The sequence below is a fragment of the Cervus canadensis genome, chromosome 18, assembly GCF_019320065.1.
Source record: "Cervus canadensis isolate Bull #8, Minnesota chromosome 18, ASM1932006v1, whole genome shotgun sequence".
Lineage (NCBI taxonomy): Eukaryota > Metazoa > Chordata > Mammalia > Artiodactyla > Cervidae > Cervus > Cervus canadensis.
The window spans coordinates 46837985-46910073 of NC_057403.1; the positions used below are offsets into that span (position 1 = coordinate 46837985).

Genomic DNA, 72089 nt, shown 5'->3' on the forward strand with positions numbered 1-72089 from the left:
ATAAACAAGACAGACATCCTGCCATTGGTGACAGCAAGGATATACTTTGAGGATATTATGCTAAGTGAAATAAATCACAGAAAAACAAATACTGTTTGATCTCGCTTATGCGTGGAACCTAACAACCAAACAACAAAACTCATAGAGAAGAGAGAATAGATTGTCAGTTGCCTTGAGGCAGGGGGCGGGGGTTGGGTGCTGGAGGGCAAGCAAAATGGGTGAAGGTAGTCAAAAGTACCAACTCCCAGTTATAAATTATTGGGCATGTAACATACTGCATACTGACTACAGTTAATATCGTATTGTACAGTTGAAAGCTGCTGAGAAAGCAGATCCTAAAGAGTCTTACCACAAGGTGAAAAAAACGTTTAACTACGTGAGGTGATGGATGTTAATTAACTAAAGTCCAATGCTGGGTATTGGGCCTTTTAACAGATCAACTGAGAGCTACAGTAGGGAAATTTTCAAATCTCCAGCTCCTCCGGTCAGGCAAGTGGACAGACAGCGGACCTGGGAGAGGGGCCGTGGCTGAAACTCCCTCCCTTTGATCCACCCGCCACCTGCTTCTTCAAGGACACTGGTAACGACGCTGGAGATTCGCGGAATTAAGATGTCTTTTTTTAAAAATTAATTTTTACCGGAGTAGTTGCTTTGCTGCTGTTAGTTTCCGCTGTGCAGCAAAGTGAACCAGCTGTATGTTTACATTTATCCCTTTTTTGGGATTTCCTTCCTGTTTAGGTCACCACAGAGCACCGAGTAAAGTTTCTTGTGCCATGCAGTAGGCGCTCATGAGTTACTTTATGCATACTATCCATAGTGGATATATGTCAATCCTAATCTCCCAATTCATCCCACCTCCCTTTATAAATCCTGTTTTTAATAGCACACATATATTCAAAGCAAGATCCATTAGCAAGCAGACACCCAGGAATAGGGTTATCTGGTGTTTTAAAAAAGATTTTGCAAGACACAGAGCTTTCAATTTAAAAATTATTTATTAAAAAACATATTCTCCCAATTTTGATTGCATTTCAAATTAAATAAGGAGTGATGTTACGGATCAGATCCTTTTGTACAGAGGGTGATGATGGCCTCACTAGCGAGGAGTATAGTCTACTAAATAATGGAATATGAATCCAACTCATTCCCCTCGTCATGAAAGGTAGGCATAATTGATCTCATACCAAAAAGTTATAAAGCATGTTTTCACATTTCAGTTAAATATTTAGTTATTATAAAATGATATTGGCTTAAAAGAGCATCCAAGTTATGCTCTGGATTTTCTTCTGCAAAATTCAAGGGAACATGATTGTTTGGCAGTGTCTACACTGCTCAAGAAGAAGCACCTGAGATTCACTGTGTTTCCAACCTTTGGGTTTCCAGTGATTAAAACATGCTGGAAACGTGAGAGCACTAGAAATGCCACACAGATCCCAGAGCTTAAAAAGAGTTTCTGACATGTCCTGGAGTTTTTATCAACTTCAAATTAATACACAGAACACCAAGTCATTAAAAAAAAAAATGACTTTCAGAAAAAACACCCTGAAGGGAAACCCTCTAGTATTCTTCACTGTTGAAAACTTTGGGGTGAGGACTGGTCTCTTTCAATGGTTCAAGTAGTCAGTCTTTTCTCAACAATTTCTTGATAAGCGACAAATCTTCTCAAATTCATCTTCACGTTGTCAAGAACACACAGCTGATCTGGACTGTATTTAGTTCTCCCTTCTTTTCGTATCTGCCAAAAAAATATCATATAAGATTTGGTATCTACCACTAACTCCTTTAAATAAGAAAGCATTTAATTTGGGGTGTATTTATTTTTAGAACAAACAGTTGCCAGCAATTGGTGGAACATTTTCACTTCCAAGGTGATGGAACACAGTATATGAGCTGTAATAAAGATAAATTAGATCATGCAACTTTTATTTATTTTTTATTTATTTCTGGCTGTGCTGAGTCCTCATTGATGTGCGCAGGCTTTCTCTAGCTGCAGCGAGCAGGGGCTACTCTCTAGTTGTGGGGCATGGTCTTCCGTTGTGGAGGCTTCTCCTTTTGCAGAGCACGGGCTCTAGGGTCCACAGGCTTCAGTAACTCCGATGAGGGGATTCAGTAGCTGTGGTGCACGGGCTTGGTTGCCTCTCGGGATGTGGGATCTTCCCCGACCAGGGATTGAACCCATGTTCCCCGCCCTGGCAGGAGGATTCTTAACCACTGGCCCACCAGGGAAATCCTGTGCACCTTTTTAATGATACTTACAAGAAAAACTGAATTGTAGACTTTGAAAAGAATGAGTATTATGGTATATGAACTAACCCCCACCTCTAATCTTGAGCTGCTGCTGCTGCTGCTAAGTCGCTTCAGTCGTGTCCAACTCTGTGTGACCCCACAGACGGCAGCCCACCAGGCTCCCCCGTCCCTGGGATTCTCCAGGCAAAAACACTGGAGTGGGTTGCCATTTCCTTCTCCAATGCATGAAAGTGAAAAGTGAAAGTGAAGTCACTCAGTCGTGTCTGACTCTTAGTGACCCCATGGACCACAGCCTACCAGGCTCCTCCATCCATGGGATTTTCCAGGCAAGAGTACTGGAGTGGGGTGCCATTGCCTTGTCCACTAATCTTAAGCAGTAGTTCTCAAATTTTAGCATTTGGAAAAGTCAAAGTGAAAGCTGCTCAGTCGTGTCCAACTCTTTGTGCTCCCATGGACTATACAGGCCAGAATACTGGAGTGGGTACCCATTCCCTTCTCCAGGGGATCTTCACATCCCAGAGATCGAACCCAGGTCTCCCGCATTGCAGGTGGATTCTTTACCAGCTGAGCTACCAGGGAAGCCCAAAAATACTGGAGTGGGTAGCCTAACCCTTCTCTAGGGGATAGTCCCAACCCAGGAATCAAACTGGGATCTCCTGCATTGCAGTCAGATTCTTTACTAGCTGAGCTACCAGACAAGCCCATTTGGAAGCCTTATTTAAAAAACAGATTGCCAAAGCTCCAATACTTTGGCCACCTGATGCAAAGAGCCAACTCATTGTAAAAGACCCTGATGCTGGGAAAGAGAGGGCAGGCGGAGAAGGGGACAACAGCGGATGAGATGGTTGGATGGCATCACCAATTTAATGGACATTAATTTAGGCAAACTCAAGGAGATAGTGAAGGACAGTGAAGCCTGGCATGCTGCAGTCCACGGGGTCACAAAGAGTTGGACATGACTAAGCGACCAAGCAACAACAAGGCCAGTCCACATAGTTTCTGATTTTTGATAGGTCTGGAGTTGGGCCTGAGAATTTGCATTTACAACAAGTTACCAAGTGATGCTGGCACTGCTGATACAGGGCACTTTTGAGGATGTCTGCTCTAGAGAAGTTTTTTAGTAAAATGCATTGTGCTGTGTTTAAATGCAATTTGGGGCTAAATATAAACCAAACAGCCTTTAATGCAACTGTGGTTTCATTTTCAAAAGACAGTCATATAAAAAACTGCATGCTGCCATTCTGGCTAACAAAGACACTTCATCAGGGCTTTATAGCTTTGAGAAAAGAAAAACACTCGGTTAAATAGCACTATCACTGCAATGCATACTATGTATGCAAATCAATCAGAACAATGGACTTTCCAGAGATGAAGGGTTATTCTACTAGTTCACAGTTTACATAACTGCTCTCTAAGCATTTGCTTCTGCAGAGTCTGATGACTCTTAACCACATCTGCTTTCCCAGGGGCTTCAGGGAAAGGAGATATTTTCTCTTTTCCCTTCAGCCTCCTTTTTCAGAAGTTTAGAGGGCCTGTGACCTTTAAGAACAATGTGGACACCACACCCTCCATGTACTGGCTTAGAAATGTCTCTAGGAGACAGTGTGAAGTAAAAGCGCATAAAGTACAAGGCTGTGAATCTATTATGTTATCTGTTGGATAATAAAGGGGAAAAATACTAACGTACATTTGTCTTTGTGCAGAGAAACACCATTCAGTTTGGTTACCCACAAGGCAGGCTGGGAACAGGTGGGAATAAAACTTCTCACTGCTTAAAAAATAAATACCAAGGGAATGTCCTTGGAGGTCCAGTGGCTAAGACTCCATGCTCCCAATGCAGGGGGCCCAGGTTTGATCCCTGGTCAGGGAACTAGATCCCACCTGCTGCCAACTAAAGATCCTGCATGCCACAGCGAAGACAGAAGATCCAGTGTGCCCCAACTAAGACACTGAGCAGCCAAAACAAACAGACAAAGAAAAAAAACCACCCCAAAACAAAAAATAAACCCCCCAGGGTGTGGGGAAGGTGAAATGGGTGCAGGCGGTCAAAAGGTACACACTTTCAGTTCCAGATGACCCCTGAACACTGCAGGGGTTAGGGGGTGCCAACGCCCTATCCCCTTGTTGAAAATCCAAGTACAAATTCACTGTTGGCCAAGGTCCAACCAACTGAAGATCCTATAGGACTGTAGTATTTACCACAGAAGAAAATTCATGTATTTAGGTTATTTAGGTAGATCTGCACAGTGTCATTCAAGGATCAACTGTGTAAGTGAAATAAGTCCTGAGGGTGTAATGCAAGGTGATTACTGTTAACAACATTGTATTATATATTTGAAAGTTACTAAGAAAGTAGATCTTAAAAGTTTTCTTTACAAGAAAATAAATTTATCACTATGTGTGGTGATGCATGTTAACTAAATTTATTGTGGTAGTCATTTTGCAATATATATACATATCCAATCATTATGTTGCACACCTAAAACTATGTTGTAATGTCAATTATATCTCAAAACAAAACAAAACACAAACAAATAAAACTGGAGGCTTAAACAAAGCAAAATTAAGAGCAAACTAATTTTTCCCCCTCAAGGCTAAAGTCACCTACTAGTGAAGCTTAACTCAATGTCAACCACTATATTACTATATTTTTAAATGTAAGATGTCAAAACATGAAAATGTTATAAAACAAACCAGTTGTTAATGTTCCTAAATGAACACTGATATACCTGTGAGAATGTGCATGGCATGTGTGGCTATTTTTTTTTTCTTCTGGAAAAGAAAACTATTTTTAACACCTTAAAAAAAATTCAAAATTTTACATTTCTAGACATACAATCATTTTACCTAAAAACCTGTCACAGAGTTCTGCCTATGGGAATTGAATTCTGCCTTTGACGCTTGTTAGAGAAAAGAAATAGACACTGGAAAGCAACAAAAGTAGGCTAATTTTCCATTAAAACCTCTACTTTCCTAACAGAGATTTAAAGGCAAAAGTTTAATTCAAAATGTAAAGTCATAAAACACAAATATTTTTATTTCTCAAAATGAAATATATAGATTTAGATAAGAGGAAAGTTGGCCAACTTAAATTTGTAAATATGTGATCAAAGGCTGTTTTTAAAATTTTTCATTGCTTTCCCCCAACCACCAAAACAGTTTTTTTAAATTATCTTTTTGACTCAAAGTTAACTTTGATGCCTCTGATGAACCAATCAATTGATCGATAAAAAGGTAAATGAAGGTAGCTACATTCTCCATTATAGACTGGCTTAGAGTTTGTTTGCCTTTTTTTTTTCAGAGGACCAAAGGGAAATAAATGAAGTCGGCCTACAACACATTACATGATATAAAATAAATTTAACACTGTCTCTGAAAGTGCTTTGCAGGCCGGACTGCAGGGCTTACACATAAGTACTGTTAACATCGCTAAACCTCTGCAGAGAGAGGAACTTGTTCACACCATTTTGGCTCAAGTCACAGTGATTCAACAGAAAGGGCTCAGTCGCCCTGACTCAGCCGACAAGCATTTACACAGAACCGGGGATGAAGTGCTATGTGAATCACCAAGATTGCAAGCAGGGAACCACACATACCCTTGTCCCACAGAATGCTGAGACTTCACCATTTCTAAATAAGCCACTTGTTGTTTAGTTACTAAGTCGTGTCTGACTCTTTTGCAACCCCACGGACTGAAGCCTGCCAGGCTCCTCTGTCCATGGGATTTCCCAGGCAAGAATACTGGAGTGGGCTGCCATTTCCTTCTCCAGGGGATCTTCCCACGTCTCCTGCGTTGGCAGGTGGACTCTTTACCACTGAGCCACCAGGGAAGCCAAATAAAATGTTACATACCTTCATTTTGAAGACTGGCTGGAATTCTTTCAGAGTAGATAACAATTTAATTTGAACTGAGGCCATTTCAGCTTCTTTACCATCTGCAAAAACGTCAAAGAGGGCGTCCAAGGCCTCCCCCGCTACCACAAGACAGGGGTCTTTGGTGGCAACCTCAAGCAGAAAGTACCCGATAGTCTGGAGAAAACAAAATACAGCAAAGGATCATCCAATATTCTAAGTCAGTTTTCAAAATAAACACTAACTCTAAATGTGACAACAATTCACGCATAGTTTTACATACAAATGCTAGGGAAAAGTTAACACTTTTAAAAGACTACAGACTTAACATATTTACAAAAATACTAAGTATAATGTAAGCAAGATAAATTCAAAACCTTAGTTTATATTAGTAAATAAAGTGAATTAAGATCCATAAATGACATATGACAGACTGATACTGGAAATTATTAAATTTTCTCTTCTATCTATCTCCATCAAGAAGGCTTTTCCCATGGTGTCAAATGCATATAAATATTATCAGTAACAAAAAACCTCCTGCTTTTTAAATTATATGAGAAACACTCAATTAAAAAAATAAAGAACATATAATCTCATTTTGCTTCACTGTGATGATTTTTAACATCCACTCATTTTTTTATCATTAGCTAGCTAAGGAACAAACTATTCCCAATCTGTGAAGAACCAGTCAAGAGTTAAGTTAGTTTATTTTGGTTGTTTTGCTTCACCACTTACATCTTTAAGGGCAATGTGCACACCTGTTATCATGGTGAGAGAGTGCAAATGCTGTCTGAAATGCAGCTCCACTGTAAGCAGCAGGGTGACTCTGGGCCCTTGCTACTCACTCTGGACCTCCATTTTCTCATCTAAATTTAAGTGGTCAAGAAAACCTCTAGGAGAGTATCTAAATTTAATATCCCACTGGGACTTCTCTGGTGGTACAGTGGTTGAGAATCCGCCTGCCAAAGCAGAGGACACAGGTTCAGTTCCTGGTTTGGGAAGGTCCAACACGCAGGGGAGCAGTTAGGGCCCTGCGCCAGAACCACGGAGTCTGCACTCTAGATCCGAGAGTCACAGATACTGAAGCCCGTGTGCCCAAGCCCGCGCTGTGCACCAAGAGAAGCCCCTGCCATGAGAAGCCTGCGCACCGAAATGAAGATCTGCGCCCACTCACTGCAACTAGAGAAAGCCCACATGCACCAACGAAGACCAAGCACAGCCAAAAATATAAATAAATCAATTTAATATCCTATTATAAACATGAAATGTACAGCATCACCTATGAAGTAGTCTTACTGAAAAAGTTCACCTGGATCTAACCCAGCCTTTAGATCTAAGTTCCACTCTGCAGGAAATTCAGAAGATAAAGGAACAAACTTAATGCCACAAGGAGGTAACAGGACAAATCCACAGGGCCGAACACTAGGAGCCAACTGACCCAGAAGCTGAGGGAGAAAGAGGTGGTGTGGGAGATACTAGACGGGGCAAAGCTCTCCATGAAGAGAGACTTAGAAGACCCCAAACCAAGCACAACACGGAGACCTGACTTAGATCCTGCTTTAAACAGACAGTCTGTAAACAGTCATCTTGGGAACAACTGGAAGAATCTGAATATGGACCAAGTAGTAGACATATTAAGAAATAATTGTGTATGGCATAATAATGGTGGCTATACAAAAAAACTGTCTTTATTTTTAAGATGCGCATACTGAACAATAAGGACACAATGCCAGGATGCCATTAATTTAACACATTCAGCAGAGGAACTACTTTAAGTACATATGATAGAAAACTCATAACTGTTAAATACGCTTGATGGCTATACAAAATTCACTGCACTGTCTACTTTTCTTCATGCTTGAAAATGTGACTAAATAAAAACATTTTGGAAATCTTACGTTATGCCTGAGAAAAACTTGCTGTTCCTCTAAAGTGGGCCTTGGAATTTACAGTCTCAAGGGGTGGGAAGTGACTACACCTCCACATGCTCACTGGCACATGTGTACCTGTGCAGAGCGATACAGCCGTGCTCTCTCACTCAGGGTCTATGTATTAGAATCTCTGGAGTGACACAGAAGGAATGGGGAACAGGGGCTGCCTCTCTGGAGTGGAAAGAGGGGACTGGCACTGTAGAAGTGATGTGCCTTAGCTTCCCTGGTAGCTCAACTGGTACAGAATCCGCCTGCAATGCGGGAGACCTGGGTTCGAACCCTGGGTTAGGAAGATCCGCTAGAGAAGGAAAAGGCTACCCACTCCAGTATCCTGGCCTGGAAAATGCCCTGGACTATACAGTCCATGGGCGTCATGAAGAATTGGACACAACTGAGCAACTCTCACTTTCAAATGGTTTGGATGTGCACATATCATCTTTTTGAAACAGGCTTCTAAAAAATAGCAGTCACACTGTTAAGCTCTTAGCAAGTTAAGAAGTACTTTAGGGGCTTCCCTGGGGGCTCAGCGGTAAAGAATCTGCCTGCCAGCACAGGAGACGAGGGTTCGATCCCCGATCTGGGAAGATCCCACATGCCCTGGGGCAACTAAGCCCATGCACAACTATTGAGCCTGTACACTGCAACTACTGAAGCCCAGGAGCCTGAAAGCCTGTGGTCCACAAGAGAAGTCTGTGCACCGCAACTAGAGAAAAAGCCTGCACAGCAAAGAAGACCCACTACAGCCAAAAATAAATAAATAAATTATATAGAAAAAGGAAATAATCTGTAATAACCAGTTTATTACCCACTACCAGTAATCCACACTTCGGCAATTACTGTTAGAACAAAGAAGGGTAACTTGACTATTACTGTCCCTTTAGTTACTAGGCTGTACCTCTGGCAGTGCAGTTGCTGAGCAAATTGCTTAGACCAAGTGCTGGAAGCAAACGTGCTGAGTGAGTTCCTTGTGTGTGGGCACTACCAGAGTCGCTGCTTAAAATTTATGGAGTGGTCTTGGGATGAACTGGGTGGCCAGGTGCAGACTGCACTTCAGCCTGGTGTGCTGGGAAAACTGTTTGGACTGCTCTTCATCCGGAGGAGAATATAATGTGCACACATTTTACGCAACAGTCAAAGCAGGGTCAACTTGAACAACTTTGAACCTTGGCCTTCCACTAAAGGCAAATTTACTTTTGAAAAACATCTCCGGAATAAAGATAAACGGCAAAATGCAACTCGACTCTTCAGTCTGACTCATGGAGTAAGACCAGGCCAAAGGGTATACTTTATATCTTAATAAACAACTTCTTAAAAAAAAATAAATAAATAAATAAACAACTTCTTTATATGACTTCGTCTCATGAAATCCACAGGAGATTTTAAAATCCACAGGAGTGATTTTAAAGTCACTCTTCTCCCATTTTTAGTGATTTAATAGTTCAGGCTGGAAGCACAGTGTTTTACCTTGAGGGTGTCAAGCGTGCCATCTTCTTTGGCTAGGACGCTGCCTGTGATTCCCAAAATACTAACCACGTTCACTCTCACCCCCACATTACTACTGTGGACACCGGCGGTGCACAGAGTCATCAGCTGGTCGGGAGTCATGCACTGTTGAAAGAGAAGGAGAGAGCATTTAGCATGTTAAACTCGGCCAATTCCAACAGCACAGGCCTTGGGATTGGCGAGAGTCTCTTGTACTGGCGGCACAGTTCTACAAGTGACACAAACTCTGGGTGCGCAGGTTATTACATATTCTAAACACTCCTAAAAACAACTAATTCTGAACTAGGATGAGGTCTGTGCACGTCACTGTCACCACTTACTCCATCAGAGCTGGCAGCCTGTAAAAGAGCCTTCAGCTCCTGTTTGTCTCATGTGAAGATTTTCATTCAGATGTACACAGACCAAAGAGATTCTAACTTCTTTTCAACACTGGTCACAAAAAAAAAGTTTTGAAAAATGTAAACAGGATCATGCAGCTTTAATAAAAATGGGCTGAATCTACACGAGGTAAGAGCTGACTCGAGATTTGTGTGCTATGGCAAGTTATTAAAGACTGTAAAATGCATTCAATTATACAGTGCTTCCACCACATAGTAATAATTTTTATTTTAAGCTGATTTGACTTTATTGTTGGCCACACCACGCAGCATGTGGCATGTGGGATCTTTGTTCCTCGACCAGGAATCGAACCCATGCCCCCTGCATCCCTGCATTAGAAGCATGGAGTTTTAACCACTGGACTGCCAGGGAAGTGCCTTAAGCTGATTTGCACACACACATAGATGCAGGTTTCACAAGAGTGCAAATGTCACTTTCCATTTCATAGAAACTGAAGGTCAAAAGTTTCGTTCCTGGAATAAAATTAAAAGAATAAAACTTAAAAGATATATATTAGAGGCCAACATCATATACTATATTTAATAGTAAAACATGAGCGACTTCCCGTTAGACTCTGAAAGAAGGCCAAGTCTGGATAGCACCGGATAGCCAGAGGCGTGGCCATGCAATGACTAAGGAAGGAAGGATGGCAGACAGCCCATAGGAGGAAAGGAGGCCCAAGAACTATAAAGCCAGGTTCCTGGGAAGAGTATCCACGTGGATTCTGAAATCACCCAGAATCATGGCGGGACCAGCAGCAAACAACAGGGTCCGACAACAGGAATCTTCAAGGAATGAGTGGCCCCTGGGGATGGTGGGTGACTGTAACTGAGAGGTAGGTGGTGTGGTCTAGTGACATGTTGCTCAAAACTGGAGGATTTCAGAAAGGAGGGAGTGAGCATGGTTTAGATCTGTGATTCTCAAACATCTGTGTGTACGACCATCACCTGGAGAACTTGTTAAAACACAGACACTGTTGGGCCCCTCTCCAGAGCTTCTGCCTCAGTAAACTGGGGGAGAAACCCTGGGATCTACCCTTTAATACAAAGGAAAAAGACCACCAGCTCAGGAGCAAAGCTGGCAAAAGACAAGGAAAGTCACAGAAAAAGAATGCAAAAGCCCTTAAAAGACATGAAACGATCTCCAACCTCCTCATAATGAAAGAAATGCAGATTAAAATTGAGATACAATTTATCACCCAACAAACCAGCAAAAATCCAACATTTTGACAACATATTCTTCTGGTGAGGGTGTGACAATACAGGCACTCTCAAACAAAGCTGGTGGAGATCTGAAATGGCTCAGACTTCCAAGGGGGACGAGAGCAATGCCTAGAGCAGAGCTACTGATATATCTGTTCTCTGAGCCACAGGCCCACCTCTAGAAATCGGCCACAAAGACATAATGGCAAAAACACAGCAGAACTTCAGTAAAAATGCTACTCACTGCAGTTCTATTTGTAATAGCAAAAGACTGGAAAGGACTAAAAAAATCCATCAATGCAAACATGGTGAATAAATACAGAATATGTACCCAAGGCAGGGCTATCTAGCTGTAAAAAAGAAATGAGAAACATGTTAGCATACTATGATGATTAATGAGAGAAAAGCAAGGTGCAGAAGCACTCCTTTTAAAAAAAAGGGTGAAATACAAATACATACATATTTTGCTTATGTTTTCTGAAAAAGAAGAATAGAATGATAAATAAAAAAATCAATAAGGATGATTACTAATGGCACAAAGGAAAGAACAGGGGCAAATGGACAGAAACTAGACATCCCTCTACATATATTTGTGTGTGTGTGCATATAAAGTATAAAACTTACCATTTCAACCGTTTTAAAATGTATAGTTCAGTGGCAGTAAGTACATTCACATTGCTGTGTAAGCAGCTATCACTAACATCCATCCCCAGGACTTTTTCATCATCCCATACTGCAACCCTGAACCTATTAAACTATATCTCTCTGAGCCCATGGTAACTACTCTTCTACTTTCTGTCCTTATGAATTTAATTATTCTAGGTCCCTTATAGAGGATTCATACAATATTTGTCCTTTTGTGTCTGGTTATTTCACTTAGCATAATGTCTTCATGGCTCATTCATGCAGTAATATGTACCAGAATTTCAGTCCTCTTTAGAGCTGAATAATATTCCATTGTGTGTAAACACCATATTTTCCCCTGAATATATTTTGCTTTAGTTTTAACTCTGAAATTGTGTAAATATTTTATATAATTAAAAAATAAAAATTAGAGCAATCGAACAAAAAATGCTTTTAAAAAAAGCTGAAAATGAAGCTAACTTTATAACAAACCACACAAGAGAATACGTTCAAAGTGACTTTAAAGCATAGTAATTTGTACAGTCCTAAAGGGATTTTTCTTCCTAAGGACAAAAAGAATCACAAAGAAATCTTAAACTGCATCCAGTACTGTTTAACAGCGTTACTTTGAAACTAATAACTATATGCCATAGGATGAAGTAAATAATAATGAGTTCATAATGATACTTAAAAAAAAAAAAATTCACTGATCATTTTTAGAGATTGCTAGGACACCAGCTCATTTTCTGGGAAAAAGGGTTGGGTGGGGAGAGAGAGCCATACCCTACCTTTTTTGGTATGAAGTGTATTCCAAAGTTACCAAAAATTGATGAAATAAGTTCTTATTTATGGAAGAATCACAGCTAATAAATGTAAAAGGAATGACAAAATTAGGGTATTTTCATCTTGCAAACCCTAATGAAATAATGGATCTATACAATAATCACTGGTTGCTACAAGTGAATCTATGGATATTAAGATTTTAACACCGCTATTTTACAACAGTGTATCACTTGTGATATAAAAGTAAAACATACATACAGCACTACAAATTATTTTTGTCTAAAAATTCTGATCCTGAATCTAATTAAGTCTCTAGACATAACTCTCAATTTGTACGAAATATGGAAGACAGATGGGCCCATTAAATAATAACATTGTTTAGCCAGCCACATCTGAGAATGGGGGAAATTCTTTAGGACAAATGATAACTTACTCAATGGAAAGACAGTATGAGGAAAGGTGGGCAGGTAGGGGAGATGTTACAGATTCAGAGATTTAAGAATCTGTCAACATGCGAAAAATTGTTGTCTAGTTGCTCAGTCATGTCTGACTCTTTGCGACCCCATGGACTATAGCCCACCAGGCTCTTCTGTCCATGGGCTTTCTCAGGCAAGAATAGTGGAGTGGGTTAACATTACCTTGTCCAGTACTAAAAATTACTGAATTATATACTTTAAATGGGAGAACTATATGGTATGTGAATTATAAAAATATATATATTTAAGAGACCAAAATATCAACTAAGAACAATATGTGGATCCTGCTTAGATGCTGATTTGAACAAACCACTAAAAAAAAAAGAGAGAGATTTGTAAAGCAATCAGGGAAAACTGAACTCGGGCTGCATATTAAATGATAATTTTAAAACATCTGTTAATTTGGGGGTTTGAGATAATGGTAATGTGGTTAAGTTTTTTAAAAGTTCATTTTCTGTCACAGACAACATAATGAAGCACACAATTAAACATTCATGGGTGAAATAACATGATTTCCCTTAACTATTCCAAGAAGCAAAAACGAAAATGGAGGGAAAATGAAAGAAATGAAAAAGACAGATGGGACTTCCCTGGTGGTCCAATGGTTAGGAATCTGCCTGCCAAGGCCGGGGACACGGGTTTGCCCACTAGTCTGGGAAGATTTATGCACCACGGGGCAACTAAGCCCATGCGCCCCAACTACTGAGCTCATGTGCTGCAACCAGTGAAGCCCATGAGCCCTAGCACTCGTGCTCTGCAACAAGAAAAGTCAACGCAATGAGCAGAAGCCCATGAACCCCAACTACAGAATGGCCCTCACTTGCCACAACTCGAGAAAGCCCGCGCGCAGCCACAAAGACCAGTGCGGCCAAAAATAAAGAAAGAAAACAAAGAATGACTTGTTGACACTAGGTGATAATGCTTGCAGGTAACTACTATTATCTCTGCTTTTCGTAACGTTTGAAAATTTCCTTCATGTAAAGTAAAAAAATAAAAGCGATAAGGCACCTATCAGAGAGGCATAGACAGGTCACTGTGGAGTATTTGGAGGACGTGATTGAAAATTTCTGTAATGCAGCATTAAAAAAAAGACAAATGGTTTCCAGAGAAAATATAAAATACATGTCAAACACATTATATCATATAAAAATAAAATTGTATAGGGAACGTCCCCGGTGGTCCAGTGTTAAGAATCTACCTTATAATGCAGGGAACGAGGTTCAAACCTTGGTCGGAGAACTAAGATCCCTCATGCCAAGGGGCAACTACTGTGCCCGAGCACCACAACTAGAGAGAAGCCCCTGGGCTGCAAGGAAAATGATCCCACATGCCGCTACTGAGACCTGGTGCAGCCAAACACAAAACAAAGGAATAAAACCATGCTCTGGTGGCAGAGTGGCGACAAGGGAAAGATTTCACTTTTTACGCTTTAGGTACTTTTGCTTTCACTTTACAAGGAACATGCATTACTCTTCTAATAGAACTAACTACTTCAAAAAATTTAAAAATCTTGCCTCCATTATACAGAATCTTGGCTAGTTTCATATAAAAATTTTTAAAACCTTACCTGAGGAATGTTCTTGGAGGCCATTGTTTGCAAAAGGGCCCTCAAGGCACTACTTATGGCTTCTAAAAAGTCAACGTGCTTAGCAAAATCTAAAACACAAAAGTGAAATATAAGTTTGTCTTTTTCTAAGAAGAGTGAGTTTTTAGAAAAAGTCAAAGCACAACATTGTTAAATGTTAATATATGCTACTATAATAAAAACACGTTGATATTTAAGCCCAAACTTCCAGTGAACAGCCCCCTGTGAACTGAATATCTGAGTTTGAAAGATGACCACAGCTGAAATAATCCTGACAGTCTTCAACTTGTAGATATTGAATTTTCACTTAACTCACACTTTAGCACACAATAGACCTGAGTGGGCCATTGTAGATGGAAGTCAGCTTTTCACTGATCGCTATCACTGTGCTGAGCAGATGTAGGGTGAAGTCATCACCCAAATCAGAGTGCCACCCCGCAACCCAAACCCACTGCCCAGCTGCAAAGTATTGCTAGCACAGGGCTGGGCCACCATGCTTCTCTGCTTTTCAGTGGCTTTCATGGTTTTTACTGACCCAACTTCCCCTTCCCACTTTGGTTCATTTTTACTCTTTTCTTATTGTCCCTTCTTCTCATACAGGACAGAACACAACAGCAATAAACAATTATGCTAACAAAGCCATACGGAAGCGTAAGGGCCGCCAGGTGAGCTGGCTCCCTCCCCGCTTTGGTGGGAAGGGAGAGTGACTGATGCATGTGATATGTTATGTTTTTCAAAAACAGCCACCACAGTACTTCCAGTTCTGCATGATTCTGCAGAACACTGCCAATTCCCACAAAGAGGTGGAGTCTATTTCCCCTCCCCTTGAACCTAGGTGGGACTTCGTGGCTTCTTCAACCAAGAGAATATGTGAAAGTGGCAGGCTGGGTGATAGAAGGCATGACTTCCACCTGATTCACATGCATTTGCTCTCTGCTCTCTCTCTCAGCTCTCGCTTTTGGAACCCAGCCATCATGTTAAGGTCACATGAAGAGGTCACCTGTGGGTGTTCTGGCTGATAGCTCCATGCTACCAGACATGAGAGCAGACAGACCTCAAGACGATTCTGCCTCCCAGTCTTTCAACAGAGTCCCCCTGCTAGGGTTTCTCAACCTCAGCACTGTGGACATTTTGGGCCAGATCATTCTTTGTGGTACATGTGGGGTCCCCTGAGCACTCGGACACTTAACAGCATCTCTGGCCTCTACCCTTTAGACACCAGTGGCAGCAGCAGCTAAGCCGCTTCAGTCGTGTCCAACTCTGTGCAACCCCACAGACAGCAGCCCACCAGGCTCCTCTGTCCCTGGGACTCTCCAGGCAAGAACACTGGAGTGGGTTGCCATTTCCTTCTCCAATGCATGAAAGTGAAAAGTGAAAGTGAAGTCGCTCAGTCGAGTCTGACTCTACACGACCCCATGGACAGTAGCCTACCAGGCTCCTCCATCCATGGGATTTTGCAGGCAAGAGTACTGGAGTGGGGTGCCATTTCCTTCTCCATTAGATACCAGTAGTACCTCCCAAATTATAACAGCGAAAAATGCCAACAGACATTGAAGAAGTCCTAGGAGGCAAAAACTGCTACTAGTTGAGAACCACCATCCTGGACATCGTGGAGTAGAGAAAACCATCTTCACTGGACCCTTTCTAAATCCCTCCCCCATAGAAACCATGAGAAAAACATTATACGTGATTACCACAGTTTCAAGCCACAAGGTTTTGGGGTGATCTGCTATGTGGCAGGAGACACCGTGGCTTTCTCCCCTGCAGTGCCTGTGGCCATATAAAGATACTGATGCCCTCTCTTCGGCTGCATGAGAGCGAGGCAGCTTCTGCACAGACTGGAATCAAGGAATGCTACCTCTTCGGGTTCTCTCATTTTTAGATCTATGCCCTGCACAGAGGCAGGGAATTCCTGTAAGTATCACAGAACAGGTACCAGGATACTTTAGGGTCAGACAGAACAGGGACAGAATGCAGCCTTTGACATGGTGTGACCTCTCATTCTGGTCTTAGCCAGAGATTATTAGAAGCCAGAGAATTAACTCCTCAGAGGGATCCTTCCATACTAACTAATGTGACACCTCATCCCATTCTGCTTTGAGTTTTTCCTGTCTGGCCAGAATGACATTAAACCTTTATTTATATGAGAATGCAAGTTCTATGAGCAGAGCAACCTTGCCTATTTTGTTCATGCCTGGATCCCTTTGGACCTAGCACAGTGCGTGGCATTAAGTAAGTCAATACATAGTTGTTAAAAGAAGGAAGGCCCCAAGGACTTCCCTTGTGGTCGAGGGGCTAAGACTCCAAGCTCCCAATGCAGGGAGCCTGGGTTTGACCCCTGGTCGGGGAACTAGATCCCACATGCTGCAACTGAGTTCACATGCCGCAACTAAAATTCCTGCATGCCACTACCAACTTCGAAGATCCCGAGTGCCGCAACTAGTAGCTGGTGCAGCCAATAAATACACAAAAATATATATTTTTTTAAATTTAGGAAAAACAAAAAACGAACACTCCTGAAAAAGTTCCTAGACCTCTAAATCTCAGTGTCTTTATCAGGAAAGTGGGGTGATAATGCCTAGCTCATCAAACCTAGTACTTAACAGGTCCTCAAAAGCTGGCATAAAATTGTTACTTCCAAAAGTCACCATACTGGCTCTGAAAAGTAACTTATGCTTGATTAAAGCTGCAAGTGTAACCCTGGATATTTGTGAGCTGCACATAACACAATTAAGATTCAAAATCCTAATCTAAACTACACTACTATTTTATATTACGTGAAATTCATATTTTCCCTAAATTTGGAAGATTTTTACTTAATTCATATTTCTGGTTATCTAACCCAAATTAGAGGAGGAAGTTCAAATGACTTTGCCTTTCTGACAAATTCTCAGTAAAAGGTCAGCAACACATTGTGTTGTCAAAAGAAATTAAGTAAATGTCAAAAGAAGTTAAGTGATTCAAAATGTTCTTCGCCTCTCAACAACTTTGTATAGGATCTAAGAATTTGCAGCACACCTAAATATAGGTAAATAGTCAACCCACAAGTAATCAAGCCGCAAATGATATTTAATTTTACAGACCTATTTTCAATGTTGACATGGAATAAAAAGCATATCCCAGTATGGGAGCTATGACCATTTTAATTGTTATGAGAAGAAGCTTTCTGCTTCCCAAAACCTAGGGAAACAGGGAATCCTAAATGATTTTAGAACCCATGTAATGGAACAAATGACAAACTGACCCAATTTGAAAATACAACATTGCTAAAAATCCCTTGATGTTCTGAAGATCAATATTTTAAATGAAGGAGACAAAGATATAGGTGTTTTGAATGCAAGGGCCAGATTCTACTAAAAACTTTTTCCTTTTATCTCTGATGCCAGCCACATAAAGCCTATACAGGTATGTATCACAAATTTTATAACTATTCAGACTGTATTTAAGCATTAAGATGAAAGGAAGTTAAATACAACACAGCTGTGCTATCCTCATACATTACCTTCAAACACGGTAGCACAAAAATGTAAAGAACTTTAGCCCCCTTTGCCCCACCAAATTCCTCAGTAACAGTTCACATTATCCACCCAGAACTCACAGGGTTACATGACTTAATAAATCAAATCCCAAATGTCTGGAAGGACTATACAAGAATACCATCTCTAAATATAAAATTTCATTCTGATAAAACAGTTATGTCAACAAAGCTATGAAATTGAAATTTACTAAAAAATCAAAGTGTTTAATTATACTTCCCCACAATTCAGAAACTTTTCATTATTTTCCTAAGACTCAACTTGTTATGGTTTTCCTGTGATCTTTCCAGGAGATAAATGGGGATGTACCAGTGATCACAAGCAACCAGCTGAAGTAGGAGAAACGCACCTGAGTGTTTTCTCTATAGCAGAGGGGCAGAATACATGCACTTATTTCCTGTGAAATAAACTCTTCATGCTGGCAAGGGATGGAGCCAGTGGGACCCTGACTGGACTCTCATTGAGAAATGGCCCAGAGGAAAGAGATGGCAATATAAGGGGTCACTCAAGTTAAGCGAGTCTTGGGCGCACTAAGAGACCTGTGTAAGTCCTGCTCACCGGGGGCTTGGCTGTGGACTCTCCTGCGTGGCCCTGCTCCCTGCAGGGAGCCCATGGGAACGGGTGGAGGGGAGAGGGCATCCGCAGTAGCAGCCCTCTGCCAGCCACCCCTCCACAGGACACTCTGCTGGGCGGACAGGAGCCATCCCCCTCACTCCCCATGCCACCCAGGTCTCTTCAGGTTTACTTCCTAAAAAAAATTTTGGCCATTCTTCACGTGGTGTGGAATCTTAGTTCTCCGACCAGGGACTGAACTGCACCCCGCGCACTGGAAGGTGAAGTCTTGGCCACAGGTGACCAGGGAGCCCCAGATCTCTCAGGTCTATAAGGCTGGGAAAGAAATACACAGCTTTAGTCGTCACCTGGCCAGCTTCCGCTGACCGGCCCCCTGCACTCCAGAGCTGGCTCAGTGCAGGCTCGCAATGGGAATGGCACTGCTCATATCCTGTCTACACCCTGTCTTAGATATGGACGGGCATGGCTTTCACCTGATCGCACCAGGCAAAGAACACATGGCCTGAGATCACTTGAAAACTCCATCTATAAACTGACAAATGCTGACAACTATATAATGAGTTTCTGAACACTTATTTACTTAATCTTTAAAAATTAACCTAGAACTTCTAAAACAGGTACCATTAAATACACAGCACCTCTTCATAGAGAGCAAAATAGATGTCTTATCAAGTATCAGGGATCGGGCTTCCCTAGTGGCCCAGTGGTCAGAATCTGCCTGCCAATGCAGGAGACATGGGTTTGATCCCTGATCCGGGAAGACCCCACATGACTCGGAGCAACTAAGCTCATGCACCACAACTACTGAATCTGTGCTCCAAAGCCTGGGAGCCGCAGCTACTGAAGCCCCAGAAAGGCCATGCTCTGCAACAAGAGCAGCCACGGCAGTGAGAGGCCTGTGCACCTCTCAGCTACAGAAAAGCCCACTCAGCAGCGAGACCCAGCAAAGCCAAAAAAAAAAGCAGGGAACAACTCTTGAAGGACTGTTTATACAGAAACTTGTATTTAGTCAAAAGTGACCATATTTTGATCTTCTAAGAATTTCAGCTCTTAGATTTAGTGTTCTAAGAAGGGGAAATGTTAAAACAGTTTTGCAAAGCATTAGAGCAGATTCACATCTCCCATATTAACCCTCACTCCAGACATACATGTAGGGTAAAGGAACGTGGAGAATTTTCCTTTACTATGTAAAATACTCTATTTCTTCAGATGTACCAAGAGTCACAGAGGTAGAAGACAAACGTATGGTCACCAGGCGGATGAGAGGGGAGGGATAAACTGGGACTGACATATACACACCACTATTCATAAAACAGGTAACTGATAAGGACCTACTGGATAGCACGGGGAACTCTACTCAATGCTCTGTAATGGCCTACATGAGAAAACCATCTAAAAAAGAGTGGATACATGTACACGCACAGCTGATTCGCTCTGCTGTATGGCAGAGACGAACACACTACTCCAGTAAAATTTAAAAAAGAGTACTATACACAGCACATTTACCTGGCTGAGAAAACAGCAGCTGTGACAGGTGCTGTGCAAGAGTCTGAAGGGCGGCAGGTCCTCCCAGATGGTCCACATCCAGCAGGGAGACGAGGCTCTGCAGACACACGAGGGCTCTGCACTGGATAGTGTTCATTCTGGAAAGGAAGAGAGAGGATGCTGTCTGGCCTCACAGTCACCCGACAGAATTCAGCACTGACGCTGAACCTGAGCGTCCAGTTCTGATGGGGGCCGTCTGCAAGCAGAAGGAGGTCTCGGGCAGTTGGCAAGAACACTTAAGGTGAACTGTGAATCTGACCAGATCAAACTGCTTGAGCACTCAAGGCCTCTGAGGCACAGGGATCTGATGAGTCGTATGGAATCTGCTTGAGAAAAATTTCTGTGCATGGCAGCGTTTTTAAAGCCTATTTTTAAATGTGAAATATGACCCACATAATGCATTCAGGAATATACAGAGTATAGTTTACAAAGCAAAACACTGGTGCACCTAGCTAAGAATGTTTGCACTATTTACAATACTCAAGACACGGAAGCAACCTAAATGACCATCAACAGATGAATGGATAAAGAAGATGTGGTGTATTTATACAATGCAATCTTACTCAGCCCCAAAAAAGAATGAAATAATGCCATTTTGCAGCAACATAGATGGACCAGGAGATTATCATACTAAATGAAATAAGCCAGAAAAAGACAAATATATTGCTTACAGGTGAAATCTTAAAAAAAAAAAAAAGATACAAATGAACTTATTTACAAAACAGAAATAGACTCACACACATAGAAAACAAACTATGGTAACCAACAGGGAAAGGCAAGGAAGGATAAATTAGCAGTCTGGGATTAACATATACACATTACTATATATAAAACAGATATCCAATAAGGACAGACTGTATAGCCCAGGGATCTCTACTCAATATTTTCTAATAACCTAGAAGGGACAAAAAAAAATCTGAAAAAGAATACATATATATAACTGAATCACTTTGATGTATACCTGAAGCTAACACAATACTGGAAACCAACCCTACTTCACTATGAGAAAAAAAAAAATGCAGCTAGCACCCTCACAGCCCACCTACCCCTTCCCTATCATACCCACCTCCCTGACCCCTAACGTGAGTCTCTCAGTCGTGTCTCTTTGTGACCCCCATGGACAACACAGTCCATGGACTTCTCCAGGCCAGAATACTGGAGTGGGAAGCCTTCCCCTTCTCCAGGGATCTCCCCAACTCAGGTCTCCCGCATTGCAGGCGGATTCTTTACCAGCTGAGCCAGCAGGGAAGCCCAGGAACCATCTATGTGTGCACCTCTCAATGAACTACTCACTAGTGTGAGTGGTTCCAGTTCAGATTCTTTTCACTGCTGCATGTATTCTATTGTACGATCACGTCGGCATTGATTTATCCATCCTGCCGCTGATGGACACTGAGGTTGGGGCAACTGTGAACCACAAGCTCTGAGCCTTCTCCCGTCTTAGTGCACACATACGCTCACTTCTCCAGGGAACATACACAAGACACAGGGATAGAACTCTTGAATCTAGGGGGAGCTGGCATCTTCTGTTTAATGGTCCATCATTTCCGATAATAACATAATGACAAATGGTTTTGAAAAGAGAAATGTTCTTACTTTCTAATCAAAGGTTTCCAAGTGGGGTTCCTAGAGCACACGTCAACTGCAATGCTGTTTGGAAACGCAGTTTTGTCAAAAATCTAAATTTAAGAAAGACAGGAAGGCAAACATTATAAGGAGAGGTTTTTTGTTTTTTTTTCCTAAACACATGATTCCTTTATAAAAGCCCAACTTCTAAGTGAGATGGTTAGGCTTGATAAACTTCAGCCCACCTCCAGTGCTGTTCGAGGTTTCATTTCCCAGATCTCACCCATCACCCACACCTGGCGGGGTTAGCACACTTCTTTGTGCACAGAAAGAATGGCTTTCTGAAACCTTCTCGATGCTCTCGAGTGAGCCCAGACTGAAAACAGATTACCTTCTTCGGGAGGAGGTGGTGGGTGAGAGCCGTGTGAACCTCATGGGACAGGCAGAGAGGAGACAGCAGCTGCCCGCCGCAGTCACTGAGGGAACTCTCCATGAACGCGTCGCTTTCATCACTGCTAGAGAGCTCTTCCCATTCGTCGTCCGTGGGATCTGGGAAGAGTGCAGATCACAGAGAACTGGACTGTTTAAGATAACCTCATGCAAGCGCCCTCCCGGCGCTGGGGAGGATGTCTAAATGTGAGCTGGTCGCACACCTTCGCTGCAGCACATGTTCACAATGGTTTCCAGAGCAGTCTGCTGAGCTGCCAGCAACGCTACGGCCTCTCTCAGCTCCTTGTCGGTGGGCTGAAAAAAAAAGGCAAACGACCAACTGTCACTCCAAGGTTTGGAAGACTATTTTCAGGTGACTTTCTTTAGTTAAAGCCCACTAAATGGTATTTGCACTTGGAATGGAGGACCTGGCAGTGGGGGTGGGTAAGCAGAAGAAAAGCCACAAAAGGCTGGAAGGACAAGCAGGCACTATGATCCTGCTTGGCGCTGTGCGGCACACCACTGTTCCCTGGGTTCCCATCTCTCCGCACGGCTTCTCTAAGTGTTGCTTAGTTAGCTGGAGAGAACAGATAAATATTCAGGAATTCTGAACTGAATTCACCCTGAAACTTGATATACTGTGTTAAGAAGTAGCTCAGCATACAAAGATCAAAACAAGGGTTCGTTACAGATGCCAGGCACTTATACACAACAAGCCTGCTTTTAGATGCTTAGATGTCTTCTCGGAAAAGTCTGCACTAACCAGAATTACTAACAGGCCCTTATGTGACCAACAGAGCTTGGCTAAGGAGTAGACGGGTTTGCTGCATTCTGGCTTTCTTTGAAGATTGCAATAAAGCATTCCTTTAAGACTGAAGAAAAAGGGGGACTTTTTCTTGAGGAAATAAATAATGTGAACCTAACATCAATTAACAGTCTCAAAATGGGTTGCATAGATTTATATGACCTTAATTCTCAAGTCACCTATGAAAAGTGAAATAGCTATACTGATATTCCAAAATAGTGCACATGCTAAAAAATGATTTATATTTTGTTGTCTGGATGATTCCCAATCTCAAAAGTTTCTATTAATAACTCTTTTCAATGGTTGTGCAATATTCCATTAAAGGAATGTTTTATAATTTATTAAGCATTCCTCTAGTGTGGAATAATTCACATTACTTGGTTATCTTATTTCCTCAGATTTACTGAATCAAAGGTTAAAAACATGTCTACAGATCCAATGACATATTTCTATTCTCCTTTTCCAGAATGTTCATACTCAGTTATAATCCTCTAGCAACTTCCTGTGCAATGAATTAACTGTAATTTTGAAACACACTCTTAAAAACAAAAAAGCAGACTGCTAATTTAATAGATAGACTTTAGGAATCCCTATATTTATGTTCCTTTTATTGCAGGCAAGAATGTATCCAAAATTTATTCTTCTGCTGTGCTATGCTGAGTGGCTCAGTCCTGTCGACTCTTCGCGACCCCATGGACTGTAGCCCACCTTCCTCTGTCCATGGGGATTCTCCAGGCAAGAATTCTGGAGTGGGTTGCCATGCCCTCCTCCAGGGGATCTTCCCAACCCAGGGATCGAACCCAGAAAATGTATTCCTATTCACTTCATATGTGTATGATGAGAATCTAAATAAGACACACCCTTGCTGGCCTCTCATCCACTTAACATGTATGAAGAGCTGGCAAGAAACAACTCTGAAAGAAGTTCCATTTCTTTACCTGACTTTCCTGCTCAGAACAATCCCCTGCTTCTTACTGTTATCAAATTGACACAAAGAACCAAGCTAGAGGAAATGTTATGACAGCTGAGATCTGCTTCAAAGTATTCAGTAGTGAGAGGGGAGAGTGGGTAGGGAAGGAGATGAAAGAAAATAGACCGTGATTTGATAATTGCGAACTGCGGAAGCTGAGTGTTCTACCTCTGCATGTTATGGCAACAACTTGGGTTGGTTCTCTCCTTCCCGGTTTGTGATTACACTTTCTTAAGTTAAATGATGCAATAAAACATTTTGATTCTAAAGGATTCCTGCACAAGCCACTGGGCAGCGTGAGAAGACCTGCGCTGCCTGCCTGTGAATCTGTATTCCTGGCACACGGCAGGCAGCACGATGCTTAGCACCCTACTGGCACCAGAACACTGGCTGCCTGACCAGCATGTTAATCATCCAGTCTGCTCAGCTATGGTGATAGACTTTAAAAAGCAAACTTGTTAGAAGAAAACACTGCATTTTCTAAGCACCAAAATTCTGTCTGTAAGTAATACTTGAGAATGTGTATCTCTAAATAACAGTTAAACACTGATACTTTCAAGCAGTGGCACGTCATCTTGGTGGACTGGGATCCCAATCCCCACTCACCCATTCCCTGGAGGGTCCCCCGGAAGCAAAGCTGGAGACGGGGCAAACCTGCACAGGTGGTTCTTCTCCCATCCCCAGCCAGGGACGTCTGATCTCTCAAGAGTCCCTGGACAGCCCAAGTGGAATTCCCACTGCTCCCCTGATGGGATTTTGGGCTGGGGAAACACAGTACAGATGTGTCCATCAGGATAAAGTGACCTGGTCAGTGAAATGCCAACCCCTACAGAAGAGCCTCCGAGCCCCAATCTGTTATGACGTTCCACATGTGGATCCCAGATCTGTAACTTACCTCCATGTGGCACCTGAGAAGATGTTGCTGGGGTTCTATCAACACCCTTTGGGATGAAAAGGCTCACAGCTATGCCTTTGTCGATCTTGTTTACCGACTTTAAATTCTACCCACTCTGACTCAGATGCACAAGCGAGATATGATTTTGAGTTGCCAAGTAACTCAAGGGCAGGATGGCCTCTTCATTTTTGTATTCAACCCAGCACTTAACACAAAGCTTTGCACCTAACAGCCATTCGTGGGGACTGAGAAAACAGCTCTTAACTACATTTGAGTGCTTTAGAACGTCACCAATTCAGCTTTACAAGACTTCGTGAATGTAAGAAGGCAGTACACTGATGAGTTTATGCCCATTAAGAATTCTTTAGGGACTTCCTTGGCGTTCCAGTGGTTAGGACTCTGGGCTTCTAATGCTTCTAATTAATGCTTCTAGTAGGACTCTGTGCTTCTAATGGGTTCAATCTGTGGTTGGGAATTAAGATCCCACAGCCCATGCTGTTGCTGCTGTTGTTCAGTCACTACGTCATGTCTGACTCTTGCAACCCACGGACTTGTAGCCCGCCAGGCTACTCTGTCCATTGGATTCTCCAGGCAAGAGTACTGCAGTGGTTGCCATTTCCTTCTCCAGGGGATCTCTCTCACCCATGAATCGAACCCAGGTCTCCTGCATTGCAGGCGGCCTCTTCACCAACTAAGCTATGATGGAATTCCACATGCCATGTGGTGTGGCCAAAAAATAAATAACTTTTTTTTTTAAAGAATTCTTTAAAAATAAATCTATCCAAACTCGAAGACACCGACTTAAGACACTTCTCAGATTCAGTTTCTCATACACGAATCAGGACAGGCCACACTGAGATGGCAGAGAGGGTGAGAGGACATCACTAGGGTCCTTCCAGTGCAAGCATCACCATCTTTCCCTAGAATGACTTCGGCAGCCTCCTGACTGGTTCTCCCGCCTCCAGGCCCCTCGAACAACACTAACCTGCTTTCACCATGCTGTTTCTTGCCCCATCCTTTCGGACGGCTCAGGTGTTCCGTCCACCAGGCCTCTTCTGAGAGACTCCTCCTTTCTGCTCCCGTCAGGGCTGAGTCAGGTGTGGCTGCTCACTCAGAAGCCTGGGCACAGCCCTACCACTGCTCTGAGCACAGACACTGTAATAAGTTAAAATTACGTGTCTATCCTTACAAGATGGAAAAGGTCCCTGAAGACAGGAAATATGACTTAATCATCTTTCTACCAGCAGCCTCTGGCACAGTGCCTGGCACACAGCGTAAGCATGGAAAATGTGCAGCTGGATTAATAAAGCCCAGCTCGCTGTCCTCCCTCTCTTTCTGATGACTTGCTCTCCTCCTTGGGAAAAATGTTTTCCCAAAGAACAGCTCCATCTCTGCTGACGGGCTCAGCTGAAAAGCTTCCTGCACTGGAGACCGGTTACCTGCACTCCAACATCATACCAAGCACAAGTAAGCCACGATTATCCAGGCTGCAAACCTAAAAACCATCATTAATTCTCACGGTCACCCCACCTCCTCTGCTCAACAGCAGTGGGTAAATATAAGTTTGGCTTGCTACTCTGGCTTAGGAAGGCTAAATGCTAAAGTAGAAGAGACGAGCATGCAAGGGACTATCTGAGCAAAGTAAAAATCCTTTAGCTTGAAGACAGTCTGGGAGAGAGTAGGAAACTTAAGTGGGAGATACAAATGTTACGAAGAGGACCACAAATTTTTTTTCTTGACCACACCATGCCGCATGAAGTATCCTAGTTCACTGACCAGGGATCGAACCCATGTCCTCTGCCTTGGGAGCTCAGACTCTTCATCACATGACTGTATGTTTCTGAAATATTGCAAAAGTACTGGTCTACCCACCTTTCAACTTCTCTACTATATAAATGTTTCATTTCAGATTTTTTTTCTCCTTCGGGAGATTTCTGATGTTTTAATGAGAATTGATGGGAAAACATGGCTGTTTTTACTGAAATTCACTTCATAATTAATTGCTACAACATTTTCCTATGAAGCTTAGGATATCTATTGAAAGAAAATAGCTGTATTAATCTATGTTTGAAAGCACCAATCTCACTTACTGGAAGTAAATCTGAAATGAAAGTTTTCCTTCTGACTTTCCTTCTATGAGGAATTTCTTCCATTTCATCATCTTCCACCAGATCATCACCATTAGCATTCTGTAATGTGTCCTCAGTCTCTGCAGCGGTTTTTATCCTTTGAGTTTCCGCCTCCTTCATTTGAATAACCGTTTCGCCAGCATCCATTTCCAGAACTTCAGATAAGATCTTTAGTATGGCATTTATGACTTCTGCCTGACTCTTGGATGGAATAATGTCCTTTAGATTCCAAATTGTGCCTGTGGGAAAAAATGAGCATGAGGACAAAGAAATCGACTGTGAAATCTTTTATTAAATACAGTGTCTACCATATTGGTTCTATAAGCTCAGGCGTAATTTCAAGAAATCTCAGTCCTGCTGCCTTTGTTGAGTTCTTATTAAATGTCAAAAACCTCTGCCCAGAGGCAGCTCCCTTTACTGCAGCGGTCCTTCATCATCGTCTCCCGTTCCTGGCATACAATGCCTTGCCCTGACAGATCAGAGAGCCAAGAGACCGAGAGGACACCGATCGAGTTTCTTTTACAGTGACAAATTAAGTTGCCTCAGCTTTCTTTCATCTTAACCTGAGATGCTCTCATGAGCAGTTTCTTACAGTCCAAGAGCAGAAAGGAATGCATTAAAATTCCAAGATCTCACGGACAAACCAGGGAGCAGGTTCTTGGTGTTTCACTTGTGAAACCAGAGCAATAGCTACTGCTAAGTACACTAATTTTTAAAAATGTGACAAAATAAAAATAGTTCTGGGGTATATTCTGCTACATTAAAAAAGAACTGAAAGGAGTCAGACAGATCATTTGCAGACCCATATTAGCAGCATTATTCAGTAACCAAAGAGTGGAAGCAACCCAAGTGTCTACCCACAGATGGACGAACACACACGGGGAGCTGTTTAATGTGTACAGTGTTTCAGTTTTGCAAGATGGTTACACAACAATGTGGATATACTTAACACAACTGTACACTTAAAGATGCTTAAGAAATAGCATAAAGCGATTATCCCCCAATTAAAAAAAAAATGGTTAAGAAGCAGGGGAGCTCTCTGCCGGTCTAGCAGCTAGGATTCGGCGCTTTCACTGAGGAGGCCAGGTTCAATCCCTGGTTGGGAAAGTAAAGATCCCACAAGCATAGGAGTGCAGCCAAAAAAAGAAAAACTTTAAAAATGGTTAAGATGGTAAATTTTATTTTGTGGGTATTTTATCAGTTTAGGAAAAAAACAAAACATCTTTCAAGATGAATTATCCTTGAAGACCAAATAAAGGGCAAGGGGAAGATACACACACAGTAAGTTACCTAATACTTGTATGTCATCAGACTATTTCTGTATTTGGAAATTGTGGGGAGAAGCATTGGGGGTAAAGATCTTATAGGAAAATGAGTGGTCATGTCTTAGATGCCTGCAGTCAACTTCTGAACTCACTGCTTCATAAATAAGAGGGGGTCCTGACAGCACCATTTCTTTATCAGACAACAGGAGTTTGTTAAATTGAAAACACATCTAATCTTATAAGGCTTTGAAACTATGCAGAATCGCTTGAATGAAAGGTTTCCATTTAAATATTAAAAATTTCAGAACAGACATAAGCACAGAAGGTCCCGATGTGGTGAAATGGGGGACTGATTGAATTTTGGCCTCTCCATTTCTGCCTGCTACAAGTTACTAAAATGCATACTATCGCATGTGGTTAACTTTTACCTGCCACCAATGTCTTCAATAGAAAATACTCCATGGAATTGACAGGAGAAAGCATTGCTGATTCCAGCACATGCAATGCTGGGGTACTGAAAGATTTCAGTAGCTCTGGGTTATCTTCGGTCACTGTCTGCAAACAATATGCTATAAAGACAAAAATCAAATATTCAGAAACACGTGAACTCCGCTAGGATAATTTAAACCAAAATGACTCATCAAAAAAATTTGCATCTTTACAACTTCTCTGGACACATTTTGTAGGAGATCCACCCTTTTCCTCAAACATAGTTCATGCAAAAGAGGCTTCCCAAATTATCTGAGCTATAAAAGACTTTTCTTTTTTCTTAATTTATAATCCTTTACAGAACTATACTTTCATAAATTAAAAGGCTCTCAATTGCCATGACAATGTGGAATTACTATAAACATTTATAAAGATTTAGCCTCAATTTCTGTACTTGTCGCAGACCAGTAGCAAACAGCCTGTAGGCTGAACACCAGTGCATGGACAACTGTTGTCTATGACAAGTCCTAGGTTTGGGGACATTTTAAAAAATTTAGCATCATCTTAAAAGTTAATTTATGATATAGCACATTTAAGAAAAAAGGTATTTTATATAAAAATATGAGTAAATTAAGAGATGGGTAACGTATTAATAGACATGTGATTCATTTAGCACTTAACTCCTCTCGCAAGTAAAACAAGATCATGGATTATAACTTATAATAAATTAGAAATAATTAACTGAAAGTATAAAACAACGGGGATTGCATGAAAAGCTTGACAGAAGAGACTTCTGAAGCACAAATGAGGAAGCCCAAATTTATTTTCTTTGAGATACTGCATTCCATAAAATCCATTTCTTTCCAGGTCTAAAAATTCCAAAGCAGATCATTTCCATCCAAATCAGTAGTCAAAAGACATGTTATTGATGTGCTCTAGTCAGCATTCCAAAATACATTTATATACAAATCCATATGTATGCATATATGTACATATACATATATCCAAGTGTAATTTTTCTTCATTAAGAGACTAATTAAATTCACTTTAACAAAAAGCCAAGGTAAGTTGTGATTGCTAAGACAGCATGAGCTCAAAAAAAGCTATATTAATACATAGTATGGAATTTCAGAATTTCACTTTACTATATATAAGCTTTGCTTGATTTTCAAAACAGAAGCAATCTGACACTTGCCTTAAAAAAGTTATGAACCTAGCTAAGTGCCAAAGAAAATACTGCTATACACTGTAAAATTACTTTATTCTGATCCCCTTTTTTAAAAGTTCTTTTAAAAAGTTCTTTAGGAAAAAAATGAAATAACCAAATCTATAAAATGTAAGGCCCAAAAAACAGAAGTGAAGTTTTTCTTTTCAAAGCTATGAACTTTCCTGAAATTCTCTTACTGTAATAAAGACTGTCCTCTGAGACTAAAAGTCACCTGCCAACTTTCTACTTCAAGTGTTTTTAAAATCCACATTTACTCGCAAGTCTCTCCTCTGCCAAAGATTCCATTCTGAGAAACTGATTTAAAAATTTTTCCCAGTAGTATTTATTCCACTATTATTTTTTCCTTTTCTGTTCTATTTCCACTAGAGCCAAGAGAAACATAGGCAAGGGGAACACACTTCACTAAGGGGAATAAACTTGTCCTTGCCAGGAGAAACGTGTAGTTAAATAAAAGGACAGATGCCTATCGTTATGAAGAGTTGAATAAGAAACGCTTCTTCTCCATTATTTCTCCACTCGCCCCCAGCGTTCTGCTGAGACAGAACCCACCTGCAGGTTTCTGTCTCCTTTCCCTGCTGAATGAGGGCCCCCAGTGGCTTGTAACCCCATGGACAGAAAGTGAGGGGGCCAAGGCTGCTAACGCTGCCAGACTCTGCTTTCCCTGTCTGGAAGGGAAGCAGGCCTACATGAAATTCCAATCACTTATCTTCCTCTCTCAAAAAAAGCAGAGGTTATCGTCTACATTCCAATTAACTTTGGCTCAAAGGCCTGGCAGTTCTGGGTTACTGTTTCTCCGTAAATGGGAGATGAAAACTTTCAAGAATTAATAAAAACTTCTAAGAATGTTCAGACATTAGAAACCACATAGGCTCACATAATCACTTTCCTCCCTCTTAAGAGACAAGAGCAGGAAAACTGCATGAGTAAGTAAAGAATTAATCACACATTTTAAAAGATTCAGAATAGAACTCAGCTATGCAGTTATATACAGTGAGAAAAAAAAAATCACTCCCGTAGAGTAAATAAGATATGTCTGAATAAAAAATTTTGAATAAGGGCACACATACTTTTCTTCACTTACCTACTGAAATAGCCAGGTCAACATTGGTGGAAAACCTACTTAAATACTTTAATACAATCTCCAAACACCCTTCTTTGTTGAATATAGATACTGCTCTACTACTGCATTCACTAAATTGAAGGGGGAAAAAAAAGTTTTACTATTCACATTTTAACATTAAGAAATCAACCACAGAAATTCATGAAAAAATAATTAGGCTTTATAAAAGAACCAGAATTGTAGTCAAACCCCCACCATTTTTACAGATGAAGAAATCAATGCTCATTCATAGTCACTGTGCATGAATACAGCCAGCTATCTGAATTTTTATTCCCATCACAGTACAATATATTAGCCAATCTCTTTACCTACATGCCAGCTTCCTTACAGGAGGTTAAGATCTTAGAAATCATTTGCTTCAATTCCTCTTTTTGTGGATAAGGAAACCGAGACCCCCAAAGGTAAAGTGATCTGTCCAATGATCATACATTTTGTTAGTGGTGAGTCCCTGGATCCAGTCTACCGGTCTTTCCACTATATCACAGTAATAATAAATTAAAGTAAGGATTAAAGGTCTCTATTTTTATCATATAAAAAGCACAAGTTTAAAAGAAAGTAAAGCTAAGTTTTAATTATGCCATCTAGACTGCTATAATGATAACATTCTGCAATCCTCAACAGAGAAACTGTTACAAAAAAATATTTTTGAAATTACAGTATTTTCTAATATAAGAATCAGAATTAATGTAATCAATGTTATTAATTGACATATATGCTAATTATAGGGTAAACAGTTACTGATTAATTGACATATATGCTAATTATAGGGTAAACAGTTACTAAAATTATAACAATTTTATTCATGGTTCCAGAGAAGCATATTCCTCTAGACATACCACATACACACATGACATATTAACCACTAACAGAGCTGACTAAATGATTAAATCCAATCCTGTTGTCTAAAGATAAACTATTTTCTGTTTGCGTATCCATCTATCCATCCATCCATCTAGTTACTGCAACACTGCTATGAACCTCCCCTCAAGAAGCCCACAGTAAGCTCAGGTATAGTCAGGAAAATAAAGCATACATAGTCAGGAAAATAAAGCATATATATGTTAAGATAATAAAACATATACATGTGGAAACATAATGTAAACATAAACTATGCAATGAAATTGTTAAGAGCTATGATAACCAGAAATGATATAGATAGGGCTCACAGGCACTCAGGAAAGAAAGATTACTGTGGACCACTTTTTCAGGCACTTTTCAAAGAAAATTTGTTTTAAATTTCCAAGTTCAAAAATTAAAAAAAAAAAAAAAAATTTGAAAATTCAACAATTTATGTAAGTTAAAGTTATTAGAAAAACAGCACCCACTAGCTTGCTTGAATGCCATTTCCTCAAATCTGACCTCTCCTGTTTTCCTGGTGGAATATGTGTCCACTAGTTCAAAATGAAATCACAGGGAATTCCCCGGTGGTCCAGTGGTTAGGACTCTGTGCTTCCACTGCCGGGGGCCCAGGTTTGACCCCTGGTCAGGGAATTAAGATCCCCCAAGCCGAGTGGCGCAGCCAAAAAAAGAAAGAAAGAAACCATAGGCGAGTCTGACTGCTTGTAGGTAGTCAAGCAGTGTAGGTAGCTTTCCAGGATCCAACTTAACCTTGTATTCTGAGAGATACCTCTAAGAGGTCAGAAATAACCATGGCTATTGATGGAAAATAAGAACCATGACAGACTCCTGCTAGAAATGTGGTCCAATAAAATGGGGCAGAAAAAAGAATCCAGGCTGTGTTTCTAGCCATCTCCATTCCTAAAAGCAAGCTCCCATCTCCAAGCCCACTTCCACTGCTACAATCATGGAATGGAGCATGGCCTCCTTTCTACTGGGGCCAAAGGAGCTCTTCTCAGACATCTACTTCCCTGTCAAATGGCACTCACCAAGGTCTGTGGTCCCTGTCTCAATCCAGATCAAAGTATCTATTGCACTGGAGCCTGGCCAGCTTTAAGACAACTGCTGCTTAAGGTACACAGGCAGTGTGGGAGGAAGGGGTGCAGGGGACACTAATGACCACAGTTTCTCTTATTTCTGTCAGCAGTAATAACTGGATAGAATAGTTGTAAAGCAAGAAAAGATGCAGTGGGACTTCCCTGGCAGTCCAGCGGTTAAGACTCCAAGAAGCGCTGGCATAGGTTCAATCCCTGGTTAGGGAACTAGGATTCTGCATTCCACCCAGAAAGGCAAAAAAAAAAATAAAAAAAGATACAGTGATGCTATGGGGACAAGAGCTTGGTAAGGACAGTTGATCTTAGGTCACTTGACGAGATCTCCTACCAGGCATTAACAGATGCATTAACAGATTTACAGGCCTACCAAGGAGAACAAAGATTCCTCTGCATTTAACAGAGAGAGTAGAAGCCTGAGTAGTGTTGAAGCAGGAAGCTGCATCTGGAAAGCATCTTACCATATATTCCACAGCACGTTTATGGCCTCGTTGGCTACGTTTTCAATAGAATTTCTGTTCTGATCTTTTTTTTTCTGAGGAGACATCTCATTTGAATCCAGTCCAGTACTACACTATAACCAAATACCATGATTAGCACCTTGTTCAAAAGAATAAATGAACAAATGCAAAAGGCAGTGAAGAATCACAAAAACGAAACATCAAAAATGACAGTTAACACCAGCCCATCAAATTCTCACAAGTCACTATACAAGCTGGATATAAAGCATTTCACATCTTAAGTGAGAATGTAAAATCAATACAAAATATTGTATCTAATGTGGTAAAGATAATATATAAGGCAAAGAAAAGTAACACATAATAAGAGCTAACATCTATATGGCATCTTCTATGTGCGAGGCACTATTCTAAGCATTTTGTGTCTATTAAGTCATTTAATTGTCACCACAAACCTATGACGTAGATGAACTATTATCCCCAATCTCCTGCTACAAATGGGAAACTGAGGTACAGAAAGCCTGCTGAAGGTGTAGCTTAGTATCTAGTGAAGCAGGATTCAGATCCAGGCATCCTGGCTCCAAAGTGGGTATTCTGAACCCCTCTGCAGTTCTGCCCCCTCCTACAATCCACTGCATCCTCTCAACTAGGCTTCTCAAACTTGGCACTACTGACATTTTGAAGGGGATGATTCTTTGTTGTGGTGCACGTGGCACACTTTGCTGTCATGCCCAGGGTAGGATGCTTGGCAGCATCCTTGGCCTCTATGCACTAAAGATGCCCGTAGCAACCCCTTCCCCAAAGCTGTGACAATCAAAAATAACTCCAGACATTGCCAGATGTCCCCTGAGGAGTACATCACCCCTACGAGAATTACTGTTCTAAAGAGACTTCTAAAGAGACAAGATGTCTTGTCCCTTTGATGATGACGTCTCTTATCAAACCTGGATATTCCTTCTATGGCCTCAAGTGAAAATTACCCATCAATACAGAACAGTGGACCAGAGGCATGACAGGGGGAGAACTCCTTAATCCCTGAACTGCATCTTGCAATAAAGGTGGCACATTAGAAAATTTGAGAACTTAATCTAGTCTTCTCAGCAAATTCTTAATGCCTGTGCTTGAGTTTCCTCATCTGTAAAACAGGAATAACAAAGAATACCTGCCAAATAGGACTGCTTTGAGGATTGGGTAAAATAACACACAAGACACATAATTAAGCATCCAATAAATACAAATTATTTTCATCCTATGAAGTTTCAAGTCTAAAGGAGGCAGTCTATACTTGGAAGGTCTTTTGGAAGGTCTTTTCCAACAAGCAGATAAATAAAAGTAGCAAGGACAAACTAGAGACTAGTGTCAACGATGAGAGATCAGTGTTTCCAGGAAAAGAAACACAATTCCTACAGAATGTTTTGAGGGAAGACGAAATGACACCAAAGTACTTAGAAACAAGACAACCCCCCCCCCGAAAAAAGACAAAACCCCAAACTGTTCGAGCGCATGCACTAACAGAGACTTGGGGAAGTAGCGTACCTCTTTCAGCAGTGCAACCAGTGGAGTCATGATATCCTTGGTCACCATGTCATCACAAACTTCGAAACCACCACAAGCACTGAGATTTCTACACAAGAAGTTTAAAACACACCAGTTTCAGATCACATGTCATAAAACGTACTAAGCACTCAAGTTTATTTCTATGTCTACCCATACTTAACATTTCTTGTTTGAAATCGCTTTACGATTTCTGTTAAGACGCTGCAGAACCAATCCACAGAACTCCACCTGTTCTGATCCTTGCTCTACATGAAGTAAACAGATGACTTTGTCTTGTAACAATGTAATTCTCAGGACTGAGGCAGTACCCAGGGAGAGGGAAGACTTTTCCTATTTAATGTAGATCAATTCCTGCCTGATCATTTTTTATTTTTTTGGCCATGACGTGCTGCTTATGGAATCTTAGCTCCCTGACTAGGGATTAAACCTGCTCCCTCAGCAGTGAGAGCTCGGAGTATTAACCACTGAACTGCTAGGGAATTCCCCTGTTGATTGTGTAGGAAGGGAGCTTTTCCTGGAATCAAGACTTCAAGGATAGGAAGGGTGAGGCTACTGAGAATGACCTTCCCTGAAACAACCCTGACTACATTTAATTTTGATTATGAAGACACTGCTCACCCTCTGAGTGCACAGCACTGTGCTAGGCACTCAGGCTATGAAGAGAAACGAGAAAGAGAAAGATGCCTCACCATCCTCCAGGAGCTCCCAGTGTGTGAGTTGTTTTCGCCATCAACTGGTTAGTTCCCCCTCATCCCCCAGATCTCACCTCAAACATCGTGCCCTTAGTCTTCTTCCCAGAACCCCTTCTCATAGCATCTTTTGTAAATATCATTGGTTGTAATTACACACTTACGTGATTATTTGCATAATGCTTGCCTCCCTCAATACTCTAAGATCCATTAAGGACTGAAATTATGTGTCTTGTTCACTCCCACTAGCCCACTGCCTGGCACTGCAGGCTCTCAATAGAAACCTGCTATATTAATGAATGAAACAGAATAAATACAGAGCTATGAGAACTACAAATATTAACTTTACTCTGGCCCCCTCTACAGTCCATCCTCATTGCAGCTACCAGCCCTTTTGAAAGGTAAATTAGACCAGTCACTCTAGCTTAGAATAGGTCCTTTAGCTCTGCACCACTGAGTCCTTATCTGTCTCTCCAGCCTCAATCCCTATAATGTGCACCCTCTACTCCACTCAGCCACATAACCTTCCCTTTCTTTAACCGTGCCAAGCCCTCTGCTGCTGCTACTCCGTCAGGAATGCTCTTCCCCTTGTGGGTCCACCTCTGGCTCTAGGCTACCTCAGCTCTTAGTTCACAAATGTTATCTAGAGATTATCCAATTTCAAGTAACTCCCCACCTCCGGCTATTATCTTCTTGGTTTCTCCACAGCACCTCTTAAAACCTAATATTACGTTTCATCTGGTTACTAGTTCCCTGTCTCTGCATCAACATGGTTCTGTGAAGGCACAGATCTTGGCTGTCTTGCTCAGTGTTCGGCCTTCTCAAAATCCCTCGCGTCTAGAAAATCTGGCACATACAATGGAAGAGTTCACTGAACCTCAGGACTCTATGAAGTCTCCTTGGGGAGGGTACAACGTGCGCTAATAAGCTTTGAGCAGAGGGCGCTTGGCAGATGGCTACTGCAGTTGAAGCAGTCAGGCGGGCAGATGGAATACGTGTGGTCCGGGGCTCATGAGGTCCTCCGGAATCCGAAGCCTGAGTTCACATCCCTCCTCTGCAAACAGGAGAGCATAGCCAGTTCTTGGCCCTCCCGAGCTGTGCCGCAGACAAGAGCACTGAGGATGCAACCCGTGAGCGACGGTGCCAGGCGCATAGGAGGCGCGGGCTGGACGCCGATGCCCGGATCCGAGAGCACCAGCCCGGATCCCCTTCCCCGCTCACCTCAGTGCGCCGGCCGCTGTTTCCCTCACCGCCAGGCTAGGATCGAGCAGCAGCGGCCCGAGGCGGCGCACGGCGTCCCGGCGCGCCAGGCCCGGGAGCACCGGCCGCTGCTGCACCAGCCGGGCCAGCCCCGCGCAGGCGCACTCGCGGACCTCGGCGCTCGGGTGCTGAAGCTGCAGGGCAGAGCAAGTGGTCAGGGGGACGGCAGAGCGCACGCGCAGGGGCGCGCGGCACGGCTCGGGGCCACGGCGCGCCGCCTGCTCCCGCACCCCTCCCCACGCGGCCCCGGGAAGCCCTCGCCTCACTTTTTCCAGCAGCTCCGCCGCTGGCCCGTCGTCCTCCTCTGGCTCCGTCCCGTTCGCCGCCGCCGCCTCGGCCTGACAGTCGCCCGTAGGCGAGAACTGAGGTCGCTTGAAGCGCTTCGTCCGGCTCTTGCCCATGGCGAAGTGCGCTGTGGTGGGGGTGGGGGGTGGGAAGACCGAGAGAGGAGGGCAGCAGCAAGACGGTGCAGGCGGGCAGGAGGGTCTTAACCTAGGGATTTACGTGCCACTGCTCAGCTGCGCTGGGTGACGGCCCGCGCCCACATGGAGAAGCACTGCGCGTGCGCCTGGCGACTCGGCGGCTGGGGCGGGGGCAGGCGCGGGGACCGCGCAGGCGTAGAGGGGACGGTGGGCGGGGCCAGGCCTTGCGGAAAGGCAAGTCCTGGGGACCTGCTCGGAAGAGGAAAGGCTGGGTTTGAACGGTGGTACTGTCTCCGCCTCCCCTCAGCTAGTGACGTCTATCAAGATACTGAATCTGCCAAACCTTTACCTATTTCCATAATAATCGAGAGCGATTAAGGATACCTAACTTGCCTAACCTTAAGTGTGAGGCTTAAAAAAAATACTATGTAAAGCCCCTAACTCCAAACCTGGTATGTGTATTATAGTAGGTGCTCAAAAAATATTATCCTATCCTATCCTATCCTATCCTATCCTTTGTGCTCATTCCTGTCCGACTCTTTGCGACCGCATGGACGTGGAATTTAACAGGCAAGAATACTGGAGTGAGTTGCCATTTCCTTCTCCAGAGGATCTTCCCCGACCCAGGGATCAAGCGCGCGTGTCTGGCATCTCCTGCATTGGCAGGCGGTTTCTTTACCACTAGTGCCCCAAAATATTAACCATGATTTTATACTGTGCCTAGCCCAGGTCCTGTCCTAGACAAGGTCCATATATTATAAGATGGACTCCCTAAGAAGTTGCTTAACCTTCCTGCCTCAGTTTCCTCATCAGTGAAATACGGATACCAATAATATATACACAATGGAGTTGTTAGGAGAAAAACTGTTCTAATGTTTGTAAAATACTAAGAAACTGGCACAATATAAGCATGATATAAATGTTTGGTTGAGACTTAAGTTTACTTAACAGAAGGATTCTTTCACAAATATTTACTGAGTACCAGGTGCAGTGTGGGGCATTGAGATAAAGCAATAACCAAGACAGATGTGGACCCTACCCTTGTCATTATGGAGTTGACAGTTTAGTGAGAGCTGTGTTAAATAATATATAATTATATGAATAACTATTTAATTACAATTATGGTAAGTAGTAAGAAAGGAGGAGTGTGTAGGAGAATCTTATGTACTCTTTATAATTATGTGTATATATTGAGCACCCAATAGATACATAACTTGCAGGTCAACAATGTATGGGAGAAAAGTTCCACTCCATGCAACCCTGCCCTCAAAGAGTTGACTTTCTAGTAAGGGAAATGATTAATTACTTTAGCATATTTTGGAAAATAATCATGGAGGTGTAACTGAAGTTGTACAGAAGCTCATGCCTATCAAAGACCAGCTTTAGGTACAAGGAAAAGTTGAAACCCCAGACATACATTGGTAACCTTAACTTCCTAGATCTCTCTTATCTGGTTACTGATCTGTGCACCTCCCTAGTCCAGGCTATTGTCTGCTATTGTCTTGACCACATGGCCTTCTGGCCTTGCTTTTCCCACTCTGCCCATCTATAGAGCAGCTGGAGTGATTTTTTTTTTTTTTCAAACTGAATATCCTTCCAACTTTCTCATATGCACTCCTTCGCTTGAAACCTTTCAGTGGCTTCACTTTCTCTTAGGACATGGATCAAAACCTTGGCTGGCTGCAGTGTCTCATTCCAGCCTCCAGCTTCATCTCATGTCACCTCTTGCATCCAGCCCTTTAGCCACCCTCCAAAGGGCCAACTTCTCTCCTGCCTTAGGATTTTGGACAAGCCCTAGACCTGACTCGTGTCCTGGTGAATGCAAGAGTCACTTCTTCATAGGTGCCTCCTCTGATTTTGAAGTCTGAGATGGATCTCTCTTAAGATGACATATATCTTGTCCCTTTGCTTCAAAGCACAGTTCAAAATTACAACTATACACAAGTAAATTTAAGTTATAAGTATGCCCACGCTCTGCCCAACTACACGCTAAACCTTGTGAGGATAAGACTGCCTGTTTTAACACATCACTGTCTTCTCAACACTGGCCAAAACCTGGTACAAAATAAGCATGCCATTTTTTAAATGAATAGAGACCACGTAATCAAGAAAGAGTAGAGCAAGCAATCGAGACAGAAAAGGGAGAGACAGATTCTTGCTATTTCTCCCACTGTAGGGATTAGCAAAAAAAAAAAAGTTCAAAAAAAAAAGTTCAAAACCTTAAACCCAGGGAGAACTTTGGGATCTATTTAATTACTATTTCCTGTGAGAAATTAACATTTGTGCTAAAAAATGAATAATGAACTATTTAATGAGAGTTGGACCATAAAGAAGGCTGAGCGCTGAAGAATTGATACTTTTGAATTGTGCTGGAGAAGACTCTTGAGAGTCCTTGGATTGCAAGGAGATCAAACCAGTCAATCCTAAAGGAAATAAACTCTGAATATTCATTGGAAGGACTGATGCTGAAGCTCCAATCCTTTGACCACCTGATGCAAAGAGGTAACTTGTTGGGCAAGACCGTGGTGCTGGGAAAGATTGAAGGCAGGAGGAAAAGGGGGCAACAGAGGATGAGATGGTTAGACAGCATTGCCTTCTCAATGGACATGAATTTGAGCAAATTCTGGGAGACAGTGAAGGACAAAGCCTGGCATGCTGCAATCCATGGGGTCGGAAAGAGTCAGATATGACTTAGCGACTGAACAACAACAAAAAACTATTGAATGAACTTAGGAGCCCTTCCAGAACCCACATCTTAGAGGCAGTGCAACCTTTAACCAGTCTGATAATCCTTAAAGTGAAAGTGAAATTTCCTCAGTCATGTGTCCCTCTTTGTGACCCCATAGACTATACAGTCCGTGGAATTCTCAAAGCCAGAATACTGGAGTGGGAAGCCTTTCCCTTCCCCGGGGATCCTCCCAACCCAGGGATCGAACCCAGGTTTCCCACATTGCGGGCAGATTCTTTACCAGCTGAGCCATAAGAGAAGCCCAAGAATACTGGCGTGAGTAGCCTATCCCTTATCCAGTGGATCTTCCTGATTCAGGAATCAAACTAGGGTCTCCTGCATTGCAGGCAGATTGTTTACCGAGTTATCAGGGAAGCCCTATCCTTAACCAGTCATTAAAAAAAAAAACCCAGCCAAGCAATAATTGACATGATCAATGTCAATGATCCAGTCAACCATTCATATTCCTACAAATTATCTTTGTCAAGAGGGAATTTTTGAATTCGATTGCGTAGGATCCTCCTCCCTTTTAAGACAATAAAAATGCTTGTAATCAATTATCTGCAGATGGATTTTGTTTCAAATAGGAATCACCTGTTTTCTCAGACTCCTGTCTCTCACCTTTCACACTGTTGAAGGACAGGGAAGCCTGGTGGGCTGCAGTCCATGGGGTTGCAAAGAGTTGGACACAACTTAGTGACTGAACAACAACACAACAACATTTTGGCAATTATAAATAATGCTGCTATTGGGGTGCATGGGTCTTTTTAAATTAATGCACTGTATGTCTATATCAGTTCAGTTCAGTTCAGTTCAGTCGCTTAATCATGTCTGACTCTTTGCGACCCCATGAATCGCAGCACGCCAGGCCTCCCTGTCCATCACAGACTCCGGGAGTTTACCCAAACTCATGTCCATCGAGTTGGTGATGCCATCCAGCCATCTCATCCTCTGTCGTCCCCTTCTCCTCCTGCCCCCAATCCCTCCCAGCTTCAGGGTCTTTTCCAATGAGTCAACTCTTCCCATGAGGTGGCCAAAGTATTGGAGTTTCAGCTTCAGCATCAGTCCTTCCAGTGAACACCCAGGACTGATCTCCTTTAGGATTGACTGGTTGGATCTCTTTGCAGTCTAAGGGACTCTCAAGAGTCTTCTCCAACACCACAGTTCAAAAGCATCAATTTTTCATCGCTCAGCTTTGTTCACAGTCCAACTCTCACATCCATACATGACCACTGGAAAAACCATAGCCTTGACTAGATGGACCTTTGTTGGCAAAGTAATGTCTCTGCTTTTTAATATGCTGTCTAGGTTGGCCATAACTTTCCTTCCAAGGAGTAAGCGTCTTTTAATTTCATGGCTGCAATCACCATCTGCAGTGATTTTGGAGCCCCAAAAAATAAAGTCTGACACTGTTTCCACTGTTTTCCCATCTATTTCCCATGAAGTGATGGGACCAGATGTCATGATCTTAGTTTTCTGAATGTTGAGCTTTAAGCCAACTTTTTCGCTCTCCTCTTTCACTTTCATCAAGAGGCTCTTTAGTTCCTCTTCACTTTCTGCCATAAGGGTGGTGTCATCTGCATATCTGAGGTTATTGATATTTCTCCCAGCAATCTTGATTCCAGCTTGTGCTTCTTCCAGCCCAGCGTTTCTCATGATGTACTCTGCATAGAAGTTAAATAAGCAGAGTGACAATATACAGCCTTGACGTACTCCTTTTCGTATTTGGAACCAGTCTGTTCTTCCATGTCCAGTTCTAACTGTTACTTCCTGACCTGCATATAGGTTTCTCAAGAGGCTGGTCAGGTGGTCTGGTATTCCCATCTCTTTCAGAATTTTCCAGTTTATTGTGATCTACACAGTCAAAGGCTTTGGCATAATCAATAAAGCAGAAATAGATGTTTTTCTGGAACTCTCTTGCTTTTTTGATGATCCAGCAGATGTTGGCGATGTGATCTCTGCTTTGTCTGCCTTTTCTAAAACCAGCTTGTACATCTGGAAGTTCACAGTTCACATATTGCTGAAGCCTGGCTTGGAGAATTTTCAGCATTACTTTACTAGTGTGTATATATATATATATATATACATACATATTTATGTATGTATATATATAAATATATATATAAATAAAAATACACACACATATGCATACGTATGAGTGCACACCCATATACATATATGTACATATATGTGTGTGTTATCTATGTATACACACCCAGGGGTGGAATTGCTGGGTCTATTTTTAGTTTTTTGAGAGATCTCCATACTGTTTTTCACAGTGGCTACACCAGTTTACATTCCCACCAACAGTGTACAAGCGTTTCCTTTACTCAATATCCTCACCAACATTTATTTGTATTCTTTTTTTTTTTTTTGTATTCTTTTTGATGGTAGCTTTGATGGTATTCTGATAGGTGTGAGGTGATATTTCACTGTGGTTTTAATTTGCATTTCTCTGATGATTAATGATGTTGAGCATCTTTTCATGTGTCGATTGGCCATCTGTATGTCTTCTTGGAAAAATGTCTGTTCAGTTCCTCTGCTCATGTTTTAATTGGGTTGTCTGTTTATTGATATTGAATTGTTTATTTAGTTTGGATATTAACCCCTTAGTAATATCATTTGCAAATACCTTCTCTCATTCAGTAGGTTGTCTTTTTCATATTCTTGAGGATTTACTTCACTGTGCAAAAGCTTTTAGGTTTAATTAGGTCCCATCTGTATATTTTTGCTTTTATTCCCTTCGCTTTAGGAGACAGATCCAAAAAAACATTGCTACAATTTATGTCAAAGTGTTCTGCCTATGAACACAACATTGTAAAGCAACTATACGCCAATAAAAATTAATTTTAAAATAAAAAAGAACAAAGAAAAAAGGAGTTCTGCCTATGTTTTCTTCTTTCTGAAAGATTTATGGTTTCCTAGCAGTCTTCTTTAAGTATAGTTTTCCTCAGTGACTAATTTCTGTTCCTCCTTTAAACCAATGTTTCCATCTTCCTGGTCCCTTCCTTAAGGAACTGACGCATGATCACTATATGTTTATATGATAAACACGAAAATTTAAACTTGTTGAAAATCATCCTTTGACAGTGTTTATTCATAAGGCGAGAAAGGTATTCACCAGATACGAAGTAAAATGGCAGGTTACAGAACAACATAGATAGTAAAATCCCATTTATAGAAAAGCACACACAGAGGGAATATCTATGAAAGTATATATACCAAGGGCTTCCTGGTGGCTCAGATGGGAAAGAATCTGCCTGCTATACAGGAGACCTGGGTTCAATCCCTGGATCAGGAAGATCCCCTGGAGAAGTGAATGGCAACCCACTCCAGTATTCCTGCCTGGACAATTCCATGGACAGAGGAGCCTGGTGGGCTGCAGTCCATGGGGTTGCAAACAGTAGGACAGGACTAACACTTTTCTATCACATATATACCAAAGCGTAACTTGTGTTTGACTATGTGGGAATTAAAGGAGATTGTCTAACTATCTTACTTGTGAACTATTTTATTTTGGAGGTTTTCTAGAATGAGCAGGTAGTCTTCGCATATATATATATATATTTTTAATCATGAACAATTTTAAAAGAAATGTGATTTGACTTCTCTGGTGACCCAGTGGTTGAGAATTCGCCTGACAATGCAGGGTTCAATAGGTTCAATCCCCGGTCCGGGAAGATTCCACATGCCTTGGCACAACTAAGCCTGTGTGCTACAACTACCAAAGACCATGCACTGCGGGGCCCAAGCTCCTCAACAAGAGAAGCCACAGCAAAGAGAAACACACACACTGCTGTGAAGAGTACCCCCACTTGCCACAACTAGAGAACGCCTGCCTGCAGCAATGGAGACCAGCACAGCCAAAAAGAGATAATTTTTTTTAAATGTTAAAAAAAAAAAAGAAATGTGACTCAATTTCCTGATGTAGTCCCTGCTCCTTTCATATTATCCCACACCCACCTGCCACAGATCAGCGGCTGCCCCTGGAGCCAGAGACTCTGCTGTAGAAGACTCTGCCCCATTCAAGGCTCCTCCCATGACTCCTGTGTCTAGATCGGCATTTCATATCTCTTTTTAAGATCAATACCATTAATACGAATATTGTGGAATGTTGTTTCCAGGTTAGTTGTAGCATGAATCCCACGCAGTACAACAGTCTTATGTTTGTACACTTTAAAAAAATTGTAATTTTCCAAATAAACCCATTTAATTCTGAGTTCTTTTTTCTCCCAGATGGGCAACATTTTCTTCCTGTTGGTAGTGGCTTACTTTCTTTGCCCAGCTCTTTATGAATCCATTCTCAGTCTAGGTGCTTCTGCAGTCTGTAAGGTTGCAAAGAATCGCACATGTCTGAGTGACTGAGCACAAAGACCATAAGACCAAGCTCTCCAGAGAAGAGCTGGTATATTCCCATGTGTTTTTTAAAATTCACTTGTTTGAGTTTTTCTCAGTCTTTATTTGGCTGTGCTGGGTCTTCCTGTGGAACATGGAAATTTCCATCTTCGTTGTGGCATGTGGGATCTTTACTTGTGGCATGTAGGATCTAGTTCCCTGACCAGGGATGGAACCCAGGCCCTCTGCATCGGGAGCAGAGGGTCTTAGCCACTGGACCACCCAGGGAAGTCCTCCCATCTGTTTTCAAATGAGCTTGTCAAGACTAGTTTTAGGGCATCTAAAGATTATTGTATTTTTGTATATGTTTTATTTGTTTTAACTGATCATGGAATAATATCACTTCAGTTAAGTAACTGTGATTATACAATTTTGCTTTTTCATTACCTTCTAAGCCAGATCAAAATCAGGATTTATCAAATTTTCAAGTAAAACTGAAAGTAAGGAATTTTTTTAGATGACTGACATCTTTTTTTGTGTGCATCTCAAACGTTAAAAGAAAGTTACAAATTGACTACCTAGGGAATCTGTATCATATGTGATAAAACATGCAAAATCATATGGATTAAAAGATCATGGTTAATGATACCACATTTTACATCCAAAAGAAATATATAGCCTTGAAAACAAGTAGGGCCCTGTGGGGATCCCAGGCACAGAGGCCTTTCTTCCCCCATTTCTTGTAGGCAAGACTCCAGCCATTATGACCTCCCCTGGGTTCTAAGGGTCAGATTGGAACAGCTGCTAATCAGAGGAGCAGCCAGCATAACACCTGATGCAAGATTAAGGGGACCAGAAAAGCTCATCGAGATAAGGAGACTGAACACCTGAGACTCTGCTCACACCCTAATCTTGTCAGAGACCCCACCTTTGACCCACTATTACAAAAACCCTCATCAAGTTCTCTGGTGTGGGGGACACAGTTTTTCGAGGCAGAAGCCTGGTGTCTTCCTTGGCCTGGCAAAGCAATGAAGCTGTCTTTTCCTACTTCACTCAAAACTCTGTCTCCAGAATTTGATTTAGCACTGGTATTATAGAGAGGCCAAGCTTTTAGTAATAGCCTCTCTATAAAAAGTTCAGACTTAAATTGTCATTTCACTTGTTTAGCCAATAGCAGAAGTGACAAAAATAATACCAATTGCTGATATAGCATTTCAATTTTTTTATTTTGCCCTAGCAGGTTAAAACTTTCTTCAAATAGAGAACTAATATTAAAAAAAATTTTTAAAGAAAGCTGAAATCTAGTGGTCTTGCCTAAAATGAGCCAAATCAGTTTTATGTTGCAGGATATTCACATTTCTGCCCTTGAAAACTATTGCCTGCTTTGTTGGCTATTTAGCTGAAATAAACACTGTTAAAAATACCTAGATTAGAACATATAATTTCTACCTGATAGGATTTAATCCTGAGTCACCCTAAATTCCATCTAACTCAACCAACCTTTGTTGTAGTTCAGTTGCTAAGTCGTGTGTGTCAGACTCTTTGTGACTTCATGAAATGCAGCACACCAGGCTTCACCATCTCCAGGAGTTTGCTCAAACTCATGTCCACTGAGTCCATGATGCTATCCAGCCATTTCATTCTCTGTTGACCTCTTTTCCTCCTGCACTCAATCTTTTCCAGCAAAGGGTCTTTTCCCATGAGTTGGCTCTTCACTTCAGGTGGCCAAACTACTGGAGCTTCAGCTTCAGCACCAGTCCTTCCAATGAATTAAGCCAACTTTTTCACCCTCCTCTTTCACTTTCATCAAGAGCCTCTTTAGTTCCTCTTCACTTTCTGCCATAAGGGTGGTGTCATCTGCATATCTGAGGTTACTGATATTTCTCCCGGCAATCTTGATTCCAGCTTGTGCTTAAAGCCCAACATTAAGAAAACTAAGATCATGGCATCTGGTCCCATCACTTCATGGGAAATAGATGGGGAAACAGTGGCAGATTTTATTTTTGGGGGGGCTCCAAAATCACTGCAGATGGTGACTGCAGCCTCGAAATAAAAAGAGGCTTTTTCCTTGGAAGGAAAGTTATGACCAACCTAGACAGCATATTAAAAAGCAGAGACATTACTTTGCCTACAAAGGTCCGTCTGGTCAAGGCTATGGTTTTTCCAGTAGCTGGGTATGGATGTGAGATTTGGACTGTGAAGAAAGCTGAGTGCTTTGATGAAAGCACAAAGAATTGATGCTTTTGAACTGTGGTGTTGGAGAAGACTCTTAAGAGTCCCTTAGACTGCAAGGAGATCCAAACAGTCCATCCTAAAGGAGATCAGTCCTGGGTGTTCATTGGAAGGACTGACGCTGAAGCTGAAACTCCAATACTTTGGCCACCTCATGCGAAGAGTTGACTCACTGGAAAAGACCCTGATGCTGGGAGGGGTTGGGGGCAGGAGGAGAAGGGAACGACAGAGGATGAGATGGTTGAATGGCATCACCGGCTCAATGGACATGAGTTTGGGTAAACTCCGGGAGCTGGTGATGGACAGGGAAGCCTGGCATGCTGCAGTCCATGGGGTCGCAAAGAGTCAGACACGACTGAGCGACTGAACTGAACTGAACTTCCAATGAATATTCAGGATTCATTTCCTTTGGGACTGACTGGTTTGATCTCCTTGTTGTCCAAGGGATTCTCAAGAGTCTCCTCCAGCAGCACAGATCAACCTTTGGAAAGCAACAAACCTTAATGGTTTTGATCCAAAGAGAGTGATGGGAGTTCATTTTAAGAGCATCCTATTTACCCAAAAGTCAACAGAGTCAGCATCACCTAAACCAGGATTGTCAGTCTTTCTCATTTTAGCCTTTTTAGTGGTTGTGTAGCTCCTGAACTCTCAAACATTGCTGGTGGGAATGTAAAATGGGGCAACTACTTCAGAAAACATTTTGGTGGGGACCTCCCTAGTGGCTCAATGGTGAAACATCTGCCTGCCAATGCAGGGGACACAGGTTCAGTTGCCTGTCTGGGAAGATTCCACATGCCTCGGGGCAACAAAACCCATGTGCCACAACCACTGAGCCCATGAGCCTAGAGCCCAAGTTCTGCAACAAGAGAAGCCACTGCAATAATAAATTGAGGAGGATAAAAATAAATAAATAATGAAAAAAAGAAAGATAACAGTTTGGTGGTTTCTTATAAGGTTAACATATACTCAGCCTATGATCCAGCAATCCCACTCCAGGTGTTCCCGGAAAAGTGAATATATCCACAGTGACCTGTAGATGAATATTCACAGAAACTCTATTAATAACAGCCCCAAACTGGAATATCCATCAACAGGTAAATGAAGAAACAAAGAAGCAATGGAAGGGAATGAATTACAGATACATGTATTAACATAGATAAAAATCTCCAAAACATGTTTGGCAAAAGAAACCAGACAAAAGAGAATTGTACTATATGATTTTACTATGATTTCATTTATGTGAAACTCTAGAAACCACAAATCTTGTCTATAGTGATAGAGCTGACAAGAGTTGCCCAGAGCCAGGGGTTGGGGATGGGAACTGACTGGTGAATGGTGTGAGGGAACCCTTTGGGGTGATTGTTCTGCATCTTCCTTGTAGTGATTGTTACAGGGGTACTATATTTATCAAAATTCATCAAACTGTACAGTTAAAACTGCATTTTATGATAAAAATGAGAGTTGTTTTATGTAAATTAACCTCAATAAAGTTGATTTTTTTTAAAGCCTGCAGAACCTATCCCTGTTTTGATCATCTCCCCCATACCCATTGGTAATTATAATGGATTCCATTCCCTACTCGTAGAGTGAGGGTCCCCTTGACAGTATTTACTGAGCCATCGCTATGTGCCAGACAGTGCTCTGAGAGCTCTGTGTGGATTAAGCTGTTTAACCCATCAACAACCCCATGTGACATCCATTGCCACGTCAGAGAGGAGAGAACCGAGGCACTGAGAAGTTACTTGCCGAAGAGCACGTGATTTGTAGACGACAAAGATAGGACTGACCCTACATATGCAGACTTGAATTGGCTTGTAATAACTCCAATACGTTGTCTCCTAATGAATTTTTTGGTATTTACTGAAGAGCTAGCAAATTGGAAAAAAAAAAAAAAAACAACCCAAAGTTTTATTGGGTAACACCAGGTAAAAGGAGGAACATAGAAAATGACTAAGTCTAAGAGCAGAGCAAGGCTCCCAAACTGGCAAAACACTCTCTGTATGTTTCATAAAATGAACTACTCCCCACAGCAAACTTATATTATTTTGCTACCTCACTGAAAAGAAGTCTCTTACATAAATACACAATCTGAAAAGTTATAAAAGGAAGAACAGCAGTCCCTTGCTTTTCTTTTCCCCAACCCCAAGCCAAAGTCTACTAGGAAGTAGACATTCTCAACTCTGGTTCTCCTGTTATTATCTCCATATTCCCAAGAGTAAGCTATTATTACTCTTCCTTTCTTGCCTTCTTGCCCTGTAAGATATAAAGATTTTACTCTCTTGTACCTTCTCCTCCATTTCTATTTCATCCAACAAAACCATACCACAATTCTTGGTTAAATCAACTGTCGCTATTCAAATTACTTGGACAAGGCAAATATTACTCACTGCTAAATGTCTAAGTATTAAGAATTAAGTATTATTCACTCAGTCATGTCCAACTCTTTGTGACCCCGTGGACTGTAGCCCTCCAGGCTCCTCTGTCCATGGGATTCTCCATGCAAGAATACTGGAGCGGGTTGCCATTTCCTTCTCCACGGGATCTTTCCAACCCAGGAACTGAACCCAGATTTCCTGCATTGCAGGCAAACTCTTTACCTGTAGGTAAGTTAAAATGTCTAAGCCATCAGGAAAGTTAAAATGTCTAAGATGTCCACTAAAACCAGTCTCTTTCTTATACAATCCTTCATTTTCCTTGGACTTAATAATTGCCTTCTCTTCATTACTTTGTCAACTGTATTTCTCCTATGTTCAAACATATCCACTCCAGTTTCTCCCCGTGATCCTTCTCCTTTCTTCCTGCCCTTATCTGGACTGGGAACTGTCTATGCTGCAGTCATACTGGACATTCAAGGTGGACTGCGTGTGGGTTCCCCAATTCCTTTGAAGTTGTTGATACATGGAAGAGATAGCAGTGGTGTTCACTGTGGTAACGCTGTTTACTCTGGAAGCTCTTGACTGGAGTCACTCTACATAATTTATTGAAAAAATATTTTACATGTATGAGTTGACAAATGTAATCAGACATAATTCAGAAATAGGGATTTCAGAAACCCAGTCCCAGACCCTAGGTTGTTGGTTTTTTCCCCCCAAACTGTGGCTATTCAAATTTATCTGATTCTTTTTAAAAATTTCTTCAACAGTACCTGAATCCTACAAGTGGGATTTAGAAAAGGCAGAGGAACCAGAGGTAAAATTGCCAACATCCACTGGATCATAGAAAAAGCAAGAGAATTCCAGAAAAACATCTACTTCTGCTACATTGACTATGCGAAAGCCTTTCGCTGTGTGGATTACAATAAACTATGGAAAATTCTTAAAAAGATGGGAATATCAGACCATATTACTTGCCTCCTGAGAAATCTGTATATAGGTCAAGAAACAAGTTAGCACCAGACATGAAACAATGGACTGGTTCAAAATTGGGGAAGGAGGGCATCAAGATTATATAGTTACCCTGTTTGTTTAACTTCTTTGCAGAGTACATCATGTGAAATGCTGGGCTGGATGAATCACAAGCTGGAATCAAGATTGCAGGGAGGGAAAAAAAAAAGATTGCAGGGAGAAATAACAACCTCAGACATGCAGACGATAACACTCGAATGACAGAAAGCACAGAGGAACTAAAGAGCCTCTTGATGAGAGTGAGAGAGTGAAAAAGCTGGCTGAAAACTCCACATTCAAAAAACTAAGATCATGGCATCCAGTCCTACCACTTCAAGGCAAACAGATGGGGAAAAAGTGGGAAACAGTGACAGATTTTACTTTCTTGGGCTCCAAAATCACTGCAGAGGGTGACTGCAGCCACCAAATTAAAAGATGCTTGCTTCTTGGAAGAAAAGCTATGACAAGCTTGGACAGTGTATTAAAAAGCAGAGACATCACTTTGCCAACAAAGGTCTGTATAGTCAAAGCTATGATTTTTCTAGTAGTCACGTATGGATGTGAGTCAGACCATAAAGAAGGCTGAGCACCGGGATTCTTTCAAACTGTGGTGCTGGAGAAGACCCTTCTGAGAGTCCCTTGGAGAGCAAGATCAAATCAGTCAATCCTAAAGGAAATCAACCCTGAATATTCACTGGAGGGACTGATGCTGAAGCTCCAATACTTTGGTTACCTGATGCCAAGAGCCGACTCACTGGAAAACCCTGATGCTGGGAAAGACTGAAGGCAGAAGGGGGCGACAGCCCCTTTGTACCTTTGATGGTACAAAATTATTGCTTTACATGTGATACAGTATTGTTGACTATGTTGAAACAGTCCTTATCTTTGGAGACATTTCCTGGAATATTTATAATTTTAATGAAAAATTATCTAGGCTTTACTTCAAAATAATCCTCTGTGGGGGTGAGGAAGTAGAACACAAGACAAAATTGGTTACATTTATGTTGGTAACCACCCCACTCCAGTACTCTTGCCTGGAAAATCCCATGAACAGAGGAGCCTGGTAGGCTGCAGTCCATGGGGTTGCTAAGAGTTGGACAAGACTGAGCGACTTCACTTTCATGCATTGGGGAAGGAAATGGCAACCCACTCCAGTGTTCTTGCCTGGAGAATCCCAGGGATGGGGTCGCACAGAGTTGGACACGACTGAAGCGACTTAGCAGCAGCAGCAGGAGCAGGTTAGTAACTGTTAAAGTTGGGCAACGGGCCCATGGGTGTCCATTATACTACTTTCTCTTTTACATTTGCTTTAAAATTTTTCATAACAATTTGTTAGATTTAAAAACATGAATTTTTAGGGTAGGGCATGGGCAAATGTCTGATATTGACAGATAACTGTAGGAAAATTAGAATACAGCAATCAAGGATAAACGATGTTTCTTGACTTAATGAAGTTATAATGAAGCTATGTTAGTTTCACTATGGCTTTTTACATTACAAATCTTAGCATTCAGCCTTCTAACTTAAAATCTCCCCTCATGGCTATCTCAACTGAGATATTAATACTAGGAAAAGTAGCTGTAACAACGAGGTTTTCTCTCTTTAGTGTTTGGTTTAACAACTAGATTTCCTGAGCATTGACTCTGTAGCCAAGCGCTGGTTAAGTGCTCTCCGTGAATTAGTAATACTGGATATAAGCTTGGATGATTGGCAATACACCTTTATCTTATACATTTTGTCTTTCCCTATCTAGAAGACTGGCATCATGCCAATTTTATAAATGAGAAAACTAACGTCACATAATTTGCCCAAGGTTACAAAAGTAGCAAGTAGTAGATCTGAGGTCAGAATCCAGACAGTTTGGCATGAGTGTACATTCTTAACCATACCACTGTAATGGCTCATGACTTAAGTGATACACACACACGCACCATTTCAATCTGAGTCAAGAGACTTAGTGTTAGTTGTCTTCAGTAAGTCATGTGGATGTAAAGTCACTTGGAAAATCTAAGACTGTCTTTCCCACCTGTAAAGTTAGCGGACTAGTCTCAACAGTAATTTCCTAACAGTGTGGAAGGGCATACAAGAGGGTGAGGGTGCTGGTGGTTACGAAGCTAGCTTGGCAAGGATCCTTGGGCCATTTCAATCAGAGTAGAGACTTTTTCGGAAAATAAACTGTTCTGCTAGAAGTTAAGGTATGCAAAGTCTTTGGAACTGTAACAAAGCTTCTTTCTTGGAGCCAATGGATTCCAAGCAGCCTGGCATCAGGAAATCCTTGGAATCCTCTCCATGTACATGTGAAGTATATGCATTAACAGACGCAGTTTTCTAGGGGAGAAGAGTCAAGGCTTTTGTTAAATACACAAAGTAGCTTATGATTCCATAAAGGATTTAGGACATATAAAATCCCTTTTTAGCTTTATACTATTGGAGGAAACTAGAAAGAATTCACCTGCCAATGCATGAGACGCAAGAGACCCCCATTCAATTCCTGGGTCAGGAAAATCCTCTGGAGTAGGAAACAGCAACCCATTCCAGTATTCTTCCCTGGAAAATTCCAAAGACAGAAGAACCTGGTGGACCACAGTCCATGGCAAACACAACTGAGTAACTGAGCACACAGAATGAGACACATTAAAAGTACTGACAGCCTGATAAACTGTGTACCTTCAACTGTCCCTTGAAATTTGCTCTACTGGACCTACAGTTAGAGTAAAATATCTCATTTGGAACTAACCTGTATCTGACACACAGTATGTTTAAAATTTTTTTCAGTTACAGACTTAAACCAAGGAAAAGCCCAATCACTATGTATATATAAAGTATTTATTTTTATGCACATATTTACCTACAAAATTTACAGGAAATAAAACAATGAAGAATATATAGAATACCCTCTTAAGACTTAGTAGGAGCAGAGGGTTTATTGCTGCAGTTCAAAGAATAAAATTTTATACATGTGAAAGCCAAGATGAACACATTTAAGATAAATGGCAGCCTTGTTAAAAATTTTTTGTCCTGTCTTTGAATTTTCAGCTTTACATTAAATGAAATTAAAAAGATTGCTCATGAAATAATTTAAACCTTTTCAAAATCTTCTAATAAACAGGTAAAAGGCACCTCCAGTTCTTTAAAATATTTACAGCAATCCCAATAGTTTAATCTTAAGGGTTATTATAGTACATGTGGCTAATATGCATACACAGTATGTCATTAACACTCTCTAAACAGTGAGAATTTTAGGCTCTAGTTTGTGGCACTGCTCCCAAGTGACCCCGCGATGGGGCGGATGACCAACCACACCTGCACAACACTGGTGTAACAGCATGTCTACCACAGCTAAAAGCCAATTATCTAAAACAAGGACTGTCAAATTCCCAGACAATACGTAATTTATAACTAAATTTGTCTACTCAGAAGCCTTTGGAGTGTTCTTAAAATCATTTAAAAAAATATAAAGTATATTTAGCATTAAATGAAAACAATGAACCTGGAAAATAGCACTACAGTGGCTGAAATTCACTATCTGGTTTAACAAAAACTGTTTCTCAAAACATCTACAATTTCTCACAACATAATGGAGACGAATTTTCCTTAGTCTAAGCTCAATCCGATGTTTTTCCTGCATTATGATTAAAAGAGGAGTATAGAGTGAAAGGCACAGCTATAATAATAGCCGGTTTTAAAGAGCTGTGGAGATGGCAAGCGGATGTTCCTGAAATACTGGTGCAGGAGAACGATGTCCACATAACATTTCCTCTTTAACATTGGCATTGATTGGCTATTTACAGTAGTTTGCAAAAATACATTATAAAAACTGGATGAGGTTCTGTTTCTAAATTTAACTTAGTAACATATTACATACATACTTCTTCTGCAAAAATCTTCGCAGGATCTGAAGTACTAAAGTGACACTAATACTGAAACACAGATAACCAAAGGTACCAAAGCACTGGTAATGAGAGTCATCATCATGGAGACAATCTGGGGAAATATTGCACGTTTCTTGTCCGTTGTTGCTATGACAGTCACATATCCAACTGTAAAAGGAATCCTTTATGGCTTTTTGCTGTATCACTTTTTGAAGAAAGGTTGTTTTAAGTCCCAAAACAATGAGTGTAGATTGTCATTGAACATGAGGCCTAGGTTTCAAAATTAGTTTTCCTGTCTGTAAAAATGAAAAGAAAAAAAGGTTAAAAAAGATATATACACAGTTCTATTAAAAATAACACCACTTTCCTAGAAACCTTATAAGGCATCAGAACACTCCTCTATATTTAGTCAAGATTAAGCCATTAATAGTTATACTTTCAAAGTGTTGTGTAGAATTTTCTTCTAAAATCTTTAGTACTTTAAAACACACACATACAATCTTCCTGAAAGTCAAACAACCCACTGGATAAAATAAAATCCCGAAAAAAAAAATAAAATAAAATAAAAAAATAAAAAAAATAAAATCCCGACTTGTGTAGGCTGATTTATGCTCCTTACCAAGTGGAGTCTATAAAACATAAATAAAACTGTGTATCTGAACAAAAACTTTTCCCGTTTTCTAACATCAAAACAAACCTAAGGTTGGAATGATAAGACACTCATGTTGGTATTCAATGCACATGGATATAACACTTCTGTAGGGCCAAGTGTCATATTTATCCAAAAAAAAAAAAAAAAAGTACATACCATATAATCCAAAGAATTTCATTTCTAGTAACTTATCTGAAGAGATATGCAAGTGTAAGGATGCACATTTAAGTCCTAGTCCTATTCTTTCATACAGGATTTACCGAGTGCTTATCATGTGCCAAGCCTCAAGAGACATTAGAGACCTAGTAAGGAACGAGACAGTTTCCTGTCCTCACGGAGCTTAAGTTCTAATGAAATACGCACAACATATACAATATGTAAAGTGTGGATGAAATTAAGATGCATCTCTAAAGTGAAGCACTATGTAATTAAACAAAATGGAAGACATTAACTGAGATCATGCAAATAAAAAAGAAAAACAGGTCCAAGACCTTGTACTGAAATACTAACATTGGGTCAAAGAAGCAGAACTGAAAAACCTGTAATACTGTTTTAGAGGTTCTTTACTCATAAACTTGATTGTAACATCTTTCTTTTGTAAGTACATGAGATACCCAATAAAACATAAAACATGGTGATTATCTCTAGTTGCAAGGTTCTAGGTGGTTTTCACAAACACATTTTATTATCCTAAGGTCAAAAGTGTTGTCAGGATTCTGGCTCCCTCTCAAGTCTTACTTTCACTTAATTTTTGGTAATACTTTTGTATCTTGGTAGAACTTTGATACTAATTTTTCTACTGTTTTACTGGGGTGTAATTCATATAAAATTATTAAGTTTTGACAAATGTATAGACCTAAGTTTCCACCTCTCAAGGCAAACTACAGAACACCACCACCACTTAGAAAGTTCCTCCACGCCTATTTACAAGGCCAACGGAACCTGAGCTCCTGACGTAACCGCTCACCATAGATTAACCTGCCATGTCTCTGACCTTGAGATAAACAGAATCACACAGTGAGTGTTCTCTGCCTCTACTTCTTTCGCTCACTGTGTTTTTGAAACTCACCGATGTTACTGTGTTTCAGCAGTTTTGTACCTTTTTAACCTGCTTTTATAAGATGTGCAGTATTCCTCTGTATAAAAATACCATGGATTTAATAAAAAGTTCAAACAAGACAAGCCAAAGTCATCCATTTACCTCAGATTCCAGTCCTCTTACAAAAGAAAAGTTTTAGCATGAATTCTTACATACTGTTTTTTTTATGGATTTATATTCACACGTATGAATAAAAATTTGGTGCCTCTAACATGCTAATCAAGTGTTTCATCCCTAAATAACCTGACAGGGAAGGTGGGCAGGGGCACACGTGACCTAAAAGCATGGCCAAGAGCTGATTGACTGTGGACACCGGGTGAGGGTAACTCAGGCTCACTTAGCTCTTCTCTCTGCCTTGTTTGGGAATTTCCCTAATTAAAACTTAAAAGAAAAGCACCGAACTGAGCATACTGTCTGTTAATTTACCTTTTGCTCCTAACATTATGTCTTGGATACTTTCAAGTCCGCATTTACAGACTTACTTCTCATTTCCTATGATATGGCTTTACCACAGCCTATCTCACCACTCCCTTGTTGAGACACCAAAATTATATCCATTTTTTTTTTCCCCACTACTAAGGATGTTATAATGAACAACCCTGTGTACCTGTGGGACGGTACCCCCAACTAGGGTAGAAGAAAAGCAGAATGGTTAGGTCATGAGGCAAGCACATACTACATTTTATAAGAATGATGAAAACTATCCTTCAAAAAGGGCTTCCCTGGTAGCTCAGATGGTAAAGTTATCTACCTAAAATGCAGGAGACCTGGGTTTTGGGTTCAAAAACTGGGTCAAGATTCCCTGGAGAAAGAAATGGCAACCCACTGCATCAGTGTATACTCCCAACAAGCAGTGTGTGGCTGCATCATTTCACCACAATACTAGAGTTATAAAGTATTTAATTTTTACTAATCTGACAGGTAATATTTATAAATGAACTGTTTAACTTTGCACTTCCTCCATGACAAATGAGGCTGTCCAGTCTTCACCTTTATCCATTTGTATTTCCACTTGTGTGATATGACAACCTTTTCCCATTTTAAAAATGTACTTTTGTCTTTTTATTATTGATTTTTAATAGGTTTTCAAATATCCTGGATACTATCCTCTATCATTCTCTTTCACTGATCCAGTTGTTTTCCTGCCCTAAAATTTTTTTGGCCTTTTATTCTAATTTTCTATACTGGGCAGGTATTACTAAGTAGTTTTTTAAGTTGAAGGTAAAAATGCTTTTTATAAATAAAATCCAAATTGTGAGATAGTCTCATCATATTGATATGTGATTAACTTTTTAAAAAACACGGCAGGTTCATATGTCTATAGTCTATCAATTAATCTATTACTCTATTTAAAACCCTATAATCTATGGCTGATTCATATCAATGTATGACAAAAAAAATAAAAAAATAAATTAAAAAAAAAAAAAAACCCTATAAACACAACAGCATGAGATAAATAACAGTAGTTTATAAAACCAACTCCCACCGAGTCATTTTTGGCTAATAACGACCACTGTATTTCACTGAATCTAAGAAAGCTTCAGTTAGAAGACGCATCATGACTTTATGTCATTAAGATAGATTACACTCTCTGCCAATTTAACTATGAGACACCACTGATTACTAGATGTATCTCAATTTTCAGGGATGTTACAGTGTTTTTAAAAAAAGTGTCTTTGAATCAATGCTACATTGAATATTCTCCCTATTAATTCCATTGAGACAAATTATTTTTAATGCTTGTTTTACTTAAACCAAAGAACTTCAGTCCTTTCACACACTGTCTACAGTTTTCTAATGAAAATACTTACATCATCACAAGACATATTGTATTCTGCTAACACAGTTCGACATCGAGCAGCTATACTGAATAAAAACGGTCAAAGAAAATTTGTATTTCAAAAGTACGCTTTTAACAACACCTAGAGAGGTGCTTTAGTTTAGTTCAGAGAATAAAATTCAATTCATGATAAAGGATACATTGAAGGTGCAACTACTCTTTTGTGAATCCCAGCGAAGAATAAGCCTATTAGAGTGATACAGCTAATGGTGAAAAACGGATGGTTCCACAATGATGTGAAGAAGGACACCTGTCAAAAGAGGAGTTGGAAATAGAAAAATGTTAAAAATTTTAGAACAGTATTGATTCCTACTTCTTTACTTGAGCATGAATACATGTAACATTTAATTCTCTGAAGTATGAGAATTTGGTGAGTTCCCTGGTGGCTTTTGGGCTTTCACTGCCATGGCCTGGGTTTGATCCCTAGTCAGGGAACTGCTCCTTGGAAGAAAAGCTATGACAAACCTAGACTGTATTCAAAGGCAGAGATATCACTTTGTTGACAAAGGTCCATATAGTCAAAGCTGTGGTTTTTCCTGTAATCATGTTTGGATGTGAGAGTTGGACCATAAAGAAGAATCGATGTTTTTGGATTGTGGTGCTGGAGAAGGTCAGCTTCTGACCTTCTGGTCAGAGGGTCAGCTGGACAAGAGGGTCCAGCTGGACAAGAAGGAGGTCAATCCAGTCCATCTTAAAGGAAATCAACCCTGAATATTCACTGGAAGGACTGATGCTGGAGCTGAAGCTCCAATACTTTGACCACCTGATGCAAAGAGCCAACTCAATGGAAAAGACCCAGATGTTCGGAAAGACTGGAGGGCAGGAGGAGAAGGGGTAACAGAGGATAAGATGGTTGGATGGCATCACCAACTCAATGGACATGAGTCTGTGCAAACTCTGGAAGACAGTGAAGGACAGCGAAGCCTGGCGTGCTGCAGTCCATGGGATCGCAACCAGTCAGAGACGACTTAGCCACTGAACAAGGAGCAAGAGGGAACTGGGATCCCATAAGCTGCGAGGCAGGGCAAAAAAAAAAAAGGGAATTTGAAGACTTTCCCAAATCCCAGTTCTTCATGTTGCTATGCTACACAAATTAATGTATGTTTTAAATCTTCAATGCAGCAAAACAATATAGTAATATTCCCTCCGTTCATTCCAAATGCTTGAACCATTACAAATTCAATTCTATAATTTAAAAAAATACCCTACTGACAATATTTACTGAACCCTTCCTAGTGAGAAGTAATTTAAAAAGCAAAAGACTACGAGTTCCATGGACTTCCCTGGCGGTGCAGTGGTTAAGACTCCATGTTCCCAGAGAAGGGGACTTTGATCTCTGGTTGGGAAAGAGTCCACATGCCATGTGCCATGGCCAAAAAAAAAAAAAAGAAAAAAGTTCTGCAAGAGGAGGGACACTGTCCTGGGCATGGCATCGCTATTTTCCCAACACCTGAAATTGGACTTGGCAAACACTGGTGCTCAGGGGCTTTCCCAGTAGCTCAGTGGGAAAAGAATCCGCCTGCAATGCAGGATACACAGGAGACAGGGGTTCAATCGCTGGGCTGGGGAGATCCCCTGGAGGAGGAAAATGGCAACTCACCCCAGTAATCTTGCCTGGGAAATCCCATGGACAGAGGAGCCTGGTGGGCTACAGTCCAAAGGGTTGCAAAGGGGTGCACACGACTGACCAACCACCCAGGCAAATACAGGTGCTCAATAAACATTGCTGCATGAACGGAGATGAAGCCCCTAATCTCAATGAGGACACAAGTCAGACACGACCTAGTTACCCTCCCTGTTAAAATGCAGAAGTGAGCAAACAGCACACAACCTGGTCTCAGTCTAACCACTCTCGTTTTCCTTTTCTCTCTTCACCTGGCTAGCTCCTACACAGCCTACAAGACTCAGTTCCAGCATCACCCTTTCTTTCTGAAAGAGACAAAACATGAGTTTGGTTTTGAAGCTACTAGATTTAGATGGCCACAGGACATTTCAGTAGGAGAGAATAATTAGTAGCTATCCATAAAAAACTAGAGTTCAAGAGAAGCAAAGGGCTAATTTCAGATATGAGCATAATCAGATTGTAGAAAAAAACAGAACCATCCACAATTCTGAGACTATGTAGAAGGACAAGGGAACAGGATCCAGAATCAGAACAAGTGTAGGCACTGAAGCCAGACTACTGGGAATCAGAATGCAGATGGAAAAGACAAGTATTCAGAGTCTAGAAAAAGAAATCAGGTGGACTAGAAACTAAACGGGAGCAACAGAATCAAACTCAGGGCGTCTGGGCTCCACTCTGATACTAAGGTATGTGTGCATGTTTCAAGACAGACAATAAACTTAGAGGAGAACAGTGACCTAGCACAGTACTGCTTAAATAAGTTTGTCAAGTCAAGAGATGACAGGTTGAAAACATCAGGAAGGAGAAAGCTCCCAGAAGGATGAGATCTTGAAGATTAATATTCCAGAGTAATGTCTTCTTAAGCCCTTGAGGACAGTTCAATCCCCACAGGCCAGCTGTGTTTTGTGAGCCCTGCACAATACTAGCATATGCAGGGCTTTAATTTTAACTAGGTCAGTACCCACCTTCTTTCCTCCACGGCAATAATCAACTGCACCCAAGCAACAATCCCCCCCTAGTTTAGGCATTCCTGTCCCTCCCGTCTGCCCCACGCCTTCTCCCCTCGTGTCCCCTCCAGCGAGCCGCTGGCTTTCAAGCTTGCAGCTCTTCTTACAGACACAGTCGCTGTTTATTAACTCTTGTCAGGTTGGAAGTTATTAAATATTGAAACACAGAGCTGACGTTTAGGCTAACAGTTACATTCTCACCTAATTTAAAGAATCACATTAACTACACAATTTTGAGCCTATTTCATATTACATTTAATTCTATGTTTTATTAAGATGTCAACTAGCTGAAGTCAGCCTATATTTTTCCCAATTAGAAGTCAGATTCATTTCCCAAGATAGACCTTTTTCTTGCCAGCCTCCTTCACTCTTCCCCTAAGGATGAGTACCAACTATAAAGGGACACACAGGCGGGTTTCTTATCCATTATAAAAACCCCCTCTATTAACATGAAATCCCATCACCAACCTCCCCTGCTCCTATTCTTTTGTATTTCCACCTCAGTGGATAAAGTCAGAGAGATTACATGGTAAATAACCCCCTGGTTGTCTGAACTGCCATTTAGACAAAAGTCTTATTAAGTTTTTCTTCTATATAACCTAAAGGTTGTAAATAAAGCTACTGAAAGTAGTTTATCTAGTTATAGTTTAAAAGGCGAAATAAGGTTAATTTTGTGAAAATTACAGTATCATTAATACCTAAAGAAAGCTGAACTGGAGAGAAGAAACTTCACTGAGAAACTGAAGGTGATTACCTCCTCTAACAGAAAAGCTCAAGTTTTAAATTAAGGCACAAGTTGGTAGAAAGAGGTAGAAATTTCAGAAACATGCTATTGTGTTTCATCGAAGGATGCTTCAAGAAATAACATTATGAAATCTGTTATTGCATTTGGCACAGCAACATTCTTAGTGTCCAATGGGACATCTCTCAGTGTCTCTATATTAAACTTCAGGCAAAAATTTTTTTTTAAAGATAAAATGAAGTTGAAAAAGTAAGGCTTTGATAGCTTAGGGAATTTACACGTGTCCTCTTCATGATGAAAACCACGGAACTGGCAGTGACTTCAGAGACCCTGGCAATTATGCTGGCCCAGACGGTCTACGGTATTAGTGATCTGGTTTCCGTCCTGGTTCTGACCTCCCACTCGGTTTTTTTCTAGTCTTGGCTGCTTATTACACTTATATCTACTCTTTAATCATAATGCTTACTGCAGTTGTCTCAAATGCCTTAAGGGGTGAGGAAAGGCATTAACAAAAGTAACTCATGGAAGAAAATGTTGCTGTGTAGTTTTTAAAAGTTGGTACTGATGACACTAAATGAACAAAACAAAAAATAGTGTTTACACTGAAATATGTAATAGTGAGATACATAACTGCATAAAGTTCAGAAATGAAAAGTAATATAAGTAGTATTTCTTAAACCTTTTTCTCTGCAAAGATACTTGACCCGCAATAGCCAGCCAAAGTTTTTTTCAAGCAAATTAATATAAGGCATATTTTTAACATGATTAATATCACTACTAGTACTAATAGGTAGCATTTGATTAATACTTTACAAAAAACAAAGCACTGCTATAGCCATTGTCTCACTTAATCTATGAAAGATTTTAAATCAAAACTTCTACCTTTTGTGTCTCAGGATCTATTAACCAGTTCCAGGCACCAGTAGCTGTACAGACAGATACCACTATAAGAAGCACTGATGAAAGATAAATACGAAATTAGTAAGGAAACAAGCCATTAATATGATACTACTACCAGTTCTTAATAAACAACAGCCAGAGGATGCAGCACTTCATTAAATGGAAAATGTACTCCACTCAGGAATTAGGGAAACTTGCCACAAGACCTTGGGGAATTCTCTAAAACAATGTGAACCTTAGTAACTGAGGCGGATACAGTCCCCCTGAATTCTTTAGTCAGTATTTCTATAGATTTATGAAATTAAAAGCAGTAAGAACCAAGGTGGTAAAACTTTAATGTAAATTTGTTATGTGTTTTATGCTTTCTGCAGATTTTGTAAATTCAAAACAAACAACACTCCCCACCAAAACCTCATTTTTTAATGTAAACAAACCAAACAAAGACTCTTTTATGAATGCACTGAGAACTCGGACTAAAGAATTTTGCCTTGCAGACAACCGCCTCTTGTTGAATTAAACAAAGGTCAGTGTTAGGAGTGTGGAGCACACCAATCAGTATCAGATTTTCTTCAAGGGACTTAAGGAAAGTTGGGGTAGAAATTACTGATAGTATAAGTTAGATTCTTTCTCCCCATTAAGGTAGAATTATTTTAGAAATTCTAAAGAGAGCATAAGTAAAACTTGAGAATAAATAGTATTACTAAAATACTATTATACTATTAAAATAATACAGGGGCACCAAGACCTAGTTAATGTTCTGGGGACCAAGACAGTTTCTTTCAATTGGGATGCAAACATTTCTAAAATCTACAAAGCAAGCTTCAAAGAGCAACAGAAATATTGCGAAACCTTAATTATCTAGAACTTCTGGTGATGCGCGTTTAGAAGAGGCAAATCATAGAAAAACAATCTCATTTTAATTATTTAATAATACTCAAAATTTCAAATTTATGCTCTCAGCTCACAACAGATTAAACTCAGTTTCTTACATTTCTATATTTCCAATAAGAAATATACTAAAGTATACAGATTTTTCTTCTTTTTTAAATGAAGCAAAATCATAATCAAACCCACCAGACAGGACCTCATGCACATGGGTATACTAAACAAGCTGACGTCATCTATATGGAAGCACTGAGACTGAGCCAGAGAAAAAGTGTGTTCATTGTATTACACTTTATAATCCTACACATTTAAAAAAATTCCCAAGTAACAGTGAAATAAGGCTTTCGGGATAATTCCTAGGTAAACTGGAGAGCTTGAGAAAAATCATTACTACTTGTGAATTCTGACCAATCAGAATTCCTGTAGCACTTTTCAAATAGATTTAATAAAAATTACACAAAAAACCCTGACACAGGAAAAGACCCCTGACTTCAATAGTGCTCTTCAGTTCGGTCCCACCAACTGAATCGTACTTCAAAATAAAGTATGTCCTTCGTGGGCTTCCCTTGTGGCTCAACAGGTCAAGAATCTACCTGCAATGTGGGAGACTTGGGTGCAATCCCTGGGTTGGGAAGATCCCCTGGAGAAGAGAAAGGCTACCCACTCCAGTATTCTGGCCTGGAGAATTCCACCGACTATAATAGAGACCATGGGGTTACAAAGAGTGGGACGCAACTGAGCCATTTTCACTTTTCACTCTTCTTGGAAAAAATTAAACTTCAGCAATGAACAGCCAAGAAATTAAGACTCTCCCAACATAAGTTAACAAAGTATTCTGCTTACTGATCTTATCACTTATATATTTGTCTACGTTTCCTATTTCCTATATATTTCCATGGGGCAGTAACTACAGTTCTTTCAAGTCATATTTTACAGTATTGTTGAATATCACTTCCTTCAACAAACTTTACTTCAATAGTTTACAGGCAAAATTGTAAACTGCTAAACAGACTACTGAAATTTTTATTACGTGTTCTGGTAACCAGATTTGTCATATATGTCTAACAAAATATATGTATTTTAATATAAAAATAAAAAGTCAACCACACAAAATACGACTATCCTTTTAGGGTTGTCAGTTTCTTTTCTTAAAATTTCTTTAAAATGCTGTTATTTACAATATTGAAATAGATCTAAAACTGTCGAAACAGAAGGGAATCTTATGGTTTAATAAAGCAAGCACTTGTTTGGTTTTTTTTTTTTAAGCAAGCATTTGTTAATCAAAAGTTTTACGTGAAAGCAAATCACCGCTAGGCAGAATAAAAGTATCAACTGTCAGCTTATTTTCCCTTAAAAAAAATGTCCAAGCACTTACTTCTCCAACGTCCAGTGGCAGGTTGCAAACAATGAATATATTCAGTAAGTCTCCTCTCGAAAGCCTTGAGATCTAGGTAAAAAGATTTAAATTTTGAAATTAGCTACTCTTAGTAATCTGAATCTATTACGATGAATTTTAAATACTCTAACTGCTTCAGGTCTTGCACACCAACTCACATGTATCATTGCACTGTTCACTTCTTTACTATGATAGCTTTACGCCCTTGATAAACACTAGGTTTCTTTAGTTCCAATTTCACATATAAGAAAACTAGCTGGTTCCTCGTAAAATGGTATGTGGAAAATCAGCAGCAGCCTCAGTCGGCGCCAAAAGCTAGAAATGTGGGGTTGCAAGTAAAGGATCAAAATCAAATCGAGTTTTAACTCTGCTGGAATCAAGAGCTCCGTATTAGGACAATGTCTTACCTCGGACCAAAGTCTCGATACTCTTATGTTTAATTAACAGCTACGCTTTCAGTCTGCTCTTACTGGACTTCTGATCAGCTAACGGATGGGTAATGGAAAGACGCTCCCCTTTCCAGCCGCCCAAGAGCTTACAGATGATCTATGTGGCACTTCTGGAGCGCCGACGCCTGGTTCTACAAGACAGGGGCGTTCAAGGTATTTCCTCTGAATGAGCAAGGTAAGGTATCATTTTCAGTTGCGCTTTTCAAACTTTAAAAAGGAGACCAAGAGGCACTCCCTTACCCCGGCAGTTACTAAAAACCAAGGCAGAAAGTAGGAATACAACTCTTATCGACTACTAGAAAAAAATAAAGTGAGTTAGCGCTCTACAAGGTTTGCTAACAAGTAAGAAATAGAAATAACCGGGCGAGAAGCTCCCTCGTCCACGCAGCAGGAATGGGGGGAGCTGACGCAGCGCCTCTCCAGCGGCGGCGGAGGCCACGCGCGCCGGAAGCAGCGCCAGGCCGTGTCCGGCCGCCCCTTGGCCCCTGGGCCGGCCCCCGCGCCCCCAGCTCCGGGCCCCGTCAGTCCATCCTTCGCGGCCTCCTCTCTCCCGACCAGGTTTCCACGATTCCGGCGCCTCCAGAGCCCCGCGAGCTTCCGGGAGGACTTAGCGAAGGGCCCAGGAGGCGCACCCTACCTTCCGCCTGCTCCAGCGAGTTCATGTCGGGCGGCAGCTCCGGTCACCGGCGCGGCCCCGTCCGCATCTCAGCTCCGCGGTCCCTACCCGGCCCGCAGCGCCAACTCCCACCTCTAACCGCTTCCCTCCGCCCCTCTTCTTGGCACCGCCCCTTGACTAGACCCGCTACGCTCATTGGACGTTTCCGCCAGACCCTGTAACTAAGACGGTTTTCTATTGGCTAGGTTCCTCATGGGTCTCGGGCACTGGCGTTGGACGGTCAGCCAGAGGGACCAAGTATTGTAGGCGGCTGAGTTGGCGTGACACTAGCGCCGCCTCCTGTCCTGGGGAGGAACTGCAGCCTGTCCGGGAAAGTTCATTCATTCGTGTGTGTACTATTCCTAGTTTCCTGCTTGGTTCTTTCATTGCTTAAATAAGCCTGGCGTGCTGCAGTCCATGGGATCTCCGAGAGTCGGATACGACTGAGCGGCTGAACGACGACGAACCCTTTAAGTACACATTTCTCCCTTGGCTATTTTTTCTCATGTCATCCAATTTTCATAAATCGTAAAATGAGTGTTCTGGAACTTAAAAAAAAAAAAGAATCTGTAAGGCATTGACTACATTTATATTTGATTAAAAAACTCTCTGGCTCCTTTCCTTGTGGTCACTCATTCATTCAAGAACTATTGCATGTCTGGTAGGCACTGTATCAGGGATTCAGTTTAGCAAGATAGACAAGACTCCTATCCTCAAAATGGAAGGGTTACAGCAGACAAGAAACATGCAAATAGATCATTAATTTCAGGTAAGCTTGGTTCTGTGAAGGAAGTAACAGGGTAATAGGATACAGTGAGATAAGAGTGGGAGGTGGGTGGTGGGGTGGGTGGTGGTGGGTAATGGGAACTAGCTCTAGGGAAGAGCTATTTAACACACAGAGCCGGACGTTTGATTTGAGAGCCCCAAGAAGCAACTGGCCATACAAAGATGGGCACTAAGAAGCTCCAAGTGGCACTGGGGTTTTTTCGCTGTTGATATTTTATTCACTCATCCTTCAGTTTTCCTCTTCCCCACTTGCCATTAGAATTGACACATCCTTGCCCATTACTTCACTTTGTAGGCTCCTTTACCTTAACACTTCCAGAGCCTTCCTCTGGGCCAAGCCCTTTAAACACATTATCTCATTTAGCGCTCCAACACAATCTTTTTTTAAAACTGTGGGTCAAAACCCCAGAGAAGATCATGAAAGACGTGCAATGAGCCATAACTGTTATTTTGTAAATATGAACTAAAGTAAAACTTAAAATATTAGCACCACTAGTAGTAAAAATGTGTCATTTCATGATTTTTTATTTTATTTGTGTGTGTATTCCATATGTGCTATGTTCTGATCATAATGTAAAACATATATGTAAATGAGGGCTCCAATAAAAAAAAGTTTGAAAGCCACCAATGTAGGTATTAACAGGTTCATTTACAATGAGAAAAGTAAAACAAACTTGCCCAGAAGTGTGTATCAGTCACACATTCATGTCACAGACTCATTTTCATCTGTGTTCAAAAAAAAAACAACATTGAACATGCCTTTGAAAGGGTGTACATTTTTATCCTGTTATTGACACCTGCATGTATGGATCACGGGGGCCTGGGGAACAGTAAGGGAGGAAGAGAGGAAAATAGGGGCTCATAGTCAGGCTAAAAAATTTGGAACCTGAAGTAATGGGGAGACCGATGGATATGAGACCGACGGATATAGATTTGTAGAAACATTATATCAGTGAGATTTGTCAAGAAGATAGTTAACAAATATTTAAGTACTACATGTTCCAGACACTGGGATATAAGCCAAGAATGCAAAGGTCTCCCTCTAGGGTCTCCTGCCCTGTGTAAAAGATAGTGTTTCGTGTAAAAACAAAAGACAGAACACTGAAAACCCTTAAAACATCAGTGATAAGATGAAGATCTGCTTCAAAGAGGGATAGCCAATACAATAACTAAAATTTGTTCTATTTTCCTGGAGGTCTGGTGCTACATCTTTTATAGTTCAGGAGTGTGTAAACCTCCTTTAAACCCCACAGCAGCAACACGAACCAAAATGTGTTATCAAATTCATCTTAGGGTTGAGTTTAGAAATAGGTAGATGAGTTGATCAGCTCCAAACACTGTAGCTGGAATTATCCTTGATTCTCTCTCCCTCTCTCTCTCCACATGGTAGATCGGATTCCGTAGCAAATCCTCTTGCCTGTATCATCCACATCGATTTAAAATTTAATCACTTCTCACCACTTCTGTAGCTCCCACTCTAATCCAAGCTACCATATAGCCTGGATTTACAGCTGTGACCCCTCACCAGCCTCCTGTTCCCACCCTTTTGCCAAATAGTGATTCATAAAATACTAAAAGATCACACGTTGTCCTCAGAAACTTCCAATGGCCCCTTGGAGTGACTACAACAGGGATCTTCCTGCCATCTCCATGGCGACACCTTCTAAAATAATTTTGACAAATTGTATGCCTCCTCACATGTTTCAAAAACTACATCTGAGATTTTCATCATGGACTTGAATCCTTATAAAAGATGTATTTTCTGGTATTGTAAACATTGACATTTGGAAGTAAACTCTTACGTGACTCTTTTAAAGGTATTCGATGGAATCGAAATACCATGGCAATTTGACACCCACCATCGTCCTTTAAAAATACATGAATATCTGTTATGAATATGGACATAAAAATCCTTTAAAGAATTAGCAAATCAGATCCAGCAATATATAAAAAGGAGTATACAACAAGGTGAAGTGTGATTTATCCCATGAATGCAAAGTTGGTTTGACGTCAGACTTAGAGAATGAATTTATGGTTTACAAGGGAGAAGGGTTAGGGGGAGGGATAGTTAGGGAGTTTGGCATTGAGAGAATGCATTGTTATATTTAAAACGGATAACTGACAAGGACCTACTGTATAGTATAGGGTGCTACATACCCCTGCACCACCCGGGAATCCATAGCACAGGGAACTCTGCTCAGTAGTACCCAACAACCTAAATGTGAAAAGAATTAGAAAAAGAAGAGATGCATGTGTATGTGTATATGAATCACTTTGTTGTACCCCTGGAACTATCATAGCATTGTCTGTACTCCAATATAAAACAAAAAGTTACAATTCAGAAAAAAAAAGAAAATGAGTACGTGTAATATATCATATAAACAGAGTAAATAACAAAAACCACATGACTTAACGAGGATGTAGAAAAACTGGCGCATTGGAGCATTCGTATATGGTAGGGTGTGTGTGCTCAGTCACTTTAGTCGTGTCTGACTTTTTGTGATCCCGTGGACTGTAGCCCGTCAGGCTCCTCAGTCCATGGGATTTCTTGGGCAAGAATACTGGAGTGGGTAGCCATTTCCTTCTCCAGGGGATCTTCCCGACCCAGGGATGTCTCTGTGTCTCTGAAGCTCCTGCGTTGGCAGGCAGGTTCTTTAGCACTAAGGCCACCTCGGAAGCCCGTGTATGGTCAGTAGGAATGTAAAATGGGGCAGCTACTTTGGAAAACAGTCTGGCAGTTCCTCAAAAAGTTAAGCATATAGTTACTATATGAACCAGCAATTCTCCTCTTAATATCTGAGAGAATTGAAAACATATGTTCACAAAACACCTTGCACATGAATGTGCATGGTAGCATTAATCATGATAGTCAAAGAGTGGAAACAATCAAATGCCCATCAGCTAATGAATAGGTAAGCAAAATGTGATACTTCTATATAGTGGAATATTATTCAACAATAAAAAGAAATGAAGTACTGATAAATGCTATATCCATAGAGACAGGAAGAAGATGATGGTTGCCAAGGACTTAGGAAAAGGGAAAGTGGAAAGTATGAGATTTTGGGGGGGCGGGTGATGAAAATGTTTAGGAATTAGATAATGATGATTACCTAACTTTGTAAGTATACTAAAAGCCACTTTATTTATTTATTTTTTTTTAAATTTTTTTATTAGTTGGAGGCTAATTACTTCACAACATTTCAGTGGGTTTTGTCATACATTGATATGAATCAGCCATAGATTTACACTTATTCCCCATCCCGATCCCCCCTCCCACCTCCCTCTCCACCCGATTCCTCTGGGTCTTCCCAGTGCACCAGGCCCGAGCACTTGTCTCATGCATCTCACCTGGGCTGGGGATCTGTTTCACCATAGATAGTATACATGTTGTTCTTTTGAAATATCCCACCCTCACATTCTCCCACAGAGTTCAATAGTCTGTTCTGTATTTCTGTGTCTCTTTTTCTGTTTTGCATATAGGGTTATCGTTACCATCTTTCTAAATTCCATATATATGTGTTAGTATGCTGTAATGTTCTTTATCTTTCTGGCTTACTTCACTCTGTATAAGGGGCTCCAGTTTCATCCATCTCATTAGGACTGGTTCAAAATGAATTCTTTTTGATGGCTGAGTAATATTCCATGGTGTATATGTACCACAGCTTCCTTATCCATTCATCTGCTGATGGGCATCTAGGTTGCTTCCATGTCCTGGCTATTATAAACAGTGCTGCGATGAACATTGGGGTGCACGTGTCTCTTTCAGATCTGGTTTCCTCAGTGTGTATGCCCAGAAGTGGGATTGCTGGGTCATATGGCAGTTCTATTTCCAGTTTTTTAAGGAATCTCCACACTGTTCTCCATAGTGGCTGTACTAGTTTGCATTCCCACCAACAGTGTAAGAGGGTTCCCTTTTCTCCACACCCTCGCCAGCATTTATTGCTTGTAGACTTTTGGATAGCAGCCATCCTGACTGGCGTGTAATGGTACCTCATTGTGGTTTTGATTTGCATTTCTCTAATAATGAGTGATGTTGAGCATCTTTTCATGTGTTTGTTAGCCATCTGTATGTCTTCTTTGGAGAAATGTCTGTTTAGTTCTTTGGCCCATTTTTTGATTGGGTCATTTATTTTTCTGGAATTGAGCTGCAGGAGTTGCTTGTATATTTTTGAGATTAATCCTTTGTCTGTTTCTTCATTTGCTATTATTTTCTCCCAATCTGACGGCTGTCTTTTCACCTTACTTAATAGTTTCTTTTGTAGTGCAAAAGCTTTTAAGTTTCATTAGATCCCATTTGTTTAGTTTTGCTTTTATTTCCAATATTCTGGGAGGTGGGTCATAGAGGATCTTGCTGTGATTTATGTCGGAGAGTGTTTTGCCTATGTTCTCCTCTAGGAGTTTTATAGTTTCTGGTCTTACATTTAGATCTTTAATCCATTTTGAGTTTATTTTTGTGTATGGTGTTAGAAAGTGTTCTAGTTTCATTCTTTTACAAGTGGTTGACCAGTTTTCCCAGCACCACTTGTTAAAGAGGTTGTCTTTTTTCCATTGTATATCCTTGCCTCCTTTGTCAAAGATAAGGTGTCCATAGGTTCGTGGATTTATCTCTGGGCTTTCTATTCTGTTCCATTGGTCTATATTTCTGTCTTTGTGCCAGTACCACACTGTCTTGATGACTGTGGCTAAAAGCCACTTTAAATGTGGGTTTTATGCTGTGCAAATTATATCCCAACTGTAGAAGTGTGGGAAAACCCCGCATAACCATCTCAACTGTTGCAAAAGAAATGTTTAGCAAAATCTCACACCCTTTCATGATAAAAACACACAACTAACCAAGAATAAAAGGAAACTTCCTCAATGTTGATGAAGAATGTGTACAGAACCCACAGCTAACTTTATATTTAAAAGTGAATATTTGCAGGACTTCTCTGATGGTTCAGTGGTTAAGAATCTGCCTGCAAATGCAGGGGACATGGTCTGACCCTCTGTCCCGGAAGATCCCACATCCTGAAGAGCAGTTAAGCCCGTGTAGCACAGTTACTGAAGCCCACGCCTGGCGCCCATACCCTGCAACAAAAGAAGCCTCCACGACGAGAAGCCGGAGCACTGCAACCAGGGAGAGCCCCTCGCTGCAACCAGAGAGAGCCCAAGCGCAGCAACAAAGACCCAGCGCAGCCAGAAAGAAAAAGGAATGTTTTCTTCCTAAAACCAAGAAGTAGACAAAGATGTCCATGCTTGCTACTTCTGTCCAAAATGGTAATGGAGGTTCTATCAGGCAATTACGGAATAAAATGAGATCAAAGGAATCCAGATGGGAGACGAAAAAGTAGAAGATCTGATCTGATCTTACATATAGGAAATCCTAAGGAATTCACCAATAAGTTGTTAGAACCAAACAACGGGTTCAGCAAGGTTGCAGGGTATAAGATCAGTATAAAAATAAAGTGTATTTCTCTGCATGAGATGGTTAGATAACATCGCTGACTCAATGGACATGAGTTTGAGCAAACTGTGGGAGATAGTGAAGAACAGGGAAGCCTGGCGTGTTGCAGTCCATGGGGTTGCAAAGAGTCGGACACAACTTTAGTGACTGAACAATAGCATTTTTCTGCACTTGTAACGAACAATCAGAAAACGGAATAAGTGAAACACTTACATAGCATCAAAAATAATAAAATATTTAAGATACATTTAACAAAAGAAGGGCAAATCTTGTATTCTGAAAACTATAAAACATCATTGAAAGAAATTAATGAAGACCTAAAACATTGGAAAAACATCCTATGTTCATGGATTAGAAGATAATAGTGTTAAGATGGCAATATTCCCCCAAATAATCTACAGAGTCAATGCAACACCCATTAAAATCCCAACTGTTGTTTTTCCTCCCTGCAGAAATTGACAAGTTGATTTTAGAATTCTTGTGGAAATGCAAGGGATCCCAATAGCCAAAATAAATTTGAAAAAGAAAGAAAGACAGAGAACTCACACTTTCACATTTCCAAACTTTCTACACAGAAAGTGTGGTACTGACCTGTAACAGACATATAGATCAGTGAAATAGAATTGAGAATTCAGAAACAAAGCCTGCTTTTATA

General features: G+C 41.0%; 2 protein-coding genes across 2 annotated transcripts; both read right to left on the reverse strand.

Annotated features, from left to right (window-relative positions):
- Nucleotides 1-976: 976 nt before the first annotated feature.
- On the reverse strand, nucleotides 977-37554 carry HEATR3 (HEAT repeat containing 3). Its single transcript, XM_043436625.1, has 15 exons — nucleotides 37251-37554; nucleotides 36946-37118; nucleotides 35015-35102; nucleotides 33482-33594; nucleotides 31033-31142; nucleotides 28723-28863; nucleotides 26991-27268; nucleotides 22455-22545; nucleotides 22193-22350; nucleotides 21832-21914; nucleotides 20197-20333; nucleotides 14564-14652; nucleotides 9495-9638; nucleotides 6100-6276; nucleotides 977-1735 (listed from the first exon to the last, which is right to left on the reverse strand). The coding sequence occupies exons 1-15, from the start codon at nucleotides 37383-37385 to the stop codon at nucleotides 1613-1615; spliced, it is 2040 nt and encodes a 679-aa protein (XP_043292560.1). The 5' UTR covers nucleotides 37386-37554; the 3' UTR covers nucleotides 977-1612.
- Nucleotides 37555-52892: 15338 nt separating this feature from the next.
- Nucleotides 52893-65337, reverse strand: CNEP1R1 (CTD nuclear envelope phosphatase 1 regulatory subunit 1). Its single transcript, XM_043436896.1, has 6 exons — nucleotides 65188-65337; nucleotides 64081-64152; nucleotides 61803-61876; nucleotides 57688-57797; nucleotides 57519-57573; nucleotides 52893-54252 (listed from the first exon to the last, which is right to left on the reverse strand). Exons 1-6 carry the CDS (start codon nucleotides 65210-65212, stop codon nucleotides 54211-54213), a joined length of 378 nt encoding a protein of 125 aa, XP_043292831.1. The 5' UTR covers nucleotides 65213-65337; the 3' UTR covers nucleotides 52893-54210.
- Nucleotides 65338-72089: the final 6752 nt, after the last annotated feature.

Excerpts from the sequence above, each read along its gene's own strand:
- HEATR3 (XM_043436625.1), bottom strand. The coding sequence starts at position 37,385 with ATGGGCAAGAGCCGGACGAAGCGCTTCAAGCGACCTCAGTTCTCGCCT. Across the intron at positions 37,119-37,250 it reads CGGCGGAGCTGCTGGAAAAA|CTTCAGCACCCGAGCGCCGA; the intron begins GTGAGGCGAGGG and ends TCTGCCCTGCAG. Across the intron at positions 31,143-33,481 it reads AACGTGCTGTGGAATATATG|TGAATGCAGTAGTAGAGCAG; the intron begins GTAAGATGCTTT and ends CCTTCAATTTAG.
- CNEP1R1 (XM_043436896.1), bottom strand. The coding sequence starts at position 65,212 with ATGAACTCGCTGGAGCAGGCGGAAG. Across the intron at positions 61,877-64,080 it reads TGCCACTGGACGTTGGAGAA|TGCTTCTTATAGTGGTATCT; the intron begins GTAAGTGCTTGG and ends ATCTTTCATCAG. Across the intron at positions 57,798-61,802 it reads TAGATCCTGAGACACAAAAG|GTGTCCTTCTTCACATCATT; the intron begins GTAGAAGTTTTG and ends CTCTTTTGACAG.